The following is a 72089-nucleotide window of genomic DNA, read 5'->3' as shown; positions in this document are numbered from 1 at the left end:
TTGAGTAGGGTTACAGAGCGGAGATGGATAATCCAGAGATGTTTGATCTTATGCCACCTCTCCTGAGAAATAAAAAGGACGTTCTCTTTGGAAACATGGCAGAAATATATGAATTCCACAATGAGTATGTAATTGCTGAAATGAATATTTATTTTTTAAAAAACTATTTAAAGTGCTCTCTTTACCAGTTTATTATATTTAACATAAAATCATGTAATTTTTTTTCTCTGAAATTTTCACAGCATTTTCTTGAGCAACCTGGAAAATTGTGCTTATGCTCCAGAAAGAGTGGGACCTTGTTTCCTGGAAAGGGTTAGTTAAATTATTTTTTAAAATATGTAAATATGCACCACCAAAATAGCAACTCACTTATAAGAACAGATTTGGAGACAAGATAGGTACTTTATGTCTTTATGTTTTTGGAGAAGATATATTACTCCAGCAAGTATTTAATACCAAACCAAGTTTTGCTGCAGAAATGGATGCACTGGGATATCCAGAGCATAAAAATACCCATTCCATTCTGTGGTACCAAATGCTTCAGTGGCTCAGCTCTTGAACTGTGACTTCTGGGTAATCCTAGTAATCCAGGGACCATCCTGGCTATGAAAATGTAAGAGTTGGGATCATCATAACAAAACCATCTGGGGCTTGGTTAATTTTTTTTTGCCTAAAAACACCTTATTATTTATATTATTTGTCTTATTAAAATACATGTAAAGTTTTAGAATTGGATCTAGTGTGACTTTCAGCCACCAAGGCATCCATCACAGGAACTTCACAGAAACAGAGAGCTGTCAGTTCTTTTCATTCAACAAAAGCATTTAGGGAGGGCCATTCCTCTGTGTCCTGAGTATGGTTAATACAATTGACTTCCCAGGTTAGTGATCATACTCTCCTCCATTAGTTTTCTTTTAGAATATTTTTTGTCTATGCTTCTCTGCTTATGTAGTTTCTCTTCTTCCTGAAATATCAGTTTTGTCTTGATTTAAGAGTTAATTCAATAGAGGTGATTGTTGAAAGCTTCAAAATAGATGTCTTATCCCAGAAAGTGTTTATGACATGAGAAGAGAATAAGAAAGAACTGTGCGTCAGCCTTGCTCAACATGTTCTAACTTAATTTTTTTATTTTTTATTTTTTGAAACGGAGTCTCACTCTGTCACCCAGGCTGGAGTTCAGTGGTGCGATCTCGGCTCACTGCAACCTCTGCCTCCCGGGTTCATACCATTCTCCTGCCTCAGCCTCCCGAGTAGCTGGGACTACAGGCGCCCGCCACCACGCCCAGCTAATTTTTTTGTATTTTTAGTAGAGACGGGGTTTCACTGTGTTAGCCAGGATGGTCTCGATCTCCTGACTTTGTGATCCTCCCGCCTCAGCCTCCCAAAATGCTGGGATTACAGGCATGAGCCACCGCGCCTGGCTAAGATGTTCTAACTTTAAACACATTTAAATTATGACCAAATTCTTTCCTAACTTCCTCAAGCAATAGCAGTTTATCGTTCCTTTAGACTCTATAGTATGTAATTTAGTCTATCCTACTCATTGGAGATTTTGTTTACTGTGCTTGTGCACCTTTACATGTATACGTGAATTTTCTCCCAAACTTAATGGAAAGCCCTTAGATCCAGAGTCCATATCCTATATATTGTTGTATCTCTCATTAGGTTAGCAGCATTCTTAGCAACCAGTTGTGGTTTAATAAATGTTTATTGATGAATTGTTTATTTATTCAACAACCATTTACTGGTCACCTACTATGCACCAAGCATTGTGCCAGATAATGTGGCTACCAAACTCAAATCTATTTAGGTATAAAAACAGGGAAATTATTAATTGTGTAGAAGGTGAGTTGCATTAGATTTGAAATATACAAATGGTCCTGGGAAAATCCAGAAGAGGGGCATCTTACATAGAATGCGGGTATAAACAATGGTTTTATAGAAGAGATAACTCATGAGATAAATGTTAAATAATGAGTAGGAGGTAGCCCATTCATGAGGGTCACAGAAAGAGGATTCCAGGGAGAGAGAATTGCGTAAGTGCCTAAATGGATTATGCTACAATTAAAGTCCCAGTGATGAACCTAGGACTGTGGGCTCTAACTTGGAAGTCAGCTACAAGTTCATTCACTAGGGAATCAAGAGACTAATAACAGAATATATTTCTTGGCACCCTATTAGTTCATCATTATGCAAAAAGTAGGTTTTTATAGTTCAGACAGAGAAGACTCCATCTAAGCCTCAAGCTTGGCAAGTGGAAGTTCTGATATTACTTAGATAATTATGTGTCCTCCCACCAGATGCAATGGGCATGCTGTTCTTGGAATATAAAAAAGGCTTTTGACCAGCTGTTAGTACAGTAGGCCCTTTAGGCCACATTTCCTAGGATGCTTGGTTACACTCTTGTTTAGCCTTTCTTGATGGCAAAAGTCATATTCACAAATTAGTAATACATTTGAATTTGTTTTTTATCCCAGAAGGATGATTTTCAGATGTATGCAAAATATTGTCAGAATAAGCCCAGATCAGAAACAATTTGGAAGAAGTATTCAGAATGCACATTTTTCCAGGTACAGTAATTTTTCAAGTATTGGATATACTCTTTCTGGAAGATATTGGGATATTTCTTAATTATAAATTCATTTTCTACTTTAAGTACGTTACATGTGCATATACGTATATGAGTTAAAGAGCAAATCCACCCTCCCCCCCAACACACACAAACACATTTGTAACTTCCCAGAGGCAAACACTTTCAGCACTTTTAGCTACATCCTTTGGTATTTACCTCCATAGCTCCAAATGACATGCTTATCTTTATCCTTTATACTATGGAAGATGAAGATTTAGCTCTCTTTCACGGCCCCCCACTCAACTACCACATATACAAATATACTTCTTTTCTCTCAAAATCTCCACTGTAGTCATATCGTAATTTTGGTTAGATTGATATACAGTGTTAAATTAAGACCATGTGATTTCTTTGCTCAGATGAATCATGTGGTATAATAGGGTTGCTTTTCCTTCCCTTCTGTTTGTCTTGCAATGGTCTTTTTACTCAGTTTTCTAGATACTTATCGTTATTCTACCCCAACCTCTCCCAGATGTGGGAGTTACAAAAATCTCTTCTTATTACATTTAAACACATTCTATTTTCTCTGAATTTCATATTCTTAAAGAAATATCTCCTGGAGTTTTCTGTCTTGCTTGTCTAGACTCACTAGGCCTGTTGCACAGCTGTCATCTGGGGATCTTAGTGAACATAATTTTTGGAATTCTCCTCACCTGTCTGTTGCATAGGCTCTCCTCCTTCCTAGGTGCCATGTCTTTATCTTTCTTGTTTACCTCCCTTGTTTGGTGGAACACATCCTCCAGTAGTTTTCCTGAGAAAGTGTACACAATACATATAAGTTTTTGAGAGTGTATGTGTCTGCAAATATCTTTATTCTACCCTAAGACTTCATTGCTAGTTTGGCTGTGTATAGAATTCTAGGTAAGAAATAATTATACTCAGAATTTTGAAGATATTGCTTGATTGTCTTCTAGCTTCCAGTGTTGCTATTCAGAAATCTGATGCCATTTTAATTTTTGTTCCTTTGTAGGTGACTTAGTTTCTGTCCTCTGAAAGCTTATGAAAACTTATTTTATTTTCAGTGTTCAGATGTTGGCACTATTTTTATCCATTATGCTAGTATTAGGGTGATAACTTTGAATTTGGAACCTCCTGTCCAAATTTACTTGGAGTTTTTCTTTGATTTCCTCCACCCAATTGTCTCCGTTTTCTCTTTTTGGAATTTCTGTTGTACAGATATTTCATATCCTGGACTGGTCCTCTAATTATCTTATCTTTTCTATTTTCCATTCTTTGTCTTATTACTCTACTTTCTAGTCCTTCTATTGAGGTTTCCATTTCTGCCATTGTGTTTTTAATTTTGAAGGGCCCTCATCCTTTTTCTGTTTTTTCAATGTTTCTTTTAATAGAGTTCTATTTTCATTTAATGAATTCAGTATCTTCATTCATCTATACAAAGATGATAATAGATTTTTCTTTTAAAAATGGCTTTCTTCTCCCTGCCCAGCTTCTGTTTTCTTCACGTTGCTTTTTTTCTTCTATTTCTCTTTGTTTGGTTCCTATTACCCATCTTTGATGCTCTCCTCAAATGTCTGGTGATACTTGTTTGTCCACTTACATTAGGAGTAAACACTAAAAAGCTCATTGGAAGTTTCCAGGGCATATGTGGGTTTATTGACCATGATGCTCATTGTTGAGTTATTCGTCTCAAGCTATTTGCTTGAAGGGATTCCCACATACCTGTATCTTTAGAGCATTTCTATTAGGCTGGTCAGATTCCTTGAACTGCTACCTTGTGTATAATGATCTGGATGCTAGTGTTGTGGTAGCCAAGTTGGGAGAAAAGGCTGAGGGTCACTTGTTTGAGATATAACATGGAGAGTACTTGAATATTTTTCAGTATGGTACTCTGCCCTAAGTTGAACCTTGTATCCTTTAGTCCATAGGCCCTGTGTTTTACTCTTTCTAGATAAACATCCATTTTTCTGCCAAAGGAAGGGAAGAGAAGGCACCCAGCTGTGCAAAGTGGTATGGTTATCTGAGAGCCTTATTGCTTTTGTTTAGGTTTTCATGCCATTTATTTTCTTTTTGTAACAGCTTTATTGAGATATAACTAAAATGCCATCAGTTCACCCTTTTAAAGTATACAATTCAGTGGTTTTACTATATTCACAAGGTTGCACAACCATGTTTTTATCACTAAAAAGAAACCAGTACCTTTTAGCAGTTACCCTCCCTTTTTTCCCCAATCTAAGCAGCCCTAGGCAATCACTAATCTACTTGCTGTCTTCAACAGATTTGCCTATTCTGGACATTTCATATAAATGGAATCATACAATATGTGGTCTTTTGTGTTTGACTTCTTTCTTTCATTTAGCATAATATTTTAGTGGTTCGTCCATGTTGTAGCATGTACTAGTTTTTTATTCCTATTTATGGTTGAATAATATTCCATTATATGGATGTATAGCATTTTATGTATCCATTCATTGATTGATGCACATTTGGCTTGTTTCTACCATTTGATTATTATGAACAATGCTGCCGAGAATGCTTTTGTATAAGTTTTTCTGTAGACATGTATTTTCATTCCTCTTGGCTATATACCTGGGAATGAAAGTGCTGGATCATATAGTAACTCTACATTTAACTTTTTGAGAAACTGCTGGACTCTTTTCCAAAGTTACTGCACCATTTTACATTTCCAACAGCAGTGTATGAGGGTATTAATTGCTCCATATCCTCATCAACACTTGTTATTATCTAATTACTTCTTAAAAACACTTTCAATAAGCATCCTTTCTTGAACCTCACCTTTACCTCCCACTTTCAGAGGTACTTGGTGTCTATAATCCCTGAGACTTTGTGGAGGGCAGGGAAGAGATGTTTATAACATAAATTGAGTTGTTCCTTGGCTTTTTCCTCCACCAACTTGAAATCCACTTTTCTCCAGTGTGCTCGGTTGTTGACCACTTCTAAGTTTGGTTTCCAGTTTCCAAATTTTACACAAGTTTTCCCCTTGCTCATCTTCTTCATAACTTTGTAATTTTGCCTAGTAAAATAACTTTTCCATCATTTTAGTTGGTTGTCATGAGTGAGGAAATCTAAATGCATGTATCAAGTTGGTGCAAAAGTTACTGTGGTTTTTACCACTGAAAGTAATGGCAAATACCGCAATCACTTTTGCACCAACCTAATAGCAGTCCTCCATCTTTAACTCTCATTTGAATTAGATTGTATGTTGGATTTTACCCATATTCAGAGGAGAGCCATGGTTCTTATTCAGGCATATTTTTCCCCAATCCCTTTGTGTTCTATGCTTTATGCACATTTCATCCTAAATATCTGCATTTTGCCCTAACTATGGGCCCCTACAATGTTCCCAGAACCCAACGTCATGACCCTTATATTTATAGTGGCAATGGGCCAATTGCTGAAGTATAGCACCAGTTGATGAGGGCTTTTTCTTGTTATATTAAAAATTTTGTTCTCATATCCAGTCTGATTTATATTCAGCACAACCAATTTCTTTTCTGAGCCCTGGCTTGTAGAGCTTGGTCTTCTGTGAATTTTCTTGAATATATTAAAGAATATTTTAATCATGTTAATCTATAGTCATTCCCTGCTTTCACACCTTTTAAGCATTCCACATCAATATGAATTTATATTTGAAAACTTTTAAATCTTTGAAATGTTGAAATTGTTTACCTCTCCAATCCTTGAAATAGTGTTTATGGTAGTTTTTCAGATATATTGTGTCTTATAATTTCTGTGCTATAACAGTGATTTTTCCAATAAATATTCTTTGAGATGTAAGAAACATTGGGGCATTAGGTTTAATCAATGAACACTTGGCATTTTCACAGGTGCATGTCTTAATTTAATTTTATTGATATTTATCTTTTAATGACAGGAATGTCAAAGAAAGTTAAATCACAAACTTAGACTGGATTCCTATTTACTCAAACCAGTGCAACGAATCACTAAATATCAGTTATTGTTGAAGGTAATTATATGAAGCATTTGTTTGTTTCTTTACTTTTTGAGTCAGATATGGCAGAGCCATTAAAAAGGAAATAGTTTATTAGGAAGCACTAGAAATAGGTAGGCTCAATGACTGGGAAGGCTGGATTTGGCAGAATTTTGCAGTGTGCTCCATCAATTCACTGTGGCTACAAATGCCATAGGCATAGATATCAGGCTGAGAATATCTGGAGTCTTAGCTATTTAATTTTTCATACAAGTTGTGTTGATTTCCGCACAATGTTTTACTGAAGAACTTTAAATATTTGTAAGAAGAACTAAACAAAGCAAATATTTCTTATAGTTTTGAGGCTGCATTTCATAGGGCCTTCCTAATGAAAAATGCAAATGGCACTCCCCTAGTATAATGCGAAAGGATTGCTAGAATCTTGCGTTAAGTATAAATACAATACGGCTTGTTTTAAAGTGAATTTTCGTAATATTCTATGCTATATGCATTATGAGTGCATCATGGCCAAAACAAATTACTGTATGTAGAGGACAAAAGAACCCTACGTGTAATGGCTTTAAAAATTGATCTCTGATGTGTCTTAATAGCTATTATACTTCAACTCCAGAAGCATTAAATGTCCTTTGTTTTATACTATTCAGTCACTCTTCTACTTCCTCTATTTTGACAGCCATTAAACATATACTGCAGCAAAGAGCATGTAAAAGGAATTACTCCAAAATGTGACATTATATTTGGATTCCAGCTTGAAAGCATGTTAGCCAAAAACTTATTCATTTCAACCAGATATTAATATCCACCTAATATTAATTCCTGATTTCTAATTACAGGAGCTATTAAAATATAGCAAAGACTGTGAAGGATCTGCTCTGTTAAAGGAGGCACTGGATGCAATGCTGGATTTACTGAAGTCAGTTAATGATTCTATGCATCAGATTGCAATAAATGGCTATATTGTAAGCACATTTTAATAATTGTTGGAATTTTAGAGGGTCAGCATCTCAACATCCCTTTTCCCCTCCTGGAACCAATTGAGAAATAATGTATAAGAATCAGATAAATGGAGATCAAAATGTTGATGTTACTACTGATAATGCTAAGTGGAGAATTAGCTTCAGATCAGCAGCCAAATGGATTTATGAGATAACCTTTGTCCCCAACAGTCTTCCCCCAATTCCAGACCTGGGAGATCCTGCGTAAGGAATGTTTGAGTCAGCTAAGAAAACATATTGTTCCATAATTGCTGCTTTCCCCTATAGATAGGAATAGATAGGAAAGAAAAGAATCAAATCTTTAGCACTTGTGTAGCCTTTTAACAGGTTAGCTCCACCCAGTGGGAAAACTTGAACTGGTATATATCATGCACCAATCAAGATTGAAGAAGAGATGGGGAGACTTACCCTAGCTGAAATACCTCCAGATGATATGAAGCCAGAGAAAAGGAAGTTTCTTTTGTCCCCCACCCCACAGTAATTTTGTACTTATGTGGTGCATGCCATGTTTTAACATAAAAAGTTAAGTTTTTAAAAAACAAATTATTCTTCAGGGTTTTAGTAGCTCAAGCTAAACCCTAACATGTTGATGTCAGAGAGATGAATGTAGCTTTGCTTTCTACTAATGGGTTTTGATTTTCCATTCTAGGGAAACTTAAATGAACTGGGCAAGATGATAATGCAAGGTGGATTCAGTGTTTGGATAGGACACAAGAAAGGTGCTACAAAAATGAAGGATTTGGCTAGATTCAAACCAATGCAGCGACACCTTTTCTTGTATGAAAAAGCCATTGTTTTTTGCAAAAGGCGTGTTGAAAGTGGAGAAGGCTCTGATAGATACCCATCATACAGTTTTAAACACTGTTGGAAAGTAAGACAATTTGTATCGGGCAATGTAGTATTGTTTCGTGTGTGTGTGTGTGTGTATCTCCCAGTTTGTACATTTTTTTTTTGTTTCAAATGAGTAGGTTTTATACTTTCGCTGCACATCTTTGTTTTTTTTTTTTAAATCTTAAGTCTTATGTAGAAGTCAGATGAATCGTAACTTCTCTGCTTGGAGTGAAGGTGAGGGAATTCAGAGCTTTGATTCCTCCCTCTCTTCTCACTACAATCCTAGGTATTCCCCAAGGGGGCTCCCTAGCAGCCTGAAGAGCACAGTTTAAAATTATAAGGAGTGTCCCAGCCTCCTCATAAACACTCTCTTTCGAGTGACACTGGGTGGAGTTCTTGGTCTTGTTAGAAAGGAGCCTTATGCTACAGGAGAGACAGGGAGGAAAGAGTTTCCTCCTTTTCCTCAATGCAATTTAAAAATGGATAACTTTTGTGTTTAGCGTGCCCCCACCTTCCTTTCTGTGTTCCTCGTCTGCACCCTTCCTGGGTGTTCAAAGCCACCTATAGCTGAATCCTTTCCATATCTGTCCTGTTCCATCTTTCAAAATTACTTTATTCTCTCCTATAAACAAAATCCCCATTTTGTCCTAATATTAGTTTGTTATTAAAATGAGAACAGTATTGTTTGGGGAAGTTATTGACAACCCAACGATACTTACAGCTGGTTTCTCCAATAGAGAAGAAGAACTTCCAATTCATATGAGACCCGTAATTGACAAATTTGAATTTTTTTACATCTAATGCATTTCATCTTTTGAATTTTAAATTCTAAAACCAATATAGCGTTTGTCACAGAAAATTTCAAAAATAGAGAAAACGATTGTCCTTAATTCCCCAACCACTATCACGTTAGTTACTTTTCATGAGCATGTTCTTTCATAGTTTTCATCACCAGTATATTTGACAATCGATGAAATTTTCAGCAGCAGTTATAAAGAGGACAGGCAATATGTTTTGAGACAGGCGTGAGATATTTGTATTAGGAGACTACCTATAAGCAGGCCTTGCTTTTGATTCTTCCCATAGGATCAGCAGCCCCTAGTTGTTCCCAACAAGGTTCCTGCCCAGGGTCGGGTCAAAAAGAAGTAGTTCTTCCTATCGTGTATTTTCCCTGCTTCACTCTGAACCCACAGCAGCTTCTTTAAAACTCTTGTTTTCATCACAAAGGGCCAGTTGCTCCTTTGATTTCAGCAGTCCACCTCTAAGCCCCCAAATCTCAAAGGGCCTTCTAAGTAATTAATAAACATTAATTGAGAACCATAAATTTGTAATCTATGTCAGAGAGGGTTCACATCTCTTGCTGTCTATATACCTATTTCTTGGGAAGGTACTTTACCTTCATAGGCATATTTGACCCAAATCCATTTGATGTACATTTTATCGTGAGGTGACCTAATTTCTACCTAATATAGTATTTCTATTTCATATTAATTTTCTATTTTACCTTTAATTTGTTACAGTGATGGAAATGCCAACAAAATGTTTCTTGAGTACATTAAAGTAAGGGGGATATTAGGTGATTAAGTCATGAAAACTGAAACTGCAATAGGTACCATGGAAACAGAGAAGGTGGGATAGATTCAAGAAACATTTCAATAGAAGGTAGACAGATGGGCTTAATGACTTACTAGCTACAAAAATTAAATAATACCTGACATTGAAGGAAGAAAATCTTTCTGATTCTTCTTTGGTTCCCCAGTAATGCCAAGTATCCTTAATAAAAAATATTAGCCAGTGATGCCTACAAGCGTTTAGACCAGGATTCCTTGGAAAATGGTGATACCACTAAAAATTAGGATATTTCTTAGGGTTCACTATGCTCACTTCTGCTTGCCTGCTTATCATGAGATTCCAGCATTAAGCAATTGCTAGCATTCCTAGTCAATGTGTTATTTAACAATTTGGGTTATTAGTTTCAAAGTCTTACCTTTGGTAGAGAGGATCATTGCAGATATTCTACTGCTGAACCTTCTCTCTCACTTTTTTTTTAACTTTTATTTTAGATTCAGGGGGTACATCTGCAGGTTTGTTACCTGGCTGTATTGCATGATGTTGAGGTTTAGGGTACAAATATCCCATCACCCAGGTAGTGAGCATTGTCCCCAAGAGTTAGTTTTCCAACCCTTGTCCCTCTCCCTCCATCCCTCCTCCGGTAGTCCCCAGTGTCTGTTGTTGCCTTTGTCTATGTCTCTCAGTTTAAATGAACTCTTGTTTTGACTGCACCATACAAAGCTGGAATCCCATGGCCTGACCATGTACTTTCTAATTATTTATATGTTATATTTTAAGTTGGCCGCTTATATGCAAGGAAAGGCCCTATCTAAAGTCAAAGTTGACCAGATGGGGAGATTCGAGTCCTTCAGATTCCTTAGTTCATGTGTTTATTATCATTGATTTTTAAAAATTTAACAAACCTGCACATAGTCCTTACTATGTGCAACACATAATGGTTAGATTTCCAGGGCAACTCAGAAAAGTTCGCTTAATCGATTATAATGTACTATATGTTTGCAATTAAAAAAATAACAAAACAATTGCAATTTAAATAGGGGAAAGAGTAGAAAGCAAACTCATACTTTAAAAAGCTCATTATAGGATCTAAGCATTTACTCCATGTTATTTAGTCCTTATATCAACCCTATGAAATAGGTGTTCTTTCCATTTTATAGTTGAGGAAACGGAAGTTTAGAAAAGTTAAGCAACTTGCACCAAGACACATAGCTAGTGAATGGTAGATATGTATTCCAATCCAGACCTCTCTAACTTCAAAGCCTGTGGGCCTTCCAGCTTATCATGTTATTAAGACAAAACCATGTAATGAAACAAAATTAATTTTTAAAAATATTGAATATCAGATTACTATTCATCTTAAATTGTGATATTTGAGCAGAAGTAGGTTAGTTGGAATGATGGAGTGAGAATATAAAGATAGTTTGGGACATTGTGAAAATAACTTCTTACTACATTCAGGGTGGATGTTACAGGTTCTTTCATTAATATGTTATGTTAAATTACATTTCTAAGCATAAGTGCTTTTCTTCTCCTTGGTATGGCGATCTCCCTAGCACTACCTTTAATGCTTATCAGCTCTAATTAGGGCCATTTGGGGGGGCTCATAACTAGAACAGAGAGTGAGATACTCCTTTAGATAATTAGGTAAGAATTGAAAGAAAAGAGGAAGGCAGAAAGGAACTAAAAGAATGTTTGTGCAAAGGAGTGAGATTACCCAAAATGCAATTAGCCAAGCTATTAGCAGAAAACGATGAAAGAAAATGGAAGAGTTTATGACTTGCACAATCACGTTGAGGAAAAGAAAAAACTGTTAAGGAAGAGATATTGTGTACAGAAGTTTCACTGGGTACAAAAAGACAACAATGTCCCATTACATATTATTTGTTTTTTTTTTTTTTAGAAAGGCCAAGGGATTGGTGGAAAATAGAGAGATCCTTGTGTACCTGGCTGGTTCTCTCCTGTCCCATAAATTAGATGTTTATAACTTGTAGGGCTTCTATCAAAATAAATTATAATTTGTAAGATTAAATGATCTGTCAAATGATTATTCTAAATAACCATTTAAATTAATTTTCAGTGGCTTTTCTTTATTGATGTTTAATTACTTCTGTTTGACCCAATAATTTGTTTTAATAGTGTACTATTAATTTATAACATAATTAGATCTTAGATGGGCTACTTGGATGTTCAGATTTATAACATTTGTGTCAACCACTGAAATGAAGCGTGCAATCTGAACTATAAAGTGCATAGTTCAATGAAAACATTTACATACTTGTAATTATCATTTCATATTCATTTAATATAACATGTATTTTTCTGCCCAAGAGAAATTCTGTTTCATTTAGAATATGATAGGGTAGATTTAATGTAATTTCATATGCAAAATAAAATGCTCATGAAAATTTTGACTTATTTATCATAGATGGATGAAGTTGGAATCACTGAATATGTAAAAGGTGATAACCGCAAGTTTGAAATCTGGTATGGTGAAAAGGAAGAAGTTTATATTGTCCAGGTTGGTCATTTAAAAATTCTTCTAGAAACCCAAACCTGCATTGAAATACAAAAGCCCGAATTTATCAACAAAAATAATTTTGGTCGCATTTCAAAATTTCCACTCCTTTCATGTAGGTCAGTTAAATATTATTTGAATATTCTTTGTGATGTATTTAAATGTTTTCTAGCAGTTACATTGAGATAAGCCTGTGGTGTTCTCTAGGGCTTCAAGTTTTCACAACTACATAGGAAACTTACCAACTAGAGCTGACAGCTTGGCAGGTACTTCTCTGTCCCCATCAAATTTCCAAGTTATGGAATTATAATAGTTCTGAGTTCGTCTTATGCTAAGCATTCTAGGGGTACCTGATTATGAGACATGGGGATGTGACAGTTCAGACTTGCTTTCTGCTTCTAAAGAACATGGTTAAAGCCCTGGCCAGTTGTATAGGGTCCAACATGTTTCAGGGAAGGGAAGAGGAATCAGAACATTTCAAGAGGGTGTTGTCATTGCAATAAATATTTGTATCTTGACTTGTCAATGTGCTGTTATCTGTTAAAAATGCTCAGTGTTTTTTGTTTGTTGTAATTCTTTACTAGGTGACTACAATCTATAAAAATATGTTTTCTTGGCTTGCTTAAGATATAATATTTGGTATCATTTAACAAACATCTTGTAAGTGATGGGAGGATATTTAAGGAGGCTTTCATGTTACCATCAGTCACCAAGGTTATTCTGCAATAGATGGCCTTTTCAGAAATAGTAGAGCTTGTTTTATTTTACTAAAATTAAACATCAAAATATTATATTTTAAAAAGAATCCTCCTGTAAAGACAAAATAAGTGAAATTATATTTCACCGTTTCATCCAAGCATTATTATACCATTATTTAAGGGCAATTTCAAAATGGATTTTTTTTTTTTTTTTTTTTTTTTTTTTTAGACAGTGTCTCACCCTGTTGCTCAGGCTGGAGTGCAATGGTGTGATCTCGGCTCACTTCAACCTCTGCCTCCCAGGCTCAAGCGATTCTCCCACCTCACCCTCTCAAGTAGCTGGGACTACAGGCACATGCCACCACACCTGGCTAATTATTATTATTGTTATTATTTGTAGAGATGGGGTTTCCCTATGTTCCCCAGGCTGGTCTCAAACTTCTGGGCTCAAGAGATCTGCCCACCTTGGCCTCCCAAAGTCCTGGGATTACAGCAAAAATGGTTCTGACTATATTATTTCATCTAATCCCATAGCGAATTATTTGCTTCATAAAAATTTTAACAATCAAACGGTTAGGATTTGAGTATGGTGTTATAGGGAGTAGATCATATTTTATGTACACAATTACATTTGTTTTATTATAGTACATCCTTTTTAAAAGGAAATGTGTACCACCTCCCTCCTGCTTTTTTTTTAATCTTTAGGCTTCTAACGTAGATGTGAAGATGACATGGCTAAAAGAAATAAGAAATATTTTGTTGAAGCAGCAGGAACTTTTGACAGGTAAATTCAAGCATGCATTCTTCAGAACAAGAAGTATAGTAACAGCTTATTGACTCAGATTCTTAAATTATTTTGCCAGAGAATGGGGCTGATATTTACTTTATACTATTACAATGAGAAGATTTGTTAATTTAATTAGTAGGAGATTGAGATTCAGAGGGTTGTTTAAACTATTTTGAAGAATGAACTTTACACTAGAAAATGAACCCTTGTGCTTAAGAAGCAGTTGAGAAGCAACACAGTGAACTGATTGTGGTAATTCCCAGTCCTTTCCATGAGGTGACTCTGCTTAATATCTCTAGTAATCATTGCTCTATAATGATGGAATGGGAGCCAGTTCTACTTCTAAACTTGAACTTCTTGAATAAAATATTATATGGTTCAGACCTTTCCAAATTCAAACTTGAGACTGGCCTTCCCTCTGATTATTTCAAGTCTGTGAAGGTTAAGTCTAATGGCAAGGATGCGTGTGTGTGTGTGAAAGTCATTGGCCTTCAAGGAAGTAAGAAGTGTGACTTCTGAATGATAATATGCTTTGTTTTATTTCTCAGTTAAAAAAAGAAAGCAACAGGATCAATTAACAGAACGGGATAAGATTCAGATTTCTCTTCAGCAGAATGATGAGTAAGTGATTATTCTTTAAGAAATATCACTCCTGCAATCTTTTGTTTTCTGTATATAACATGAAACAATGTAATTAAAGTATCTCAGACAAGAACCATCCACCAATTTAGCAATAACTCATCAAATTCCATAAACATATAATTTTCTCAGGTCTAGCCTTATATTGGAGGCTGATAGTTCTTAATAGTTATCCCTTGGGTTGATTTCTAAACATGATTGAAAATGCTTTATTTTTAATATATCATTGGAAGAATTACATGTAGGCTGACAGGAAAGGAGGCTGTGTTCATAAGCCTTTTTTTTTTTCAAAGTATTTTTGGTCACCTTTGATCTGATTGGAAAAAGAGGGTTGTAAGAATATGGGAATAGAGCAAATGAAGGACTGGCTCACAGTTTTACAGTCCCTTGATGGGGACCTCTTGCTGATGATTTGGCCTCTCTCTACAGAGAGAGAAGGTATGGATCCTGGGAGGGAACTGAGCCTGGACACAACCAGGAGTCATTAAGGAAGCTGGCAGTCCTATATGGCAGCACACTGGTATGGGTTTAGAGATGTAGTCATTGTATTCTGCCTCTAGAAATTCTAAAACGTGGAGTTCTCACTGAACATTTGCATATATGCAGAAAGAATTCTCTCATTGATTCTGAAGGCCTGGCACAGAGATTCACCACGCAGCATCTGCATGCTGTGGTGATCATTGAATGACTTATTAGAAATACTGTTTTTTCCTTCGCTGCATGTCATCTTTCTGAGGTAGCTAAAATCAGATGGAACATATGGTGGTTCACGTGGAGATTTAGGAGAACTATTTAAAAGTTACAGAGAAAGTCTTTAGCTTTCAGAGTTCAAAAAACTCAATCTTTTATCGTACATTATAGGAGTAACATCTTCAGGTTTTATGCAGTAATTGACTTAATAGTAGCTGGTACATACTCAACAATATGAATCAGTTGAAGGTTTCATCTTCATTTGTGTACAACAACTTACCTAATTCATTAATGTTATAAGTCCACAGAGCAACGGGGATTGTATACAATACACCTACTTTGGGTCTAGAAGGGAGTAGTTTTTCTCCTTACATAATAGAGAACATGCTGGCTTGGATCTGAGATTTAAGCTTTTGTCTATTATAACCTATTGCCACACGGATTTAAATAGGGAGTATTGGCTGTTTGGATGGATTCTCAGCATGTTCTTAACACTTGGTATCAATGGAAGAAATACCACTTTAAATTTCTTTTTACTTTTAGACTGTACAAAAGCTCACTTAGTTTTATACATCACTATTTCAGAAAGCAACAGGGAGCTTTTATAAGTACTGAGGAAACTGAATCGGAACACACCAGCACTGTGGTGGAGGTCTGTGAGGCAATTGCGTCAGTTCAGGCAGAAGCAAATACAGGTATGTGTCACGGTCATCTTAAGACGAGATTCATGGGTGTGCAAATTTTTACCTTGTATTATTAATTTGGAAATCTACCCACTTGGTATTTTTGTATAAACAAAATACAGTTAACCCATTTTTATAAGGCTCTCATGTCTTGCATATGCAGGACGATCCGATGGGTACTAGAGAGTATTGGTTGTCAAAGTGTGGTCCCTGGACCAGCAGCATCAACATCACCTGGAAACTTTTACAGAAGACAAATTCTCTTGCTCTATTCAGACCTTCTGGATCAGAAACTCTGGGAACAAGGCCCAGCCACTTGAGTTTTAACAGGCTCTCTCTGTGATTCTGATGCGTGGTCAAGTTTGGGAACCCCTGCTATAAAGGATATAGTGATGAATAAAACATATATACTGGCTTCAAGGAATGCGCATTTCACTTACCCTGGGTTTAATGAATAGAGAAGAGTCATTAACAGCTGGAATATTTATTCTTCCTCTGTGAATGGTTTTATTTGAAGTGATTTTAAATACTTTATTTAATTCAACAAATATTGACATAGCATGATCTGCATTCCAGGAGTTATGCAAAGTGCTAGGCATATAGTCTAATTAGGATACACTCAGCTGCCATCCTCATGAAGCTAGGAGAATAGAAAGATAGTTAAACAAGCAATTAAAAGTAAATGTGGTGAGTGTTACAGCAGGGAAGTACAAAGTGCTGTAGAAGCATACATGAGGATCACCTAAACAACTCTAGGATCAACAGCATAGACTTCTTTGGAGAAATGCCTAACAGAGTGCCTGATACTCAACACTTTAATATGATCCTTAATATGGAAGAGTTCTCTACTGGTTGAGGAGAAAAAGGTAATGATAGCCTTGTTGAGTTTCCAGTTATCCAATTAAAGGTCACTTCCCCCAGGTCATCTATGCTGTGGCCCCCAAAGAAGTAAGGAGAGAGCATAGTACTAATGCCTTCATTTGACAGGTGAGGAAACCAAGTTAGAGAAAGGTGACAATGACTTTTCCAAGGTTGCATGAATAGTTTAATGTGGCCAGGATGAGATCTGTTAACTTGCTGCTTACATTAGATTGGTTAATCCATTTTTTAAAATTCAGCTTTTTAAAGCATTACAGCTAGTTTTACTTCTCACCTTGTGGTAAATTAGCAGCATCAAGTAACTGCCACATTCCACACTTTTCTTATAGTTTGGACTGAGGCATCACAATCTGCAGAAATCTCTGAAGAACCTGAGGAATGGTCAAGCAACTATTTCTACCCTACTTATGATGAAAATGAAGAAGAAAATAGGCCCCTCATGGTTAGTAATAATATATTAAATTAAAATTATTGAGGGAGTTTTACTGACGAAATATAGGTGGAGCACATAGGGGCAATCTTTTGTCAGCATCCTTGAGGCCATTAGGAGTATGCCATTGCCAAAATAGCTGAAATAAATCTTATTATGAACATCAGAAAGTACTTCTGTCTTTAAGTAGAAGCTGTTTGACCTATACATAGAGCTTCTACTGATGTTGATGAAATAAATAGTCAATCTTTCCAAATCTCTAAAATCCCAGTTTTATATTTAGTAGAGCTTCACCACTGTGTTTTCCATCCAAGCATGTGAAATAAAATCAGAGAACAAAGGGGCTTCAAATATACTTTAAAAGCCAGTTTGGATTCCAGATTAGAAAACAAAGGAAATAAGCATTATATATTAAAAACTATTTAATAACATCTGGGGGATATATTTTAGTGTGTTCTCAAAAATGCACTAATGATATAAAATCTCAGCATATTAGAGCAAGGGAGCACCCTGTAAAATTAAAGGAGGTTGCTTTAAGGTCAAAGTGTTTATAAAAGGAATAGTTTGCAAGTTGGTAGGATACTAGTGGGCTATTAAAGAGGAGGTAGGACTGTTTGGGAGTAAATCCCTACTTTTCTAAAGTCACCAGCTTGGAGGGTAGGAGTGATGCTTGGAGGTAGAGTGCTCCTTGGTACCCTTCAGAGGAATCAATTACATTTGGCAGTTCTACTGTTAGTATAAGAGGGTAAACCTCATCTCTACTAAAAATACAAAATTAGGCGGTTGTGGTGGCGCATGCCTGTAATTGCAGCTATTCAGGAGGCTGAGGCAGGAGAATCGCTTGAACCCAGGAGGTGCAGGTTGCAGTGAGCTGAGATCGTGCCATTGCACTCAAGCCTGGGCAACAAGAGTGAAACTCTGTCTCAAAAAAAAAAAAAAAAAAAAAAGGAAGATAATGGCATGGATAATCACAAAGCTGTACAGCATTGACTCTGAAATGCAGTCTTTAAAAAAGTAGATATTGTTTCGCCTAATACTATGATGACCATAATACATATTTGTGTGATAGTTTACCGTTTCCCAAATGATTTCTCAATTAATATTCACAGTATTAGTATGAAAAAGAGCGGGCTTTATTACCTTCAATTTACAGAGTAGGAAACTGAGGCTTAGATCTGGTAAGGTATTTGTCCAGAGTTAATTGTCTGTACCTGCAGTTCCCAAACTTTTTAATGAAAGAAGCCTTTACATCCTTAACAATTGAAAACCCCAAAGAACTCTTGTTTATGTAGGTTATATCTTTTAAAAAAATACTTTCAACTTTTATTTTAGATTCAGGAGGTACATGTGTAAGTTTTTGTTACATGGGAATACTGCGTGACGCTGAGATTTGGAGTATGAATGGTCCTGTCACCCAGGTAGTGAGCATAGTACCCAACATGCAGTTTTTCAGCCCTTCTGCCAGCCCTCTTTCCTCCCTCTAGTAGTCCCCAGTGTTCATTGTGCCCATCTTTGTGTCCACGTGTACCCAATGCTTAGCTCCCACTTATAAGTGAGAACACGTGGTATTTGGTTTTCTGTTCCTGTGTTAATTTGCTTAGGATAACGGTTTCCAGCTGCATCCACCTTGCTGCAAAGGACATGATTGCATTTGTTTTTATGGCTGCAGAGTATTCCATGGTATATAGGTTACATCTATTGATATTTACCATGTGATAAAACTAAGAAATACAAAATTTTGAATTTAATAATTGTTTAAAATATTAATAAACCCATTGTAAGTTTATATAAATAAGATTTTTATTAAAAAGTTACATTTTTCAAAATAAAAATCAGTGAGAAGACTGATTTAAATACTTAAATACTTACAAAAGAAATACTTTTGTAAATCACTTTAACTTCTGGCTCAGTAAAAGGTGAATTCTCATATCCACTTTTGCATTCAATTTGTTGTGCTACCATACACCTAGTATCCTCTAGAAAACTCCACTGTGTACTTGTGAGAGGATGAGAGTGAAAAAGGCAAATAGTGTCTTAATGTAGGTTGACCTTGCAGACCCCTTGAAAGGGTCTCAGGAACCCACAACAGTCTGTCTCCCACACTTTGGGAATCTCAGGCCTAGACTAATAATAAAAAGAAGTTTAATTTCTTTAATTAATGTTAGCTGGGGATGGAATGGATAGGAGTAGTTGTTAAATATGAGCAGAAAGTCAGAGGAAGCCAGTTTGTGTTTAACCATTTGCTGTAGATGATCTATGAAGGCATTGTAAAGAACTCAGTTTTAAGTAGGCATTTTTTTTTCTAGCTGTGGTATCAGAAGATAAAGTAAATATGCAAAATTGAAGAATGCTTTAATCACAGAGGATGGGAATATAGAAAAACCTATTAGTTTCTCTCTCTTTGTCCAATAATTCTCTGAGATGTGCTACTAAGGAAAACATATAAAAGAGCAACACAATGTATTCCATACACCCTTCTTCCCTGCCAAAAAAAGAAGCTGGAATGATCTGCTCTTTTGGCTTCACTTGGTCAAGTTGTAAACTGAGCAATAATGGGTGCTGCTTCCCTTGTAGAGACCCGTGTCGGAGATGGCTCTCCTATATTGATGAAGCTACTGTGTCAAATGGCAAGTAGCTCTTTCCTGCCTGCTTCTCAGCTCATTTGGAAAAATACTGCGCAAAAGACATTCAGCTCAAATGATGCAGATGTTGTTTTCAGGTTAATGGACACGCAAAGAAACCACAGCACATACTTCTTTTCTTTCATTTAATAAAGCTTTTAATTATGGTACGCTGTCTTTTTAAAATCATGTATTTAATGTGTCACATATTGTGCTTGAAAGATTCTCATCTCAGAATACTTTTGGACTTGAAAATTATTTCTTCTCTACTTTGTAACCAAATGCAATGAGTGTGCCTTGGATTATTTAGTTTATTAATGAATTAAGTTAAAATTATGGCTGCAAAATGGCTAAGGTCAAGTAAAGCACAACATTATGATTTAATATGCTTTTGTTGAAACCACAACTTTTGTGCCCATTATTTTAACCTGTGTGAAACAATACAAAGCCCAGAAATTCTTTTCGGGGCATGAGTAAATTTTGTTCAGGGCTACTGTCTGTATGTGCCCAGATAAAATTTTCATGAGAGTAGCTTACAAAAGCCGTATTTAAAAATTAATATTTTCACACTTTTTTTTCTGGATTTCTGCTTATAATTAATGTAACTTAAATTAGTTGTGCTCTGCTATTTTCTGTATATTTCATGTTGTAATTCTTTTTTTCAAATAAAAATTAATTCTTCAGGTTAAATAAACTTGTTCTGCCTTTTTTGTTCTCTATCACATACTGCTTCATGTCTGTGTTCCTGCAAAGCTGCTGCAGCTACCACATTTACCAGTGAAGAAAAGAGTTAATTCTTTTATGTTGCAGAGCAGGCAGTTATGCAAGTGGTTTTGCAATCAAGTTTGTAATATAATTTTTTAAAACAACTTTACAGTCTTCAGGCAAATATAGAGCCCTCGCAGACTGCAGGAAGAGAGGCTCAGAAGACCTCCTGTTTAGAAATGGAGATGTCATTCAGCTTCTCCATGGGAATGCTGAGGGTCAATGGTAGGTGTGTTTGCAAAGCCTGTGATGATCTCCAGCTGGGGCACATAGATAGCTAATCAAATGTTCTGCTTTATCTGTATCTTTGTTATACAGTGTCCAAAAGCAGAAATATCACAGCAATGGCTTTCATTTTCATTGCTTCAGCACTGCCTATAAAGCTCAGTGAAAGGAACATTAACCTTTGGTGAGTGAAAAATGCTTTGAAAGAATGACATGCTATGAGTCTGCATGTTCTTTTGTAGTTTACCTTTGGCTTAGATGTTTTAGCTGATACGTCTGGGCTTTGTAATGGCTACAGATCACATTGCATCTGGTCATTTAAGTCATTCATTAGCCACATATTTAATGAATGCCTACTGTGTGCCGGAGACCACACTTTACTACTTTACAACATAGCTACACTTCTGTTTATCAGTTCAAATATTGACTTTCTCATTCTACCCTTATGCCTTTGACTTTATATAGTACTGATTGTAAAGATGGTTCTGCCAAATATACTGTTTAGGTAGGAGAGAACCCAAAGCAGGAAGAAAATATTGTTTGGATTGAATGAAACTTCCATAATTCTTTTGGAAATTTTAAATGTAAGAGTTCTGTCTTCATTGGGTCAATAACTTGAACTGAAATGCTACATTGACTGTATACTCTAACCCTTTAGGTGGAAGAGTGTACACAGAGAGTTAAAAGTTGATGATGGATCATTAAAGTAATAATTTTTTCTAATAACCAAAGTCCTTTGTAGATTACGTAAAGGACTCAAGCACAGTGTCATGAAGGTCTTTGAACACATGCAATAGCTTTGTGAAAGTTTGAGCTGCAACGTTATGTATTTGTTTTAATTCACTTAGTATTACCATTGTTGACTACTAATTCATTTATTATTTAGGTTGGTGAAAAAATCTACACAGAAGAAAAGAAGGCCTGATTCTAGGAAACAGTTTACATATTTCAATTGGTGACCGTAGGTTTCGGAATGCCAAAGTTACAGGTATAATATGAATAAACTGTACACAATTTGAAGGCTAAAAATGTTAAAGCTTCACCAAAGAGGACATTGGCATAGAGTAATGACCTCTCTGCAGTTAGAAATAAAGCAGCAAACACATTATGTTAGCTAGGATTTATTTTTTTCTTTAATAGTTTTAAATTTATGAATGAAAATTTTAAAGGCACATTAGACTTTTCCCTATAAAGTTGATAGCCTTGAAAGAGATTTAAGATACTATGATGTTTTGTAAGATACCCTTCAGAATTAAATACTGAGGATATGCTTTTAAGGTACCTGCCTTACTGTCCAAGAATACTTCACTAGTGTGTAGTTCTACACTGTCCTAGGAGCATGTTATTTCTTTATGGTAGGTCTCTGCTACACACACGCAGACACACATACACAAACACACTTGTGTCTATACCCAAGACTTATGTGTGAAGGTAGTATGAAGCATTGGGAGCTAATCTGATGTTCATTTCTATTAACTTAACCCATAGTATGTAACATTTCTGTATATAAACCCATTTTCTTGTAGTTTTTTCCTCTAAGTGACACTTAGCTGTCTGTTAAAAGGTAGCACAGAAAAGGAAAATCAATTCTTAAATAAGATGATTCTTGCATGCACACACTTCCTCTGAAATCCTAGTTTTGGTCTTTTATTTGTTTGAATTCCAGGTAATGGTACACTGTTTAAACACACTAGGTGTAACTTATTTGGTTCCAAATTTTATTTATAATATAAAATGAAATCTAGGTATAATGAGGCTTAATAGAAAAGCTGGATCACATGGGAACTGCTCAAATGGAGTCACTTCTCATTTGTTTGAGAACTCTAATATGGGTCATCTTTCAAAGGCTTTTTGCACTAATTGTTAAATTATTTAGATAATTATTGAATTACCTAATTAGTAATCCGAAATCTAGTATACTGACAACCTGAACTATTTGACATTTATTAAAAATCTACACCCAACAACTGCAGAATGCATCATTATTTTCAAGTATACATGGAACATTCACCAAGATAGGCTACCTTCTGTGTCATAAAACAGGTCTTCGTAAATTTCAAAAGATTGGAATCATATAGTCTCAGGATGTAATCTTAGAAATCAGTAAATCCAAAGTATTTTGATATTAAAGAATACACATCTATACAATACATGAGACGAAGAAAGTACAAGGGAAATTAGAACTATTTCAAATTGGATGAAAATGAAAACTCAAAATATCAAAAAATTTGTGGATGCAGCTAAAGAGGGAGGCAAATGTATGGCTTTAAATACCTGTATTAGACACTTGAAAATCAATGTAATTCATCATATTAACATAATGAAGAACAAAATTATATAATCATTTCAATAGATACAAGAAAGCCATCGATAGAACTTCATACTCATTTATGACAAAAACTATCAACAAACAAGGAATAAAGGGAGTGTCTTCAATATGATAAAGCACATTATGAAAACCCACAGTTAGCATCATACTTAATGGTGAAATATTGGAAGCTTTCTCCCTAAGATTGGAAACAAGCCAAGGATATTCACTGACCATTTTTATTTAACATTATACTGGAAGTCCTAGTCAGTTCCATAACACAAGGAAAACATTAAAGAACTAAAAGATTAAAAAAGAAGATGCACCGTCATGATTAGCAGATCATGTATATGTACAAAACCATAAGGAATTTACATTCAAGTCCCTACTAGAACTAATAAGTGAATTTTACAAGGCCACAATGTGCAGTCCTTACAAAAATAAATTATAATTCTATACCCTAGCAACAAAGAATTTAAAAATAAAATTTCAAAAGAACATTTATATTAGCAACATAAGATATAGAATAAACAGAAATAAATCTAATAACAGATCACAAGCCTTCTATACTGAAAACTACAGATCATTGCTGAGATATATTTAAGATGACCTAATAAACGGAGAGCTATACCATGTGCATGATTTGGGAATCTCAATTTTGTTAAGAAACCCATTATCCCCAAATAGTCCTATAGATTCAATGAAATCAAAATCAAAATCTCAGCAACTCCTTTTGAAAATTTATAAGACAAATTTATTCTGAAAAATATGTAAAAAGGCAAAGGATCTAGTACAGAAGAATCATAAAAATTGAGAGGACTTAAGCACCTGATTTCAATACCCCTTATAAACTACAGTAATCAATACAATATGGCATTAGTGTAAGTATAGAAAAATAATGATTTCATAAATAGTCCCACATATACATAATCATTTTTAATCAAGGGGTCAAGTCATTTGAATGGGGAAAGGAAGGTTGTTTTAACAAATGATGCTTGACAGCTGGGTATCCATATGGAAAAAGAAGTGAACCTCCATCTCTATATCTTACTTCACACACAAAAATTATTTTGAGTTGGATCACAGATCTAAACCTAAAAGCTAAAATAATAAATCTCCCAAAAACAAACAGGACGATGTTGTCATGACTTTGAATAGTTAACAATTTCTTATACAAGACAAAAAGCTATGAGGATGCAAAGGCGTAAGAATGATACAATGGACTTTGGGGACTTGGGGGGAAGTGTGGGAGGGGAGCAAGGGATAAAATACTACAAATAGGGTGCAGTGTATACTGCTCAGGTGATAGATGCACCAAAATCTCACAAATCACCACTAAAGGATTTACTCATGTAACCAAATACCACCTGTACCCCAATAACCTATGAAAAAAAGACAAAAAGTGGTAGCCATAAAAGAAGAGTACCAGATAAATACAAAGAAACATTACACATGCTGAATTGAGCAGTTTACAACTAAAAAAATATATACATGTTAGAAAAGGATAAAATCTAAGACAGTAAGATTTTGAACACTTTCAAAAGCCAAATAGTTCTAATTAATCAAAATTAACTGATCACATCGAAGAGTTGTTAAGTTTGAAAATAAATATAGCCAGATTTATTTTGTGTGGACAAAGTTAATTACATTAAATTTTAGCTAATTGTAATGCAGGACATATAAAATTATATATTTGATTAGTTTTAATTCGAAATTATTCTATTACTGTTAACCAATCCCAGTAGATTTATGGCATATTAGCACCCTTTGAAAAGTGTATGGAAAAAACAACAATTTCAGTCTACTTTGGGTCTGTGCTTATTTTTCAGGCAGTGAAGGGCTTACCTATACATTTATCAATGTAATACATTTTATGTCGAGGGAAACTCACATTATTCCTTTCTAGCCACTTTATTTCTACTGTGAGTGCACTTTTTCAATATTCTTCTTTTTTTGCAGTGCTATTGGGAGAGTTGAAATGTAATGTATTGCTGTATCATCAGCATTTTAAGCATTTATTATTGTGTGGCATGATACTAGATAAGAGGACAAGGTCCCATTGATCTGTATTCTCTAGAAGCCCCTGACTTAAGATTATTATTAAAATATATTACATTCAAATGGTATGCATTTATGACTTAGGTTGAAATGACAAACTAATACTTCACGGTAGATTTTTGTTGAATGCTACAATATCAAGTGAGTCTTGATTGAGATCTATCCTCTCATTACATTGCACAGAGCGAAAGAGTATATTGTGGCTTATAAAAATACATTGTGATGTGTGTCCATCAGTGGATTTGGAAATTATAACTGACTATACAACTGTCAACAGCATTAGGTTTAAAAAATACGTTAGAGAGTTTCATTTACAACCTGGCAAATAGAATGTAAAGATCTCTCTGATATTATGCATTTAACATGTTTCCTATTATCTTCATGCATATGGCATAATTAGTACAATATTTATAAAAATTGATTGTAGAAGAAGAGAATCTTATTTATTTTGTTTTGCTTTCAGCGAAGCTATCTCTTTTATAAAATAGATTCCTTTAATAATTATGAAACTGAAGAACTTTCATATTAAAATTAATAACCAGAAGACATCACCTTGAGTTTATGATGGACCTTTAGAATCCTCACACTTAGCCTTAGAAGTTATAGCACAGATAACGTTTTGGCTTTAAAAGTCATATAAGTGTTAACATCATTATTAATTATTTTGGAGATGCAGTTCGGAGTAACACAAGGAAACCGAGTTCCCCTTGAATTCAAGGAGATCGAATAGACTTTCTAAAAATAATATTTTCTTTGAGGGTGCGAACTATAGTATATTTCCTAAAAGTGTTACAGATAAACAGCACCATAGTCAGGTTATCCTACACTGCCCATGACATCTACAGAAATTTCCTGAGCACAGAGTTGAACTTCGTCATTGGCAGCTTCTCAGTCTTGCAAGAAGCATCTTTGCATCTTCCATTATCCCCACGCAAAAGTGCGGTGCTGTTTTGTTGCCGATTAAAGTTTTTTACAGCATCTGTTTAGATTTCACCTGAAAATCTGAAATCAGTTCTTTTGAACTTTTACAGACAAAAAGTTTTACTTGTATTTTTTGGATAACTTTTCGGTAACAAAACTTCAAAGAGAGAAGAGAGAGAATCAGAGATTTTAAACTCCTGTGTTAATTGACAGTCTATTATTTAATTACGTGCTATCTATGCGATTATAATGCCCCAAAGAGATATGTTCTGAAGGATCTCTTTTGCATGCTGACTGACCTTTAGGGTTGTCAGAGCTATCTTATAGTTTTAAGATGATCCAAAGCTAAAAATCCTGTCGTTTTGATATGTTAAACTTTAAATTTTATGCATTGAAGTTTAGGTACACATCACAGCTTTAAGTTAAATATTCATATCTGCACCATAGATGTTTCTTAATAAAGCTCTGCTTTTCAATGTCTTTAGTTACTTTTCAATTTTCTAGAAAAATTTATTCTAGAAAAGATTTTCTGAAGTTGTATTTCTTTTTAGTTTTTTAAAAATAATACATATATAGATTTCTCTTTTTTAAATATATAAACACTGTGATCACTTCTTTTGAAGAGAATTGCCAGTTGTTGCATGCAATGTTGAATTTATGTTTGGAGTATTTTATATTATGGACTTCTGAAAACAATGGTTTGAAACTTCTGCTTTTTGAATCATGAATTGTGAGTTGGACTTTCAAGTTGCATATTAGGTGCATGTTTTTCTGTGATTGGTTAATAAAAAACAATAAACACAATAGCTGTATAACGTGTAATTTGTCTTTCAAATAGGTTTATGTATTGTATCAAGATCAGAAATTATGCCAGTGGTATCATGTGATGGAATAATCTGTATGGCAAACCAATTGTACTTTATCTAAAGGTACTTGCAAATTATAAATCTTCTAATGTCCAGTTGCTGGAATTCCTGATGGTAGATTTATAAGTTACTCATTAAAGTGTCCATATGCTTGATATTTCACTTAATTCTTCTGCAACAACAACAGAATGAAATCAAAATACATTTATTTTGTGTGCTGATACTGTGATTAGAAGACAGAATTAGGGAAATGAAATTCTTGAATAATGATGTCCCTCTGCACAAAGTGTTCTAATTTCATGGTAGTAAACTAGAGATTTTAATCATTTAGAACAATGCTGAGTTCTGTTATAGTCATTTAATATTTTAATAACTGTACATGAATGCTATATTTGTATATGTTTACAAATGTAACTGTACTGTCTTAATTTTATTAGACTATAAATGTGTATTACTCTAAAATATAGCAGCAATTTCCCTTTAAGGTCTTCAAAAATTTAATTACATTCTAAATGTACTTACAATGTAAATGCACTTGTGTATATTCTACATTAAAAATATTCCACCTTAAATTCATTCACATACTTTCTTCAGTTTGGTATAACATCAATTATACATTGAAAATAACTTTCCTCTCATTTATCAGTGATACTCTCTTAAAGGCACCATAAGTATTTTTAGATTAATGTTTACCTTCAGCCTTGCTTCATGATTCTCTCTTTGAGAGAGCGAGGAAAGAGGGAGATCTGACCAGAGCCAGAGTACAATGTTTTGCTCAAAAAGTTGCTTTACTCAAATCTATAAGATAGCAATAAAAGCAGTTTCAAAGGTTAGATAGCCATGTTTATGAGTGCATGCTTCCATACCCTGAAAAAGTCTGCTTCCATATACTGAAGCTCAAGGAATCCTGGAAAGCACCTAGATACCTGCAGTTGTTTTCTGATCTATAACTTGCTTCTGCAAAGGACTCTTTAGTTGGAATTGCCAGACCTAATGATCTCTTTCACAGCCCATTTGGGAGCTAGTACATGTGCCTTAATATAGAGTGGGGAGAGAAGCCTATAACCTTGGTTTGACTGAATCTTTCATTAAAAGAAAACAACACTGAGATTGTTTTAGATGTCTTAATAAGCATCCCGTCACAGGATAACTACCTCTTTTGCCTTTAAATTTGTTTTGAGGTCTTTTGAGAAAACACTTGTATTAGGCCGTTCTTGCATTGCTCTAAAGAAATACGTGAGACTGGATAATTTATAAGAAATGAGGTTTAGTTGGCTCACGGTTCTGCAGGCTGTAGAGGAAGCATAGTGGCATATGCTTCTGCAGAGGTCTCTGGAAGCTTGCAATCATGGCAGAGGGCCAAGCGGGAGCTTGCACATTACACAGCAAAAGCAGGAGCAGGAGAGCAATGGGGGATGGGCCTCACACTTTTAAATGGCCAGATCTTGTGAGAATTCACCCACTATCGTGAAGACACTACCAAAAGGATGGTGCTAAACCATTCACAAGAAATTTGTCCCCATGATCCAATCACCTCCCACCAGGCCCCACCTCCAACACTGGGAATTACATTTCAACATGAGATTTGGGCAGGAACAACATCCAAATTATATCAGCACTATCAGTGAATTAGTTAATCAAATTAAATTCATCTCCAAAGAGCTCCCTGAAAAATAAAATGTGTATTCAAGTTTTATTCCTGTGTTGTTTGAGGAGTAAAATGCTATTGGTGATATTTCCAAAATTACACGAGTCTCACAATATAAAATATATGGTTGTTCCATTGAGGAAGACAGTGTGGTGATTCCTCAAGGATCTAGAACCAGAAATATATTTGACCCAGCAATCCCATTACTGGGTATATACCTAAAGGAATTTAATCATTCTACCATAAAGACACATGCACACATATGTTTATTGCAGCACTATTCACAATAGCAAAGACTTGGAACCAACCCAAATGCCCATCAATGATAGACTGGATAAAGAAAATGTGGCACATATACACCATGTAATACTATGCAGCCATAAAAAAGGATGAGTTTATGTCCTTTGCAGGTACATGAATGAAGCTGGAAACCATCATTCTCATGAAACTAACACAGGAACAGAAAACCAAACACCACATGTTCTCACTCACAAGTGGGAGTCAAACAATGAGAACACATGGACACAGGGAGGGGAACATCACACACCAGGGCCTGTCAGGGGTGGGGGATTAAGGGAGGGATAGCATCAGGAGAAATACCTAATGTAGATGATGGGTTGATGGGTGCAGCAAACCACCATGGCACATGTATACCTATGTAACAAACCTGTACATTCTGCCCATGTATCCCAGAACTTAAAGTATAATAATAAAAAAAATCAAAAAAAATACATGGTTGTTATAAAAGCCACCCTGACATCTAAGAGATTACATTCTCTTAAGAGAAAAATTTCATAATACATTGTGGAAAGTGTAGGAGAGCAGAAGAAATACTTGACTTGAAGAGAAATTAGGTCAGTGATTTTGTTTTGGGTTTAGTCAGAAATCAACCTGGTTTCACTCAACAGACTTTCACTGAGGAAAATGCTTATTATTTAGTAAGTATTAGAACACAGGAGCCTTCTTCCTGCAGGGCAGCAGACTCTACAGTGTTTAATGAGTCAAGTCTCAGGCAATAAAATATCAAAACAAGTCATTTTTATTATATTTCAGTACACTTCCTCACATTGATTTCGACTGGTCAGTTTGCAAGGGGTTTTATGGGAAAAAAATGGGAAGAAACCAGTGTTATGGACAAAAACTAGACTCTTTATACTGTTCAAAAGGCAATTAGTAAAAGTGACAACCAGATTTTTAAAAAATTACTTTTTACTTCAAAATGCATTTTTAAAAATTTCATGAAATAGTTAAGTATTAAATTGTCCTTTGCATTTGGTGAGGGCTTAGTTGCCACTATATATTGATCACCTCATTTTTTGCATGTATGAATAAGCACATTAAATTCTGAGGAGGTATTTTAAGCATGTGTCCATCAAATAGGACTCATAATGTGTACTGAGAACAGCCAATGAAGTTGAACTTTGTGAAGATTAAGTTCCTTAAGCTAAATGAAACTTTCCTTAAACCCTCCAAAAACAAAATGTAAACCATTTCAAAGATAAATTTCATCTAAAAATTTGTAAGACTCACTAACTTGATTATTTCCAAAATAAGCGACAAACAAACCTTTCTGGAGAACAAATGAAAAAATTATGGCTGGGTGTGGTGGCTTACACCTGTAATCCCAGCACTTTGAGAGGTCAAGGCAGGAGGATTGCTTAAGCTCGGGAGTTCAAGACCAGCCCCGGCAACATAGTGAGACCCCAGCTCTTTACCAGGCATGGTACACCCCTGTAACCACCGCGGCCGAAGGGAAGATTGCTTGAACAGGAGACGGAGACCCCTGCACTCCAGCCTGGGTGACAGAGTGAGACACTGTCTCAAAAAAAAAAGTAAATTTAAAAAATTATAATGAAGCAGAAGTGGAGAAGAGAAAGTCAGAAAAACTTAAAGCATGAGAAAGACTTGGGCTGAGTTATCTTAGTTGATAGTTTATAGCACAGTTTGATAGTGAATGCACTCTTTTACATGGGAAGTTAAAAGAAACCAAATGATAACATGTTAAGTAATTAAGTGAGCCATAACTTTACAATCATAATAAAAATGACTTAAAAGAGAAATATCATAATGGACATTTTGTAATCTCATATTAGAGGCTAAAATAATTTCTTTACTGACCCCAAGAAACACATAGGGCTGTAGTCATACATTTACAAATAGTTTCAAATTACCTGGATTCAATGCAAAAGTAGGCATTCTATTTATGAATGTTATTAGCTTAAAAATCTGCCCATATTTCTAAAAATACCAAGTGTTGGGAAGGACATGAAGCAAGAACTTGTACATGCTACTACTGGGAGCATACACTGATAACACTTTGGTGAGCTATCTGCTAATACCAAGTACAGTTGAAGTGAATGCTCTATGGCTTAGCATTTTTACTCCTAAGGATGTACCCCACATGAAGGCTCACACATGTGCCAGAATGTTTATAGCAGCAATGTTTAGAAGAGTAAAAAATTTGGAGACAACATGAATTACCATGAACAGAAGGTTACATAACTAGTTTATTGAATATCATACAATAAAATTGATACAGAAACTAAAATAAATGACCTAGAGCTACCCATATCATCATAAATGAATCCCACAGGAAAAAAAACTGCAGGATAGAAACAATATAATAGCATTTGTATAACGTTTTAAAATATGCAAAACAAAATATATATTTTAATGGATAGTTTAGAGTTAAAGTATATGAACATGCTGGATAATGATGAACACCAAATTAAGAAAGATAGCTACCTCTAAAGAGAGAGAGAGAGAGAGAGAAATAAAAGATGAGAAATGGATGGGTGTTGGTACTTGGGAGTTCAAGATATTATTCTTAATACATTTTTAAATGTCAAAATCATTTTACACTGTGTAACATTCTGCTCACTTTAATTCAGTACTGGAAAAGTGGAATAAAATGTCGTGCCCCCGATTGAAGTGTAGTGAAACTGCATCACACTTATTTTCCATACATCCCTGTGGGAATATATATATATATATTTTTTTAGTTTTAGTGTTCTTACATGCTTACCAAAAATAGCAGTCAAGAACTCTTTTCAACAGTTTTTATAAGCATATTACAAATTACTATGAAGTGACATACTGGTACAGCAGAAAAATACCATAAAATAAACCTTGGTGGATTACAATGTGTGAATGTGTTGTAGGAGAAATATTTGCACTTAAGAAATGTTACATTTTATTTTACAACATAAAGTATCTGTTACCATCTGTGAACATCTTTAAAGGCCTGGTTTTCTCAATATTTCTACTTCACGAACATTTTGCTTCCTTAAACAACCTTTATATTTTAATTTACAATGTGAATTTAGTGCTCAGTCATAGCAATAATTGAGCAGCTGTACTGCAAAAATGACGAGTTGTTAGTCAAACAATTATATTGTGTCCAGTTGTATGTTGGCAAATGGTAAGCAACTGAGCCTCTTTAAAAGACACACCAAAACCCTATTTGTACCATTTGTTGGTTTCTATGGTGTAAAGACTCCTACCATGGCAGATTTCAAGCTACCAACATGAGGACACAGAACTGGAAGTTAGGAAGTGATGTGCAAAATTGGTGTTAAAAAAATGGCTGGCGCAGTGGCTCATACCTGTAATCAGCACTTTGGGAGGCCGAGGCAGGCAGATCACCTGAGGTCAGGAGTTTGAGACCAGCCTGGTCAACATGGTAAAACCCTGTGTCTACTAAAAATACAAAAATTAGCTGGATGTGGTGACAAGCGCCTGTAATACCAGCTAGTCAGGAGGCTGAGGCAGGAAAATCGCTTGAACCTGGGCAGTGGAGGTTGCAGTGAGTGAGATCGGGCCACTGGACTCAAGCCCGGGCAACAGAGTGAGACTCCATTTCAAAAAAAAAAAAAAAAAAAAAAAAGGGTGAGGGAAGCCACTGGACACCCGACTTGGACCGCTCAAGCCCTTTAAGTTCCTACATAAGCAAACTGAAGCCCAATGTAAACAGTAAAAGGAGACTAGGGACTTTATCAATCAGAAATCGGCAGCTCACCTCTAACTAGGGTCTTTCCACTCTAACCAATCAAATATATTTTGTCTTCCTTCTCTGTCAGGCTGCTGCAGCAGAGCTCTCTGAACCTCCCCTGATTCTGACTGCTACGCCATTCATGAATCATTCTTTGCTCAAATAAACTCTGTTGAATCTTTTTCTTTCTTTTCCTTTTTTATTTTTAATTTTTGTGGGTAAATAGTAGGTGTATATATTTATGGAATATATGAGATATTTTGGTACAAGCATGCAATGCGTAATAATCACATCATGGAAAATGGGGTCTCCATCACCTTAAGCATTTCTGCTTTGCATTACAAACAATCCAGTGATACTCTTTTAGTTATTACAAATGTGCAATTAAATTATTATTGACTATAGTCACCCTGTTGTGCTATCAAACACTGGGTCTTATTCTTTCTTTCTATTTTTTTGTATTCATTAGCCATCCTCACTTACCCTCCAACCCCCCACTACGCTTTCCGGCCTCTGGTAACTATCCTTCTAGGCTCTATGTCCATGAGTTCAGTTATTTTGATCTTTAGATCTCACACATAAGTTAGAACATGTGATGTTTATCTTTCTGTGCCTCATTTATTTCACTTAATATAATGACCTCCAGTTGAATTTATTTTGTCTAAAGTTTTTCTTTTAACATTGGTTTTTGAGAGTTAGTTTGTATATGCCAGTTCCAGCATACCATTCATTGCACCTTAGGAAATAGATACAGTGCTAGGTACACAGAAAGTGTTCAGTAAAATTCTTTATTAGAGTGTACTAAGACTTCTGAATTATAATAATCCCACTATTAGGTAATGTGCACCACTATTAGGTAATCTGTCACCCAGATGTGAGTGCAGTGGCACGATCTTGGCTCACTGCAACCTCTGCCTCCTGCGTTCAAGCGATTCTTGTGCCTCAGCCTCCCGAGTAGCTGGGATTATAAGCATGCGCCACCACGCCCGGCTAATTTTTGTATTTTTAGTAAAGATGGGCTTCACCATGTTGGCCAGGCTAATCTTGAACTCCTGACCTCAAGCGATCCGCCCACCTCGGCCTCCCAAAGTGTTGGGATTATAGGCATGAGCCATCGTGCCTGGCCTGGAATATCCCTGTTTCTATTTCCAGCTTTCTCTTCACCAAGAGAATAGAGGGATAGCTCTCCTATTAGAGTGGAATAACCTGGCCAGGAGTTTGAAATAGTTCTGTGAAGGCATAGGAGAAAATGTCTCCGCCTTCTTCCAGACAGAAGTCTTTGCCTCTTTGTCTACATATGCAAGAAAAGATCTGCCTGCTCTTCTTCCCTTTTGATACCTATATTAGAAGTTGAGATTAACTCAGAAATCTCAAGGCAGTCCATAGCCCCAAAGACAGGGTGAAAAAGATTTGCCTCGAAACTACTATAGGAAAAAATGAGTAGAGTGATTTGTGGGCCTGGATTGATTGAAAAGAGCAGGGGTCCCACAGTCCTTTGCCTGCTGTGATTCTTTCGGTAGTTTCCATAGTTTACAGAACATGTTGATTTTTATGGCTTTAACCCTGAGATTTTTTAGATGGCATAAGCCTCAGATTCAAAAAGAGCTCTGATTCCTGATTGCTTTACTCAGACGGGCCTTTCAGCAGCTGTAGTCTGTTTCTCAATCATCCGCAGGTGCAATGCATTGTTAGAATCTCAGCTTCGGTGGGCCTTTGAAGCCTGCCTTCAACCCGCAAACAACAGCTTCTGGAGTAACCTGCTGTCTCCGTGTGCAGCACGTCCTCACCGGCACAGTTGCAGTGAGTAAAGTTGAATTGTTGCTGGAATGACTGTGTGCCAGATGACACTGTTGAATGTGCTATAGTAGTCAAATGTCACATCCGGAAGGCCCAGTACTCACAGCCGGGCTAAACGCCAGACACCAGCATCACACGTTTATCCTACATGTATTTACTGAGAACCTGCTATGAGCCAGGGTTTGAAGTTCTGGTTTGTTATCTGACTGCCACTCTGCTTTCCAAGCTACCTATTGGTCTCCTTGATTTTGTCACCTTTTGGTCAATTAGAGAATTGTTAGTAAGAATTCCAGGCAGTTTTCAGTCCCGGGGTTGTTGAGAGGATTGCCACCAATGCAGAATGCCCCAGCTGCCCTAAAAATATAGACAGTAGAGTTAATGTACTCCAGTTGAAAGTATTATTCTTTCAAAGTGCAGGGTGGGAGACTTGAGCTCTAGTCCTGGCTGTCATTGTGTTATCTTGGGCCTGACCTTATGTTGCCCCCAACCTCCTCATCTGCTAAATGAGTGGAGTGGATTGGATGATGTTCAAGGGCCCTTGCAGCTCTGACATTCTTGGATTAGACTGTAAGCATTCGGAACTTGTTTAGCAATTATAATTAGGCAATTTTGTAAACTGGTCTGTTTTGGTTCAGGTAAGTAAGGAAGAACACCTTTTCTTTTTTCCTTGGCAGAGAAAATTGGACAGTACTTCGTTCCTGTCAGTATAAAACAAATAATATTCAAAAGAACTAAAAACAATCATACTTAAACAGCAAGTTAAAATGACTGCATTATATTAGCACACTTTCCTTCACTTGGCAAGAGTTCTATTTTAATCTGTCACTTCCAATATGACGGCAGCATGTTTTAGTCTATTTAGGCAAAGTAGCTACAGTGATTTTGAAAGCACTAATGATTCTTACATGGCAACTGCAAATGCCCTACGTAGAATCCAGCCAGGGCTGGCTCTGAAGACATTGGCTCTTAGTGAGCTTAAAGGCCCCACATGGTTAGTGGTGGCAACATGCTACAGGTGGCTCATGATGAATTCAATCATTTTTGAGCCCATGACAGAAAGAACTGTGGCTCAGAGATTTATGGGTCCAAGAGCTCCTTTCTCTGCCACAGAAAAGACCAATCACAGGAGTCCTGAGGCCAGTTTCCCGTTGGTGCCTTTGTAAGGGGTGGTCTCTATGGAAACAAGGCCACAGTGGCTTACTTTTACCAATTTTGAAGTGCTGAGGCTACAGACCTTTGGTCATTCAAATTTGAAGTAACATGTTTAATGCATGAATTAGCATCCTTCTTAAATCTGAGGCAGACAATTATAGTGTCTCTTCTCTCTTCCCTTCCTTTAGTCAACAAAAGCAGAACCAATTTCCTTTCATTTGTTCATAAAACCTAAACCCCAGGCATTATTCTTATTTAAGTATGGCCTTCTTTCATGATACTCAATGCAAGACTAATTGCTACTCTGGGATAAACATGGATTCTGATTCAGCTAACAATTATTGAGCAACTACTGTCTAGCAGTGTAGTAGGCACTCACAAAGCAATTTATATACATTATAGATTATTTATATATATAACATCTGAATTACAATTTAATGAACACTGTTGGTATTTGGCACACAGCAATTACTCCTTGAATATTTGTTGAATGAAGGAATAAAAATAAAAACATGAAATCACAGACTAACAAAATTGCAAGGGATTTTGGAGAGCATCCTGTCAAACACTCTCACTATACAAGTGGAGAAATCAAATTCCCAAATGGAGAGTGGCTTATTGAAGGCCATACTCACAGCTAGTTACACCCAATTCTGTCTCAGGTGGATTCAGACCGCTGTCCTCTCTGGGACACAGCTCACACTGCTTTAGATGAAAACTGGATAACAGAGCATCAAATCTCTGCTGTGTTATATTGCATTTGAAAACATTTTTCAGAGTGTTTTGTTGAATGTAGTGTTTGGGATACCTCTCCATGAATGATTTAACAAGAAACGCCTCAAGAAATGTATTTATTTATTTATTTTCTTTCTGAGACAGTGTCTCACTCTGTCACTGAGGATGGGGAGTGCACTGGTGCGATCTGGGCTCACTGCAACCTCCCGCGCCCCCCGCTCCCAAGGCTCAAGTGATTATCCTGCCTCAGCCTCCCCAGTAGCTGGGATTATAGGTGCACATTACCATGCCCAGCTAATTGTTCTATTTTTAGTAGAGACAGGGTTTCACCATGTTGGCCAGGCTGGCCTGAAACTCCTGACCTCAGGTGATCCGCCCACCTTGGCCTCCCGAAGTGCTGGGATTATAGGCGTGAGCCACTGGGCCCAGCCAAGAAATTTAAAAATATGTTTATTTATACCTATATGCGAAGACGAAAATATATTGACTAAAAGAACTAAAGGAATTAGCAAGAGTGAGGCCTGGCTGGGGGTGAGGTGGGGGCAGGAGAAGGCAGCAGCTTGGCGGGGTCAGAGTGACTTTGTCAGTAGTCCCATGTATCGTCAAATACAGGGTGACTGATTCACATCAATGGAATCCACAAAAAGCCAAAGTATGAACCAGAACACCAGTTTATTAATTCACAAAGGGAAACATATGTCGGTTGGTCAGCAACTCTCTAGAAAATTCAAGATAGAAGGATTAACTATAATCAAAATGTTCCATGGTGAACACGAAACCAGAAAAGGACAACTTAGTTGGCTGATTGGAATGACGTATGTCTTTGAGCCTGCTGCACCCTTCTCCACTTCAGGGGTATGCTAGTTAAAGGAGACATGATACTTTTGTCCTCTAGTCTAGGCAACTTCAACTTCTTGCTTGGCGCTGAACACTGCTGAAGACACACTGTTGAATTCTTCCTCAAAGTCTCTACTAGCTGTAGATTGCAAAAGAACTGTTCTCTTCTTTCTGTTAGCATCATTATTATTATTTTTAGAAAGAGTACAATATGTCTGGGTCAATGTCAGCTTTTTTAGTTACAATGACATGCCAATCTTGCCTTCGTGAAATCATGCCTAGTCAGACCTCCATAACCGTACAAGCTCTTAGAATGGCTTATTGCTTCCATTATATGTGTGTATGCGTGTGTGTGTATATACACACGCATACATACACACACTATATATTTATATTTTATATATATATATATATAAAAAATAACTCTCTGAAAGAAACTTTTCCCCCAAACTTTTCAGGCACCTTACTTTATCCCTATGTTCTGAAAAGCAAGTCTCCACTATGAAAGCAAGTCTGGGTTTGATAGACATGTATAACTGTGTACAGAAGTATAACAGAATGATGCTCCCCATCTCTCCTTTAATGACTGTGGAGGGTAAAAGGGAGAGAGGGAGTAAGAAAGAGAAAAATTGATTTGGGGATTGGGATTTGGAAAAGGTAAAGGATTCAGGAATAGGGTAGAGGAAAAGGAGTAGTGTTTTTGATGAGTTATAGCCTCTCGGCTACTCCCGTGTTCTTTCTTCATGAGTGTGGTACTGGCCTTGTGATAGAGTAGACCAAAGATCCTGTATTGTATACAGAACTGATAAACATTGATGTTTTGGTTGGAGAAGCAAAGAAAATCGGGAAGATGGAATGCTGCTAAGGAGGGAAAATTGGGTGAGTTAGTTGCCATAGTGGAGAACCATAGTATCTGATGGACAGAGTGGAGAATTTAACTTCACAATTTTGTCAAGGGCTGGGCCCTTAGAAATGGCTGTAATTTCCTACCACATTATATTCCTCTAGTGGTTCCATTTTCTAATCAATTTGTTCAGGTAAAATATGAAATTCTCCCCTGTAAAGAGAAAAAGCAATGATCATAGAATGTATATATTCAAATCTAACAAAAGATGGGAAAGTGATTAGTTAGTGAGAGGCCCTGTTAATTTTCAATTCCAATGAATTAACCTTGGAAATCCATCTTTCATTAAGTGAGCTTTGTTTTTTCCTTAATCCAGTTGACATACCGGGATACCTTGGTATATATTCCATATTTGCCTTTCATTGCACACTCTTCACCCCAGCTAATAATTCCAGTTAAGAAACTGGTCCCTTCCACTTCAGTAACATGGGGTCCCCCACTATCTCCTTGACATGAATCTCTACCTCCTTCATGGAAGCCAGCACAGAACATGTTGTTATAGATGGTGAACTTTGTAGATCGAAGACATGTGGCTCGGTCAACAAGTGGAACTCTAAGGTACTGAAGAACTGAAGCTGACCTCCCTTTGTTGAAGACTCTTCCCCAGCCACTCACATAGCCAGATCCAAATTTGAGGAAGATGTTCGTGTATTCCTTGTCAGCAATGCAAATAGGTGTAACGTAGCTGTTTAGCACTAACGGTTCGTCCAGTTCCATAAGGGCAATGTCATGGTTGTACTTATTAATAGCTGCATTGTAGCTGTGGTGAGGAATAATTCGAATCACATTTCGCTTTTGCTCTGTATGTTCTGTCTCCTCAATATTATGTTTACCTATTAAAAATAAATTTCATTCTAAGTCACAAACAGTATTTCACATACACAGATTTTCTAAGTGTCTACTTGGGATCACTGACCTAATTGGCAATGTTAAAGATCTCATTCTTATATTATGATAATTTTGGTTAAATGTAATGAGAGCCAATGCATAGTTTTCAGACCAAAAAGCCATTCAGGACTATCATAGAGATGGTTCTGTTCACTTATGCTGTTATAAGCCTTTCATTGGTGATAATGAATCCACTACTCATGAATTATCCTAGATTTCCCAAATTTCAAGTATCCTCACCCTTTTTTTGAGCACAAATTCATTTGGCCGTTAATTCAAATGTTTGTTTTCTAAGGACCTGCTACAGGTTGTGCCAAGCACCAGAGATAAAAGGATCGGTGACATGATGCTGATTTTTGGGAAGGCTTTCTGGTATGGAAATGGCTACATCAAGAACTAATTGTACCTCACTGAAATGAGTGATAATATGGGTACATCAAAAGAACTATGGATGCTTGGAGGATGGTGCAACGTGGGTTCTGAAATTATGACCCTTCTGCCTTTAGCCCAATTTATTCAACAACAATTTTATTAGACCTTAGTCAAATATGGTGTACCAATCATATTAAAGAGCTAGTGGTGCTGCAGATTATTATTCTTTCTGTTTATTTACCTGCGACAACTGTAATTTTAACACCAGTTTCAATACAGTGGGCAGCAGTTACAATCCATTTTTCATTAACAATAGAGCCTCCACAGAATGCATCAACTTTACCATTCAAAACGACCTGTGAAAACAAAATGAAGACGCTTACTGCATAATATATTTGATCTAGAAAAAAATAAATATGTGTGCTGGTTACAGGAAGAGGCAAAATATTGGCTTCTAGGTGCTGGCAGAAATGGAATGTTTCTGGAAATGTGAGCTTTGCAGATGAATTAGTGTTTTTGGTGCATAAACAAAAAAGCCATTTATTGTAACTGCACTGAAAGCAACACACAATGAGAGACAGGGAAGCTTAAGCTGAGATAAATCTAAGGAATGGCTTCTTTTGGTGATTTGAGGTCCTTGGATTTTTTTCCCCATGAGTCAGTTTCTCTGATGGCAAAATTTGCTTCATGGAATACAGCAGATACATTAGGAAACACACTGACTTGACTCCTTGAGATTAATAGTTATTAGGGTGTTCCCTGTACCTACATGATGAAATTTTTTTGCTACATGTTACTCGAAAGAGAAAAACTACTGATTTTTCTAGGAGGTCTTTTCAAACCCTTTTCAAACTGGAATATTATGAAACAAGACCTAAGGCCTCCATCAGGGCTGTGCTTATAGCCATCCAGGCAGTGAGGAATAGCAGCGCTCATTCATCCTTTCCACTCTCTCTTAACCATATTCTACTCCCCTCTGGCTGAATAGTAAGCTGCCTTTGTCCTAAAATATCAACTTAGCTGTGTTTGAATTTTGGGCAAAGTGGACAAAGGAGTGACACATTGAGCCTGGGTATTATTAGATAAGAGGCAAGTCCATTATTTCAACTGGATATTCATTGCACAATTACAGTCGACAATGAATATTTTCTCCATCTCAATGTCTAGACCGACTTGGAGGATTTCAGTTCCAGTTGTAAGCAAGTGTCTTGATCCACCTTTACAGGAAGAAAGCTGGGAAGTGTGAACACTAGAGGGCACACTCAACATTTGGTAAATCCTTTTCAGAAGCTGACTAGTTCCGAACGACTGCCCTTGTATTAAAGTGCACACAGTCTTAGGCGTAAACCCATTCATAAACAAGGGAAAGGATGTGGTCCATCACTTTAAGTGGATATCAGATGGTTTTTGGGGAATGTTCTTTTTGTCCTGAGTTTAATTTACTGAACACCTACTATGTCCTAGACACTGAAGCACTAGCCTCCTACCTGGAGACCTACAGAGCTGACTCATTAAAGGGCTCTCACTTCCTTTTTCATACTCTAGCTCTCCCTCTCTTATATATATACATATATATTTTTTTGACGGAGTCTTGCTCTGTCACCAGGCTGGAGAGCAGTGGTGAGATCTTGGCTCACTGCAACCTCCGCCTCCCAGGTTCAAGCAATTCTCCTGGGACTACAGGCGCATACCACCATGCCCAGTTAATTTTTGTATTTTTAGTAGAGACGGGGTTTCACCATGTTGGCCAGGATGGTCTCGATCTCTTGACCTCATGATCCGCCCGCCTTGGCCTCCCAAAGTGCTGGGATTACAGGCATGAGCCACTGTGCCTGGCCATTTCCCTCTTTTTCTAGCTGTTGCTTTTTATTCTGAAATGTTGTAAAAATACAGAAAAAACTACACAATATAATAAACACCAATGTGCATACAACCCAGACTTAACAATTTTCCTAAATTTTTGAACATTTATTGAGTGTTTACTTTGGGCTAATCATTGTGGTGTTTTATAGACATTTAATACAACATAATATCCTTATGACGTGATATTAATATATTTATTTATAGATGCATGAACTGAAGTTTAGAGGTAAACATTAACTCCCCTGAGATCTGTTGGTAAAGCTAGGAAGCAAACTCAAGTCTGCCCGGCTCCAGAATTTGTGCTCCTAAGCACCCAAATTCGGTCCAGGCATGGTCTGTGGACCAATTGCAGTAGAATCATATGGGGATCCTTATAAAATGCAGATCTGGGGGCTAATCCAAGCTTAATTTATCAGAATATTTGGTGGGTGGGACTGGGTAAAATGAAGCTCTCCAGAATACTCTTTACATAATTAAGTTTGAGACCTGTTATATATCTACTGAATCAGAATTTCCAAGACTTGATAATCTTTATGTTTTAAAAGTCCTCACTCCAGGCAGGAATGGCTACATACTTTGTGGGGCTCAGTGAGAAATAAAAATGTGGGGCCCCTTGTTCAAAAGCTAGGAAGAAAAGTGCCATGGAAGATACTAAAATACAAAACTTGCTTTCCTCTGCAGTCTCTTTTGCAACCCATCATGTTACATTTTTAAAATTTGCCATTTAATATTTTGCTCCCTCTAGCATGGGGATATTTGCTGGGGCAGTGCAGACCCTCAAAGGTGCCCAGGAAGTGCACCGTACAATTTAACACCCACGTGTCCTTAGGATCCCCTGCCTGCCAGCCACAGGACACTGGGCCCCAGCAGGGGAGGATGTGTCAATCTTCCCTTGTCACTGGCCTACTGTGGCAATCAAGGTGGAGAGGTGATTCCCAAGGGACTGCAACTTTCATGCCAGGATGTGTTCCATGCCTGAAATGGAGGTGGACAAGGGGTGTGCCCCCACCATTCACCCTCCAAATGTGCTGTGGCACATTCTTGGTCCAGAGATGCCACATGGCCAAGCCCCCTTCCAAGATAGCATAGGGCACGTGCACCTGACCAACCTTAACTCTCCCTGCTCCTATGCCCATGTCCCCGCTGGGGGAGGGGAGTGGCAATGGTAGCTAGGTAGGGATGAGGAGGGAGAGTATGTCTGGGCACCACGGGGTGGCAGTGGTCATTGGGCAGGTGTTTGGAGGGAGAGCCAGGGCTGGCTAAGGCACCAGGTGGTAGGGGAGTGGGAGGTCGAGAAACTACCCCAAAAGGTGGTGAGATGTGAAGTGGGGCTGCAGGGATTCAAGTCCCTAGGTAGCACATGCTCTGGCTGTCTCATCAGACTTCAGTTACAAAACAAAAATGCATAGCAGTAAACCCCAGATGCACGATCCGTCTCAGTGCAAAGCCCTGTGTAAGTATGCCGGTCATAAGACCATGTGTCTGGCTGTAACTCCAATTGATTTTCAGCATCAATAAAAGTTGGCCAACACTGTTATATACTGGTATTGATAGTTACAACTGAACATATTTGTTTAAGCAATTGGAATTAAGAATTCACATGCAATGATATCACGGTGCTTCTCCTCTGGTTAGTGTATTAGGGGGGACATTGGACATCTCTCAGCCCAGTAGGCTAGTTAGGCCAGGATGAATGACATCCACAGCCCCTGGGCAGAGAGATTATGATGTAGCTAGTCTGACTCCTGACAAAGACTTGCTTCCTGGAGCTTCTACTACTTTCTGGTGGATGGCTAAGAAATATGGTTGTGTTTTTTTAAGTCTGAAGAGCATTATTTTTGCCAACCCCTGACCAAACATCCTTGCCAAGGAAAAGGCCTAAAATATATTTGCATTTAAAGATATTACAAACTACTTGGTTTTGGAATGTTTGGCCATTCAGGATCATAGCTATCAAAATATTAGCTATTTGGGGTATGAGATGTCTGCTCGGTCAAGCATCTCATATCCCAAATAAAAGACATCATTTTGGAGAATAATGGGGAAAATGGGAAGGCATATGCTCTGAGTAAGGCATCTGAGTTATAATCTGTCAAACATTTTTGTTAGTCATGGTCTAATGGGAGCCTGCTTTCCCTCTTTCAGACTCACACATACACACACACCAACCACACACATGCTTCTACAAAATACACATTCACATCTGAATTTATGCTCTTCATTGACGATGCCAGCCCAGAACAGCTCTTACCCTTTTCTTTTCTTCCTGACCTTTAACTGCAACGGAACCGTTCCCTGTGATTTCAGTAAAACCATTATTCTCCCTACTTACCCACCCAAGCTTCACAATAAAGAGTGTTTGCTCTCACTCATATACAAAGCAAATTCATTTGTTTGTGATGTACAGCTTGCTGCGCCCACAGATGTGGTTTGCCTAGTCCTTTGCTCTAGGTCATTTGGCTGGGAACAGACGGGATGCCCACTTTGGTTTCTAATGGTTAACTAGTCATTGAAATGCATTTCATCAAATAATCTTAGAGGATAATCGTTTAAATGTCTGTCCGGACTAGCTTTGTAGAGCCAGGTGAGATTACATATGTCACGTTCTTATTTCTCTTAATTGAATTTTTATCATCTGAGATAGGAATAATAGAGGGCTTTTTCAAGTGCAGATATTACTATAGTCTTAAGACCTTAGTGTAACATCCTGGCCCCTAAGGAAAAACAAGTTCTGGTTCATACATATAGTAACTTTGCATGCTATCTGCCACTGAGATGTGTCCTAATCGAACAGAAAGGATTGAATCTCTGTAGCTAGCTGTACAGGGCAAGAGCTGTACAGGGTACCTTTAAGGATAGCTTCAGGCCAAAGCTGAGGGAAGTGGAGACTGGGGAAAATGCTAAGACATTTTAAAGATTGTTTTTAGGTCAAAAATAGAATAAGAAATAGACCGTTTCCCTGGACATTTTCTGTAGGTTAATACGGTTAGCGATTGGTAAATGCATATGCTACAACTTAATATAAGCATAAGGAAAGCTTAATCACTTGGCTTCCATTGTATTCTTTTTTTTAATCGAATAGAATGATCTTCAAATTGTTAAATGTAGAATAAATATGCCACACACTGAACTGAGGCCTATGGTAAAACAGAAAATCGAAAAGCCAGGTGCTTCACATAAAGGGCCAAATAGTTCTTTGGAAATGTGGGAGGAATTTTTGGGGCCAGTTTGCACACGCCTAGAATTGTCAGCTGGCAGGGTCATGGGCATGGGATCCAAACCAAATTAAAGCTTTAGAAAGCCAAAATGCGGTGCTGCTTCTTTAAATCTCTCACTTTTGAGCTGTTGATGAAGGCTATCTAGTAATACAGGCGTTGCAGTTTCCCTTTTTTCACTAATATTCAAAGGTTTTCATTTCTTCCCTACGTAGCGGTATGCAATTCAAGACTCGTTTTAGTTTACTACACCTCTAGACATATACTTACTCTAAGAAAAACTCATTTCTGTTCCTGTGTAGTGCATTTAACCCTCTAGCTTCCTCTTTCTACTCCTGAAGTATTTCTTCAGAGACCCTGCTTCCTTTACCGAGTTCTCAAGGAGCTCTGAGCCCATCGCTGGGCATCTGGAGGGAAACTGAAGTACCTCCTTCCATTGGCCTCACGCCGTTCCTGTCGGGAACCTTCTAACCTTGTGCGATTTTAGAAGCTGGCCCGGCTCGCCAGTGCCTTTGGCTTTAGGAGGTAGCAAAGAGGATGAGGCCGGCAGCGCCGTTCCGGAACCATAGGGGGCTCCTGGGAAGCTACCATCGCGAACAAGGCGCGGCTGCGTTGGCCCTTGGCTCCAGCCTGGCAAGCTGAGATGAAAGCCCTGGAATAAGGTAAGAAATGAGCGCGACCGCAGACGGGATACGTGCTAGGTGAACATGGCTCTGCAGGGTCTCAAAGCTGGACAGGATCCCAGCGGTCCCTTAGCCTGCGCTGATCTCTCGCCAGGTGAACAAATGCCCTCTCCCTGAATGGGGCTATCCAGCCGCTGCTGTCCCCAGTGACAGAACAGCTCTTTAAGTCAACAATTCCGACAAACATTTGTTCAATCAACATTTGCTCCCAATGCTGCCCAACCTGCGTAACCAACCCAGTGGTTGTTGGTTGGAAAGGGCTTTCTTAATGGAGGTCAGAATCGTCTTGCCTGCTTGCAACTTTCACCCTTAAGTCCACAAAGAAGTTGTCTTCCCCTTTCCCTTGTGGCTCTTGCAAACAGCTCACCTACACCTTTTCTTTAACAGACTAAACATTTCTAGTTTGTTCAATCTGTTCATTACTCCAGATGAAAGTGAACTCTCTATGTTCTTCTTTGTGAGATTTCTTCACCAAGTGATCACTTTATTCCCCACCCTGGCTAATTTGAAAGATAAAAGAAACAACTCAGAAGAGAAAGGTTCTTATGAAGCATCAGCATTCTGAAACACTCTTTCCTAGGTGACACTGCTAAATAGTATTTCATATTTCAAAGCTAGATATGTAATGTTTTCACCACTGAAGCCCCAGCTGTTGCTTGCTTTCTCTTGATGCCTTAGTCACAGCAGGTTTGCTGCAGTCTGATCAGTCTGATCTGCAATCAAATCTAGTATTTCCTCCCTGCAGATTAACTATGACATGGTGGAGCTGGCCCATCCACAAATGAGGAGAGATTCTGGTTTCTTTCATTTCCTGTTTCATTTTGTCTAAAAATGACTTTTATACACTCAATTTATCTCATATTTTTGAAAACCAGTAACCATCCATAAGGAACTGGATGGAGGTGGTGTGAAGGAAACAATGCAGAAGTAAGACGGGGTCTTTCACAACTATTCTGGAAAGTAGCTCAGCTTCTTGCCTTTGGAAAAGAATAAAAGTCAGTGCTTTGAATCTGTACACGTCAGTAATCTTAGTTCATGTGGATGAAATAGGGAGTGCACATATGTGCACGTGTATGTGTGCACATGCATGTATGAGTGATCTTGAACATTCCAAATGACCTTAGCTAGGCTTGACAGCAAAAAGACAACAGGTACAATAACTATAAGTGTGCAGTGAGAAAGTCATGAGATGATTTGAAATGATGTGTATCATTTCTATCTTCTCCCTCCCAGAACAACCACAACCACCATCTCATAGTCTTTTCTGCTTGAAAAGAAAATAAGGTGTCTGCTTGAGTTACTAAACTTTCTTTCAGGAAACATCTGCATTGTTAACGCATTGGCAAACATCTGGTTTAAAGGGGGTGGGTGAGAAACAGAAATTATGTGACTAAATCGAGCCTTTATACCCTGTTCCCCTTTTTAGTTCTGATTTAAATGTATTTGCCATTTCATTTCTGGAATGACAAGGAGACAATGCTAAACTCACAAAGCAGACATCCTTTTTTTTTTTTTTAATCTTGGACTTTTTTTTCTTTTTTTGAGACGGAGTCTTGCTGTGTCACCCAGGTTAGAGTGCAGTGGCATGGTCTCGGCTCACTGCCAGCTCCACCTCCTGGGTTCACGCCATTCTCCTGCCTCAGCCTCCCAGGTAGCTGGGACTACAGGCGCCCGCCACCACGCCTGGCTAATTTTTTGTATTTTTAGAAGAGACAGGGTTTCACTGTGTTAGCCAGGATGGTTTCGATCTCCTGAATCTTGGACTTTTAAAAACGGAAGTTATCTTCTTAGCTAATATATTCTCCTGGGTTCTTGGATCCCCTACTCTAAGCACTGTTCTATGTCCCACAAACCCAAGGAAGATAATTGTCATAAAGTAGGATCTTTTGTTGTAACCATGTTATCCATGGAAGTTGGACACATAATGAATGAAAATGTGTGAGAACACAAAATGACAAAATTAGAGAGAATAGATACATGGATATTAAATACATTGAAGGCATAATAACAGTGCTTGCACTCAAGAGGGATTGTTCCAGGAAAGGTTCATAAAGGTCAATATTACAGAGTTGTGAAGAAGAGTACAGATATGAATGAGTGAAGGAAGGGATTCTGGTGGGTAAGGGAAGCAGCCCTTATAGGGTGCAATTAAGTAGAAACAGAGGAGGTAAAAAGGAACATACAGTGTCCCATTTATGGGTTATAAGATCAGGTCCAGCAAATATTGTCTTTTTAAAAAGCAAAGGTAAAAGAAAGGGAAAACCTTGATTGTGATGTTCTGCCACTCTTTGATACCATTCTCCACAATGCTTGTGCAATTATACCTACCACCCCATCCCCAGGTATATGTGTAATACCTTACATCCATTATGTTGAAAAATGGCAGGCATTCTCAAGAATCCTGGATAGATACACAGCTAGTCCCAGAAAATTCCAATGCTGTTAAAACTGAGGACATTTACCTGATTCTGGTTTAAATTGTCACCAGTTTGATAATTGCAAAGTCTTTAAAGTTATCAGTCTCTAATGGCAGAGATTCGAACTTCAGTAGAGAAATCCATGAAATTACTACCAAATCATCACTGTGGCAACTAGGGAGTTTTAAGTTAGACTAAACTATTATAAGTGCTATCCAATAGAAATTTCTGCAGTAATAAAGTGTTCTATCTCCACTTGCACTCTCCAATACAGTAGTTAGTAGCCACATGTGGTTGTTATGCACTTAAAATTTGGCAGGTGCAATTGAGGAATTGAATTTTTAATTTCACTTAATTGTAGTTAATTTAAATTTAAATAGCCATATGTGGCTAGTGGTTACCTATTGGACAGCACAACTTTATATAAGGACCATCCTGGCTTCCTGCCTGGGGAGGGGGGCCAAAGAGGTGGGTTATTCCTTCTCACAGATGGAATCTCTTAGGCTTCAGCTGTAGGCTAAGTTACAACCCAGATTTTGCTACAAATGTAGCTCTTGGTTGTTAAATGAAAAATGTGCATAGGTAATTCTACATACGTAGGTTGTTTGCAGACTACGCTTGGAGAAATGTCTACAGAGCACCCGGGAAGGACTAGGTACAACAAGTCCATTATTTGGTGTTTTGAACCCCGGCTTCTGTAACAAGTTCATTTCGTTTGGGCCAGTGTTTTTCTTTTTCTGTTTTTTGAGATAGGGTCTTACTCTGTCCCTCAGGCTGAAGTGCAGTGGTGTGATCACAATTGACTGCAGCCTCGACTTTCCAGGCTCAGGTGATTCTCCCACCTCAGGCTCCTGAATAGCTGGGAGCACAGGTGGGAGCCATCACACCTAGCTAATTTTTGTATTTTTTTTTATAGAGGTGGGGTTTCGCCATGTTGCCCAGGCTAGTCTCAAACTCCTGGGCTTAAGCGATCCTCCCGTCTCAGTCTCCCAAAGTGCTGGGATTACTGGCATGAGCCACTGCACCTGGCCTAGTTTTCAAACTATAATGTGCATCAAATCACCTGCAGTGCTTGTTTGCACACAGATTGCTGGGCCCCACCCCCTAGATATTCTGATTTGGCAGGTCTAGTGTAGAGCAGGAGAATTTGCATTTCTACGTTCCCAGGTGATTCTGATGCTACCACGAGAACTATAGCTGTAGATCAAGACTCTCTCTCATGCCCTGTTTCTTGGAACCTAGTTCTTGCCTTAATCCTTCCTCCTTGAGTCCCTTTCTTTACCCCCTTTTAAATAATCCAATTTTTCTTGGCCTAAAGACTTTCCAACTCTCACCAGTTTTTGCAAGGGCTGAAGCTGAAGTAGTGCCCTGAACCTGAGTACTTGTGACCTTTCTTCCAGACCTTCATGTTGTTGACCAGTTGCCTGTCTGGAATCCTGCTATTCTATTTCCTTAATGCCAAATTCTTCTTGACCTGTATAGTAGCTGGTTTTGGGCCTCTCTTTCACCAGCTGCTCATCTCTGGAGGCTTTCTCACATTGGTTAGTGCTGAAACTTGCCTAAATACTTCTCACATCCCAATAGGTCTGTCTAGTAAAATAGCCTCAGTCTCCCACTTGGCCTGTGTCTTGCCAGCTGAGCTCCAGTTTTGACACACCATCAGTATAAAGTACCTGCCAAGGGAATTGACCTGGTTTGGCATCTTCTCCACCAACAACCCGAGTGAAGTCATTAAATGATTGGGTGCTTTGAGTGATGTTATCCAAAATGGTTTCAGCTTCAGTAGAATTTACATAGTCCACATCAGGAAAAACAATCTCAGCACGGGTGAGCTTAGAAGTTTGTGAAACAGAAACTCTTCCACATGGAAATGGCACTAGAAAAATAGAAGGAAAATTAGTAACCTGATATTTCTCATTGGCAAATGGAACATGTATTACAAAAATTGAGATTGAGGCCCATCCTTGTCACTTCTGAGAAGCAGGCCCATCAGTATTTAAAAAAATCTAATCAGTGAATAAAGTCTCAAGCTAAAAGGTTGATTGCATTATTTTCATGGACAGTTTTCAAATCCTTCATGAAAAGAACATTTGGCTCCGGAATTCATCATCTTTACAGAAATAGAATAGGTGTTCCAGAATCAAATTTGGTAAGACTTTTATAGAGTCTAATGACTTTGTGTTTAGTTTCTTTACTAAAAAGTCTTACTCCCAATTGCCATCCCTGAATGGAAGTCTGATGATTGATGCTTTGTAACTTTAACTTTCCAATTTGGTAAATGGGACTTCTGCTGCTTATGATTAAGAAGGTTTCTTTTGCAGACTAAAAGGCCTTCTAGATTCCAAGGTGCATTTTACATATTTTCTGGGGAGAGATCATTGTGATTCAATTATCTGGGTTTCAAATATTAGCCAAAGAGATTGCTAATATAATTATCACAGCCATATTCACCAGGACGTGCCCACCATTTTTCCTTGGGTTGGTTTATTTTCTAAAGAAAAATAATGTATTGATACACTGGGGACTACCAGAATGGGAATTTGTAGTCAAACAAAGTCACTTCACATTTCATTTTCATTTATCACTTTCCTTCAAGCCACATTCCTTGTAACAGACATTTCTATAGCAACCAGCTGTGACAAAGTATCATGAAGACAGCAAGTGGTTGAGAAAACAGGAAATTAGTTCAAAATGCTTGTGTATAAATGTACATAATCAACAATGACTACAGAAAAGGGACCATTATCATTGAAAAGGCAGAAAAGCTTATTTTAAGTTTGGCCTAATTATTCTGCTAAAGCTAAGGCTATATTCAAATATAACACTTAATAGTTGGAGGTGGTTCTCAATTCTGTTTCTCTTTTATAGCATAGAAGAACTTGTAAGGGTTTAGCTACTATGCCATCTGTCTATACTGGAAGTTAGGTTTTTAAGGTTAAAATACACAGACACACACCCACACACATATTCATGCTCCTCTCAAGGTAGACTAGCTTTGAGACAGTGTATGTGAGGAACCAAGCAGAGGGACAAGTGGGCAGGCCCTGAAGCCTTAGAGATTCTTCATTTTAGTTGCAGGATATATATTCCTGGCTTCTGGTTTGTTGGGAATAGGCCTCCAAATCTGGCCATAAACTGGCCCCAAAACTGGCCATAAACAAAATCTCTGCAGCACTGTGACATGCTCGTGATGGCCTTGATACCCACACTGGAAGATTGTGAGTTTACCAGAATGAGGGCAAGGAACACCTGGCCCACCCAGGGCAGAAAACCGCTTAAAGGTGTTCTTAAACCACAAACAATAGCATGAGCGATTTGTGCCTTAAGGACATGTTCCTGCTGCAGATAACCAGCCAGATCCATCCCTTTATTTTGGCCCATCCCTTTTATTTCCCATAAGGAATACTTTTAGTAAATCTTATGACTGGCTTGCTGTCAATAAATACGTGGGTAAATCTCTGTTCGGGGCGCTCAGCTCTGAAGGCTGTGAGACCCCTGATTTCCCACTCTATACTCTATATTTCTGTGTGTGTGTCTGTAATTCTTCTAGTGCCGCAGGATTAGGGTCTCCCCGACCAAGCTGGTCTCGGCACTGGTTCTTTCTTTAATTTCTTCTGCCTGGTATAGTGCTGAGATAGGTACTGAAACCAGTTACAGAGAAATGGTGCACAATTTAATGTACCAATTAATAAGATATCAGGCTTTAGAAATGCAAAAGAAATTATATCTAGTTTGCTTCAAAAAAGCCCCTCATTTATCAAATATAATTGACCCTGCAGAGCCTAAATTTTTCAAAAAATAAAAGTGTCTACTGCTTTCATCTTTAGATAAGAGCCATACGAACATGGAGTGGAGATGTTCTGAATACACGAATCAGCTGTTAAAATGGTGGCATGGTTGGTATGACTGGAAAACATTGTTTTGTTCACAGCCATATAGATTGTGCTGATGAGCCTAGCAGAACTTAAGACAGTTCATTGCCAGAATCATTCTGACATCAAGTGTGTAAACTCGGCTTGAGATCCAACAATAAAAAATAACTTTCTCAGAGTAAACTAGCCAGCCCAGATAGAATCGTGCTTCAAACTTACCGTCCTTGTACTAGAAGCCTATCACTCAATTATATGTGTATATTTTATGATATAGTATTACTACATTGATTTGACTTGATGAATTACAAATACATATGCAGAAATCACACAAATTAATTGCTTTGTGATATAAATGTTAGAGAAAAAAATTGGACAAATTGGACACAGAAAAGAATTCAGGCTGTAGATGATTACATAGTTTATATTTAAAATATGATGCAATCTAGAAAATTAATTGGTCTAATTCAAGCTACTGATATTTTCTATGATTTCGAAAGGAAGCAGAGTCAAGTAGGAATTAAAATTATGTAGGTTTGTTAAAATGCTGAAGTTTCAGATACAGATTTTCTTTAAAAAATCTTATTTGGATTATGACCTGCTGGTTCACAGGACTTCTGGTTTTCTGCAAGTCGATATCCCTCAGTACAGGAGCAAACCACCTTGTTATCAGCACTATTTTTACAAAACTGCTCGCATCTGCCATTCTTAATGTTACACGTTACATCTAAAAGAAGCAAAATAGACAGTAACAGCATCATTTAACATGCATTTCTAAAAAGTACATGGAACTACTGACTCATGTATGGGTCAAATATACATTGGGGGCATTCATGTTGCCCCCAATGTATGTTGGGGAGAGAAATTTTGGAGCCTTGAAATAAGAGTGGAAAGAAAGGTAAAATAAACTTCTCAATAAGGCATAAAAATGATGGTAGCATTATAATTGATTGGTTTAAAACTAAATGTTTGGATATTCTACTTTCACTAAATTATGAACTACAGGTTTAAAAACCTTATTTATTAATGTATAACATATATTCAAAAAATACACAAAAGTTTAGTGTAAGTTTTCACAAAGTAAATGAGCCTGTTTAAACACTAAACTGACCAATACGTAGCACATTATCAATACCCCAGAAGATGCCCCCTCCCAATCATTCCACCCTTTTTCCTTTTTATAGGTTACCATTACCTGGACTTCTAACATAGTAAACAGTTCTTGCCAGTTCTTGAATTATAAACAGAAGTTCACAATATGTACTCGTCTGTGTCTCATTTAATATTTTGTCTGTGAGATTAATCCATGTTGTTTTGTACAGCAGTAGTTCATTTACATTGCTGTGTAGTATTCCATTGTATTACTATTACAGCTTTTATTTATTCATTCTACTGTTAATGGATATTTGGTTTGTTTCCAGTTTTTGGCTCTTATGTATAATAGCGTAATGAACATTCTTGTATATATCTTTTGGTGACATAAACATGCCTTTTTACTGGCTTGTATACTGGATCACATGTTCAGATCTAGTAGATACTGCCAAGCAATTTTCTGAAATGATTGTACGAACTTAAATTCCCACCATCACTGTATGGGGTTCAGTTATTAGGTATCTGTATTGCAGATACCTTGTCTCACTCTGTGACTTGTCTTTTCAGTCGAAGTAGTGTCTTTTGCTGAACAGGAGTTCTTAGTTTTAATATAGTCCAGTTTATCAATCTTTTCTTTTATGGTGATCACTTTTTGTATTTTAAGAAATTTTTGCTTTCTGCAAGTTATGAATATAAAATGTTATTGTTTCATACTTCATGCCATATGAATATCTAATTGACCTATCACTTTTTATTGAAAACACCAACAATTTCCTTCTCTACTGCACTGGCACCTCTATCATAAATCAAGCCTCTATATATGTACAGGTGTGCTTCTGAGCACTCTATTGTGTTTCACTGATCTATTTGTCTATCCTTGTGTCAGTACCACACTGTCTTAATAAATGTAACTCGATAATAAGTCCTGACATCTGGTAGTGTAAGTAGTACAAGTTTATTCTTCCTCAAAACTGTCTTGGCTATCCTTGGCTCTTTGCATTTCCATATGCATTTTATAATTAGCTTATGAATCCTGCCCGACCTCCCCCCACCAAAAAAAGCCTGCTGGGCACTTTAGTATTGCATTGAATCCATTTGTAAATATTTGATATATTTACTATATTGTATCCTTTAATTGATAAACATTGCCTATTCATTCATTTATTTAGGTTTTCCTTAATTTTTCTCAATAATGTCTCATAATTTTTTATGTAGAGTTCTTGCACATCTTTCTCACATTTATTACTAAGCGTCTAATTTTTAATGCTATTATAAAGATCATTTTTGAATCGTTGCTGATATATAGACATGCAATCGATATTTGTATGTTGACTCTGTATCCAGTAATCTTTCTATACTTATTTATTTTAATTGTTTATATGCTTTGGGTTTTCTATATGTACCATCATTTTTTCTGAAAGTTACAGTTTTACTTATTTTTTTCAGTGAACACAAAAAGCAACAGCAATTCCATAATCTCATGTAGATACTACCTTTCTGCATTGAAGTGTAATTTCTATTGCTTAGTTATTCTAGAAATTGCTTGGCTTCCAGAGCTAGACTGTTCAACAGGTAACCTGTAAAAGTAGAATCTGGAAGTCTTTAGAAATTACAGTGTTAGAATAGCAGACATGGAATCAACCTAAACGCCCATCAATGACAGACTGTATAAAGAAAATGTGGTTCATATATACCATGGAATATTATGCAGCCATAGAAAAGAACGAGATTCTGTCTTTTGTGGGAATATGAATGGAGCTGGAGGCTATCATCCTTAGCAAACTAGCATAGGAACAAAAATCAAATACTGCATGTTCTCACTTGTAAGTGGGAGCTAAGTGATAAGAACTTATAAACACAAAGAAGGAAACAACAGATACTGGAGTCTACTTGGGAGGGTGGGATGAGGCAGAGAAGCAGAAAAGATCACTATTTGGTACTGAGCTTGATATCTGCATCATGTAATAATATGTACAACAAACCCCTGTGACACATGTTTATCTATGTAACAAACCTTCACATGTACCCCTAAACCTAAAATAAAACATTTAAAAAAAAGAAATTATAGTGCTAGGAAGTCCATTAGGGCCGAAAAGCAACTTGAAGCTGGCTGAGGTGGTTACATATCAAACATAAGAGAATAAAATAGGGTCTTGTAAGGTAACTGAAGACCAAAGACCAATATGTCATTAGTGCTAAGCATTCCAGTGGCCCACATTTTCTTTACTCTCCTATGCAATTCCCCTTATTAATAAAAATATCTCTTTTGAAATGATTTTCCTCTTGGATTCTATTTTGTCTGATATTAAGATTGCTTTGCTAGTTTCTTTTTGTTAGTTTTTACCTGATAGTTCTTTTCACATCCCTTCATTTTAGCCTCCCAGTGTAATTTTATTTTAGGTATCACTTTTGTTAACAGTATACAATTAAATTTTTAACTCCAAGCTGAAAGTTGTCATTATTAATAGTTTAGTTTAACCCCAGTTCACAATAATTGTGTTTCCTGATATATTTGGCTTATTCCTGCCATCTTGTTTTGTATTTTCTAACTACTGTGCTTTCCCTTTGTTTCTCCTATGCAATACCAATAACAGGAAGTAGCAAGTTTCAGGACTTGTTAGCTTAGACCTGCTGAATTAAGAAAAACGGGCTCTGCTCTTGAACCTATTTCTGTTTCTAGAGCAGCACAGGAACATAAACAATGTAAGACACCTTTCCCCTTATGTACATGTTCGACAACAGTAAAACTTTCAATAGAAATCCTCAGTGGTCAGTGCAATCATAACATGGAAAGTTTGAAAATGAGTGACTGTATTAGATACCTCCTATGCACCACCTTCATTCTTCTCAGCTTCACCTGTGTCTTTTTCCAGCATGGTGGTGATTAGCTCTGGGTGGATGTCAACCAGCCTCCTATGGGTGTATCCTTGAATTGCCTTGGCTCATAGCTGCACTATGTGTCTTTTGACTTGAAGCTTCCCTGTTAATGCTGAGGCATGGATGCCATATGACCCTCTGGGTACCCAAGCATATCCAACTAGGAAATGTGAGGGAGTTAATTCCCCATAAGTCGAACTTCTTTTTTTTTAATTATTATTATACTTTAGGTTTTAGGGTACATGTGCACAATGTGCAGGTTTGTTACATATGTATCCATGTGCCACGTTGTTTTGCTGCGCCCATTAACTCGTCATTTAGCATTAGGTATATCTCCTAATGCTGTCCCTCCCCCCCCCCCCCCACCACAACAGTCCCCAGAGTGTGTTGTTCCCCTTCCTGTGTCCATGAGTTCTCACTGTTCAATTCCCACCTAGGAGTGAGAACATGCGGTGTTTGGTTTTTTGTCCTTGGGATAGTTTACTGAGAATGATGTTTTCCAGTTTCATCCATGTCCCTACAAAGGACATGAACTCATCATTTTTTATGGCTGCATAGTATTCCATGGTGTATACGTGCCACATTTTCTTAATCCAGTCTATCGTTGTTGGACATTTGGGTTGGTTCCAAGTCTTTGCTATTGTGAATAGTGCCGCAATAAACATACGTGTGCATGTGTCTTTATAGCAGCATGATTTATAGTCCTTTGGGTATATACCCAGTAATGGGATGGCTGGGTCAAATGGTATTTCTAGTTCTAGATCCCTGAGGAATCGCCACACTGACTTCCACAATGGTTGAACTAGTTTACAGTCCCACCAACAGTGTAAAAGTGTTCCTATTTCTCCACATCCTCTCCAGCACCTGTTGTTTCCTGACTTTTTAATGATGGCCATTCTAACTGGTGTGAGATGGTATCTCACTGTGGTTTTGATTTGCATTTCTCTGATGGCCAGTGATGATGAGCATTTTTTCATGTGTTTTTTGGCTGCATAAATGTCTTCTTTTGAGAAGTGTCTGACTTCTAACCAATGAGAGACAGATACTGACAGACAAATTCTTTCACCTCTTCTTCCCACTCAGGTGGACTAACCTGAGGCCAATTTGACTTATTGGAGACAGTCCCAGGAAGTTAAGCAATCAGTTGCTATTAGAAATGAGTAGTTTGATAACTCATCCTCTTACTGGCTTTCTTTTCCTTTCTGCCTCACTCTTCTGTTCCTTTCTCTTGCCCCCTGGGATTGCACACGTTAATAAATAAGCTTGTGACTTTTTTTCTGGGGGGAACACAGGCTAACAGAGTGACTGTATGGTTTTGGAGAATATGAATTTTTGAGTGACAAATCTAAACTTTTAAACTCTATTTTACATATGCTAGCATAGCCAAATATAATAATTAGCTCTTAGTCCTTACTGATACTTCAGAAAATAAAGGGAGGCAAACTAACTGTTGCCAGGGGGACAAAGGAACCAGCTTGAGCTTTAACCTTTGCTACCAATAATCCACTAAGGGCATGATCCAAAAAGATGGCACTTGGTCCTATTAATTAATTAATTAATTAATTTAAAGGCCTTTCTCCTCACTAACAGTGGTAATATCCCTGGATCTTTTTTTGTTACTAGCTATCATTTTGTTGCTACGAAGCAATGCTAAAGTGTTCAGCCAAATCAAACATTACCTGTAGAAAGTGTTCCGTCAATATGAGATTGTGATAAATTACGAAAGGTGCAGCTTGGTTTGTCCAGGGCATGCACAATGGGAATGAATAAACTCTGTGTTTTCTCAATTGTGATTCTGTGTCATTGGCTAAGAAGTAACCAGACCTCTGTATCATTCTCCACATTTGTCATTGCCCTTTAGGGCCCAGTATGTTGCTGCTGCTGTTGATCTTTGGCTTGTTTTGCGCAGGAGGTGGCAAATATTGCTTCCTAATCAGCAATCTTTTGCCCTCAGCTAAAAGGCTGAAGATTCCAGAAATAAAATAATGGCACAAGGAATTCCAGGGGAGAGTTCCATAGAGCAGGGCTAAGGACCAGTTAGAATGGGACTCATTTATCAATTACTGAGCATTTACATGTCAGGTACTGTGGTGGATATGGGCTCTCTCTGGTCCTGAAGGGGGTCTCGGTACCTAGAATATCTGTTGAAGAACATCTCAAAGCATCTGTTTTTCTCCCTCCATGTTAACACAAACACTTTCTAATTCCCTTCATGCCTACTACAAATGTTAGTATGTTCTGCTTTATTTTATTCTGCGTTTATATTTCCTGATATATCCACTTGTGTGACAACCAAAGCTTGGACAAAAGATGTTTTATTTGACAAGTTTACCACAAAATATGCTGTGCTTCAGCTAAACTCAACATACTTCTTTTTTTTACTCCTCAGAAATATGTAGTAAATAAGACAGTAGTGTCTGTGACATGCTGGAAAAATTGAAAAAGGTGTTTATATGCTTGTGATTTTTTTTCTTTCCATTCTACTTTACTGTGGGAAAATGCCTCTGTTACTCTTTAGAAGAGACAGGAATGACCAAATTCTTACAGACCTTCATTTATCTGAGAGATATTTGGATTTGATGTACAGCTAGGGACATCATACAGAGGTCTTTATTCTAACCAAAGGGACCCAATAGCCAATTAATATTCTTTAACTAGAATGCATGCCCTGAATGTTTATACCTCTCTCTCTCGCAGTGAAGGGCCTGATGAACAAGGGAAAAAGATAACAAAAAAACTCTTATTGATGAAAATCCCCTTTCTTTTTTTCAAGACCTTATAAGACAAAAGACTTGGGGCCGAGATGCCCCATAAACTGTGCTCTCTAGTAGCTGTTGAAATTAGTCTTTAATTTGAAGCAACAAACTTAAATGGTAATTTGTTTATGCTTTTGCTGTAGCTTTCCTCTATTGTCTGAGATAAAGAGCAATTTATGGGAATTCTCATTTTGTTTGTGAGCTAACTGGGCTGAAAATATTTTTCTAAACCTTGATTTGGTGGGTCAGATCAATATACCGTAGAGGCCAGGAGTGGTGGTGGCTGCAGTACAACTGCACAGCCCTGACCAAACCAAAATGTGGGAACATGAGAGTATCCAAGTTGTGTCAGTTGTAGACTTAGCATTTTTACTGTGTGGAACATAGCCACACACGTAGTAAACTCTGTTGTAGAAGTTTTGTGCTTATATTTACATTCCTCAGGGCTATTCCCTTCCTCCTTTTTTTTTTTCAATTCTGGACTACAGGCCCGCTCCATGCCCAGGCTGGAGTGCAGTGGCGTAATTTTTTCTCATTGCATTTTCCAGCTACGGGGTTCACGCCATTCTCGATCTCTGCGGCCTCCTAAAGTGCTGGGATTACAAGCGTGAGCCACCGCGCCCGGCCCCTCCTTTTAAAGCATCTTTATTTTTAAACTAGGTAAAGATATTTATGTTTTCAATTATAGTTTACAACGATGTGCCCTTCAGTTGTAACTGAGACTAATTGAGTTACTCATTCTGTCAGCTCCAACAGCTATATTATTTAAGCTGATAATGAGTAACTACTCCAAGGATTTCTAGAGGTTTCCATAATAGCAAGATCAAATTTATCCAGGTAAATCTGAATTTCAAATTATAACCTTTCAGATGAAAGTAGCACTTCAGAGATGTTGAATCAGTTAACACACTCTCAAGAAAGGTAACCCAGGCATTAGTTTGTCCCCACAATGGAAACCCAAGGGAATGGGAGTCCAAGCCAGGTGTGCAAGTTCATTCACTCTTTTCTTTCTTTTCAAATGTCTTTGCTCTGTCACCTTTTCCTTTTTTTACCTTCTAAGAAATTTTTGAGCCTAAAGGAAGATGGTCAATGAATTTCTTTTTAGTACTGAAAGGATTTCTGAACAACATTACAGGTGACTTTTTCCTTTCTCAATAGGACAAGTGTAGCTGCTACATTTCATTTCATTTCATGCCTTTTTCATCTGTCAGGTGGATTACTACAATGACTTAATAGAGTCCTGCTAATTTTCTACTCTTTATCCTTAGTCATGTAGCCTGTGGTGTTAAATTCTTCCTTAAGATTGCATCTCTATTCTTCTGGAGTGTCAGAGTAGAAAGTGAATTCCTCATTAGCACTGTGTGCATTTCTCAATCACAGTACCGGTAATATTGAATCTGGAGGTAATAAACAAGTAGGTAAAGGACACTGGGGTTTACTGCTCCAATTACTGAAACTTTGGAAAAAGAAATAATCTAGGCTTTGAGAAGAAAAGGTACACAAGGATTCTAAGGTTGCTATGTAACATTTTTGATGGAATCAATATAGTCAAATTCAGGAATGAGCTTTGAATTTTGTCAACAAATTTAGCATATGCAGTGGTTTGTACATGTGGGGAATTCCCATTATATGGGATAATTGGCCAGTCATACTCCAGTTCTGTACTTAATTGACTTTCACTACCTATGTTGATAGCAATTTAGTCATGATTTCAATTTTCTGGGTTCAGTTTTCTCTGAGTTTTGAATATAGTCGTTAGAAGCATGGGTTTTGGTCACCCTGAAGTTTAAGTCCTGTCTAAACCATTTATGCCTCTGTAATTTTTGGCTGTTGGAGTTGCAGTTTTCTCATCTGCATAGAATGGGCGTAATGATAGTATGAACCACATATGGTTGTATTAAAGATTAATAAGTGAGTGGAACATCATTATTACTTAATATTAGTTACCAAATATTGTTATTGATTTTAATGTAGCTTCTTGAACTCATATCCTGAAAACTATAACTACAAATGAAATGTTTATAAGTGTCAAAAGTATGTTTTTAAGAAAAATTATGATACACCAATATTGCATTTTCCAGTTTCAACTTGTTTCAGAGGGAAACTTTGAACTACGAGTATCCAAAAATTGTTACTTACCTAATTCACAGTTCTTTCCTTCAAATCCAAATGGACACCAACATTCATAGGAATTAATGTCATCCTTGCAACTGCCGCCATTTAAACATGGATTGGACTCACACTGATCTCCATCTTTGAGATAGGTTAAGAAATTGAATTGGCACATAAACTGCTTAGAATGCCCAGGCCTCCCCTATAGATACTCACTGGGATGGGAGTCTGATTTTAGGGTCAGAGTAAAACTACTGACCTGGAAGCCAGGTGCCTATAGGCATATGATGCTCCTGTCTTCCTGAGTTTCTAAAAGCCACCCAGACAAAGATCCTTAGGCTGACACTGTCCTAGAAAAGTGCCCTGAGGAAGGCATGTACATAGTTTATGCAATCCAAGGGAAGAGGGAGAAGGACGTTTTTGTATAGAAATGTACTATATCAACACAGGGTGAGAAGGATTTTCAATCCTTCCTTATAGAATGATGGCAGAGTTAATTCCAAGTCAAATTTAATTGCTTCAACAAATATTATCTCTATGTCACACAAGGCTCTTCTTCAGGTCTTGTAGAGCAAACTGAGCTAGATTATATGGTGTTTCCACTTTAGGAACTGACGGCCTAGGCAGGGAGCAAATGAATCTGCTTTGTTGTATTGTCACTTAACTTTGATGTATCATATGCAGTAATGGTTCAAGACAATAAAAGCATGTCAGAAGCATCTGTTACCACTTAAAGATAGTCTATGTTTTACAAATTCGGTTTCAAATGGTCTAGGTAATGTGAGAGACAGCATTCGATATATCATACAGAATTTAAAAAGATTCTACAGTGTGCTTTATTTATGTATGCATTGGTTATGTTTCCATTCTGCCTTTCTTGAAGTTTCTGCTTTTACCGTGTACTTGAAAGCCTTTGAAGACAATGATGGTAAGAAAACAGGAGGAAGGAATAGGTGAAAGGAGAAAAGTCAGAATGAGAGGGAACCTTTAAGTCTGGTTTCTTAGTGCTCTGCCTTAATCCACACTTCTAAAGGAGCTTCGGGAGAGAAGGATGAATAGAACCAGAAGGGAGATGGTAGGCACTTTGAACTAGAAAAATACCCCTGAAGAAAAAAATGGGAGCTTGATCTGTAAGACTCAATATATGAGAAACAAAGGAATAAGAGATAAAGATAACAATAAGAATCGAAGAATGAGGGAAAAGGGGGAAACTGAAAAATTTCTAATTATCAGTCATATTTTAAAGCAAATCTCCTTGACATCTGGTGTGTAGATTCCTGCCTGTTCTCCCTCTTCTCTGTCAGAAGCGTGTATCCAGGTTCCGTTGACTAAGAGACTAATATCCCTTTATCATAAATAGTCCCTCCCTGGAAAATTTGCTTATTTAAAAATTAGACTTTGTCCCCTCTGCTCCTAGATGTGATATGCTTTTGCACAGATACTCTAATTTGTTCCAATTCTATGAAAACAAAATCTGTTATCTCTGTTTTATTATTATTGATGTTCAGAACTGGTCTAAAAATGAGCTACATTTGCCCTTTATATTATAGACCAACAAATGTGAATTATTCAGGATGTTTTACTGAAAGGGTCTGGGCTTTCAGCCAGCTACACAGGAACTCATTTGCTGAGACATGTCGTTAAAATGAGTGTCATTTTATCCCACATTTGGTTCTCCTTTGGTTTCTTGGTTGTGTGTACTTTGGGTTCAGGCAAAGCCATAGACAGCTGGGGTCAAATACAACAAGAGACAAGACCTTACCAAGTGAGAGATTCCTGTTTAAGACTACCAGGTTCCTGTTTAATGAATAACTGCATTTAGATTTGAAGGCCATGAGGTGTAACAGTGAAAGCAAGGGGTTGAGCAGTAGAGAATTTGGCTTCTCTTCTGGGCTTCATGACTCCCCAACTGGGAGACCTTTGGCAGTTCTTTTAACTTCCCTAAGCTTCAGTTTACTCTCTGTAAAATAGAGTTAATAATGCTTCGGTCACAAGGATGGTGTGAGGGTTAAATGTGATAGACCTTTTGTAAACTGGAAAGTCTTGACAGATGCTAGTAATGTGGTTGGACAATCATTCTTCTTCAACCAGGCTCTTTATGTGATGAGTTGATGGTACAGAATAGCACAGCAGTGAGAAGCTTGGGTTTCTACTATGTGCAAGAAGAAACATGGGCTAATTTTGTAGTGGTTAGGAATCTCAACTGCAAGTGAAAAGACTCAGGGAGTTTGTTTCTTGTTTGTTCTTGTTTTTGTTGTTTTATTTTTTGGTTGACGAAGCAGTAGTAACAGAATAATGCCCTCCATGTTTTCCAGATAGCTATACCTGTGGTACAGCAAACAGTATACCTATGTGACCCAAAAGGCAGGGGCCCAACTTTAAAATATGATCCTGGGGGTGGGGAGTGAGCAATGAAGGGGTTGTAGGAGTTTAATAGTCAGGAATTTTTTGGTGGTGAAAATAGGCATGGATTTACTTTTAGAAATAAATTATGTGATTCAAAGTTTTAAATTCTGCAGGAATGGAGATTACAAAGACCTATTTGGACTAACTTTAGGGGGCACCTCAGTAGAAGCTGGCATGGTAGTATTCATTTCTAAGATCAAGGAAAGGTAGATAAAACAATATAACAGAGTCAACTCATTTTCTCTCATGATTTAAAAACAAAAGTGGAGGAGTTATGAGTTATGAGAGTAAAAGAGTGTCAAGTAGTGTCTCCAGAACATGAATTGTAGAAAATAGAATTGGATTTCCAATTGATGGAAGTTGGTGAATTTGTTGTCTGGATTAATTTCTTTTTATTTATGCAGATAGTCTTAGGTAAGTCAATCTTTGAAACTTATCCTCCCTTAAAATCCTACTGCTGAATTTTAAGTTATTGTAGCTTTAAAGTTAGTTGTCATTAAAGCTTTGAGTTTTCCTTCTTTTGGTCAATTCATTTGATAAATATTTACTGAGTACCTCTTTTCCAGGTACTGTTCTAGGTGCTAGGAATATGTTAATAAACAAAACAGTTGAATATCCCTGCCAACATGAAACTTGCATTTTAGTGGAGTAGGAAAAAATAAATGATAACTAGTATGAGTAAGAAATTATGTGATACATTAGATGATGAAAAGCTCTGTTAAAAAGTAGAGTGTGGTTCTGTACCTGTACAGGTGTCTAGAGTGGTAAGGCTACTGGGGCAGGTTGAAGTATTAATAGATGGTGAAGGTAGGCCTCATTAAGATGGTAACATTTGGGCAAAGACCTGAAGGAGGTGAGGGAGCCAGTCCACAGGAAGTTGGGAATAGCCAAATAAGAGAAACAGCCAGATAAATCCTCTAAAGTGGGAGCATTCCTGGAGTGTGCAAGAAGTGACAGGAAGGCCAGGGTGGCTGGAGCCCAGTGTGCGAGGAGAGAAGTAGCAGAGGAGGCAAGAAGGGTAATGGGGAGGGTGGGGAAGGACAATCATGGAAGGGCTTGCGGGCCATGATAATGAGGAGGACTTTGAAGCTATAAACATTTAAGTCAATCAGCATTCTCTGATTTTACTGAGGAATGCAAACTTCCATTAGGTTCTAAGACACAATCATTTCAGTTTCTTCCTTCCACCTTCCTGGGGTGGAACAATGTTCTTTGTGAAGCCCTAGGGATACTACCAGCAATAGTTCCCACACTGGCATAACCCTGTAGTATATCACCATTCAATATGGGTTAGAGGGTTGGACTGATCTTTCTGAGTCCTTTTGATAAAGTTTAATATATTATCTATTTATGCAGAGAAAAAACCCACATAATTCTCAAATGTTTCATATATTAGCTAGAGGATAAAATGAATTGCTTACCAACATACTGCTTCCAAAATTCAGTCTATAAAGAATAAAAGAAGACAAATTAATGGTAATATTTAAAGTGTTTTGGTATTGATTTCCTATCTTTTATAACATTTAAAATACATAAATATATATGGATGCTTTAAAATTTTAAAGAGAAGTGTCTTTTTAAAGATTTTCTATTCTATGCTCTGCATCTGAAGGATATTATGTAGAAATACTCACTGTTCTTTCAGTGTTTTCAAAAACTTCTCGTGCTTCTTCAAAACTACACTTTTCTTCCATACATTCTCTCTCAAGGTTCCCTTGAACAAACTCTTCCAATTTACCTGAATTATACCTCTTTGGCCGATTCAAAATTTTGTTGGCATTTTCGTGATCAAGAAAAACTGAAATGTAAAAGAATAATTCTTTAGTTTTAGCAAAAAAGAAAACATCATGAAAATTTTACATCTCTTAAGAAAGTCTTTGTTTTTAATCCAAATAATCCAAAAGCCAATTTCTCTTTAGGGCATGGAGCCAATATCTGTGATGTTCCCACAGTACTCTATACACATGGAGATTTAGGAATTAAAATTCAATTTTACTTTTAGTCAGGAGAGTTCCAGTAATAAAAGGTCAGATTTCTAATCATATTTGAATTTACTTTGGATGAAAAAGAAAGTTCTCAAATGAGCAGTTAACTTCACACTTTGTCATCACTTGAAAATAGCTCATTGCGGATCTTTGCAAGGTGATCCATCACCCTGGCTGGGCTGTTTTCAGAATATGGTTGCCCAAATGACTTTGAACAAATGTCTCCTGAAGAACAGAAGCCTAATTATGGTCCAGCTGCCATGTGACCCCAGTGTCTGTCACTAGATGTTAAAGAAAAATCACTGCATTAATTTAAAAAAGCAATTTCAGATCAACAGCATCTTTGGTTGGCAAGTGTTATAAGAATTGCAGTGATTTCAGCATCTCTCTAGAATTGAGGCTATGGTTTTTTTAAGCTACATCTACCTAGTCTGTAGAGACACTCCTGAACTCTGGAGGATTGATGTCTCTATCTGAATTATCTTTCTCCTTCCCTCCCTCCTTCCTCTCCTCTCCTCTCCTCTCCTCTCTCTCTCTCTCTCTATGTGTGTGTGTGTATATATATGTATATGTGTGTGTATATATACACACATATATATCATATATATCATATCATATATATATGAGATAATCATTTGTTGCACAATGACATTTTGGTCAATGATGGACCATATTATATGACAGTGGTCCCATAAAGTTATAATACTGTATTTTCACTGTACCTTTTCTATGTTTAGATACACAAATACCACTGTTACCATTGCCTACAGTGTTCAGTACAGTCACATGCTGTACAGATTTGCAGCCCAGGAGCCTAGGAGCAATAGGCCACATCAATACAACCTAGGTATGTAGTAAGCTATACCATTTAGGTTTAGGTAAGTACACTCTATTATGTTCGCACAATGATGAAATTGCTTAATGACACATTTCTCAGAATATATCCCCATTGTTAAGGAATGCATGGCTGTATACACACACATGTGTTTGTGTGTTTTCATGTATATACATATATGTGTGTGTATGTATAAAATTAATAACAGGGACTCAAGAAGTTGCCTGGAGTTGTTCCTTTCTTCAAGGGTCTAGCAATATATCTGATACCATCTCAAGAGGACCAAGGGCTTATAAGATGAACTTTCTAGGGTATTTGGGACTACTTCCTGATTAACTCCAAAAAGGAAGAGAAAGGAAAGTAAACAGGAAAGGAAAGGAACGGAGATGAACTCAACTTTCTTCCCTTATTGTCATGGCAGCTGTTCACTTTATGGAGTGTTCTAGTCCCTTGACATCCCTGCTTTTCCCTTGCTCTGCAAGTTCCTTTTGGGCTCACTTTTTTTCTTTGAATTTAGCCTAGACTTTTTCTCTTCAACTCTTTTTTTTTTTTTTTTTTTTTTTGACAGAGTCTTGCTCTGTCCCCCAGGCTGGAGTGCAGTGGTGCGATCTCAGCTCACTGCAACCTCCATCTCCCAGGTTCAAGCTATTCTCCTGCCTCAGCCTCCCAAGTAGCTGGGATTACAGGTGCCCACCACCATGCCCAGCTAATTTTTGTATTTTTAGTAAAGCCGGGGTTTCACCATTTCACCTTGTTGGCCAGGCTGGTGTCAAACTCCTGACCTCAAGTGATCTGCCTGCCTGGGCCTCTCAAAGTGCTGGGATTATAGGTGTGAGCCACCATTTCAGGCCTCTCTTCAACTCTTCATTTGCCAAATTTCTCAATTGCCTTCACTCCTTTGCAATGCTGTGCCTATCCTGCAATCCTAGTCCCTAAATCAATGAGCAGCCATCTGCCTTCATCCTTCTCTTCCCAGACAGCTGAGGACTGTGAAGGAAAAAAATCACCAAAATGCAGATGGATGCCACCACATATTGATGCCTCAGAGCCTCCACCCACCTCTCTGCTCAGCAACTCATTTACTTGGCCCTGGACACTCCTAAATAGCATCCATACCTGCATCCATTTACAGTCGTTCCTCAGTATCCATGGAAAATTGGTGGCAAGACCCCCTGCAAATATCAAGATCTGTGGATGCTCAAGTCTCCGATATAAAAATGGCTTACTATTTGCATATAACCTAAACACATCCTCCTTTATACTTTAAACCATCTCTAGGTTTCTCGTAACAGCTAATACAATGTAAATGCTATGTAAATGGTTGTTATGCTGTATTGTTTAGGGAATAATGAAAGATAAAAAAAGTCTGTACTTGTTCAGTAGAGATGCAACCATCCATTTTTTTCTGGAATATTTTTGATCTGCAGTTAGTTGAATCTGTGGCTATGGAACTCACAGGGAGAGCTGACTGTACAGTGTGGTTGAGTGAAAAAACAGACTTTAGAATCAGATCAGACAGAAATAGGTTTGAATCAAGTATCTGCCTCCTCTAGACCTGTGACCTTGGACAAGTCACATAAGCTCTGTACCTTAACTTTGTCAAATGTAAAATAGATTTAACAGTAGTATAATAAGAATATCTACCTCACAGGTGTTGGCAGGATCAATGAGACAATATGCTGGTTATCTCTTTTTCTCCCTACTCCTTTCATGTTGGCCCTACTTTCTTCTGTTTTAAATTTCTCAATTCTCTTTAGCTCTTTAATAACTTTCGTGTAGCTCTTTTCCTTCCTTAATCATATTTATATAATGAAATGACTATTGTCACGATCAGGAATGACCTAAAGAATAATTTTGAGTTTATGTATTTATTGGCTGCTCTAAATAATTTCTAATTATTGATCTCTCCCTTTTTAGGAAACTCTTTTTATAATAATCACTCTATTCTGGTTCCCCTCTTTGCTCTAACTCCTGTTATCCATCCAGCACTTGAATTGATTAACTCCTGTTCCTCTCCATGGCCCTTAAATGTCCAGGGTTCTCCCAGGCTCCAGCCTCAGCTTTTTCCTTTTTCACTTTATATATGATTGCCAGGGCTGGGACAAGAGTGAACCAAACAAGGCATGTAGGGCACAATATTTAAGAGTTCCTCACTTCTCAGGGCGTACAAGTATATTTATGCCCTACAGGCCTTGCTTACCCCAGTCTAGTCTGGCCCTGACCTTGTCAACAAAATTTACTGAGCATACAACCACTACTACCAGGCACTGTACTAGGCATCACAATATCCATGCTCACCCTCTAGATGCCCACACACGTGGCTGTAACTACTGTTTACAGAACAATGAGTTCCAAATACTCATCTATAGTCAGATATGTCTCCTGAATTTCAGATTATCTTTCCAACTCCCTAACTGTATATCATAATGTAGCCAGTAATAGCTGATGTATATGTAATGCTTCTGCTCTGTTGGACACTGTGCTCAGTAACTTTGCATCCATTATCTCACTTCATCCTCACAAAAGTCCCATGAGATAGGCACTGTCATCTTATTTTTATGAATGAGGAAAACAGATTCATAGAGGCTAAGGGCTTTGCTCAAGCTAACATACTAAAACATCAGACCCAGGATTCAGACTCTGGCAGTCAGACTAAAGAGCCAGTTCTCTTAGACATTATGCTGTGGCCCATAATCACATCAAACACAAAGTCCCCAAGACTCTAGCCATTTCCCCTCCCATACCCAGATGGTTAAGTCATACCACTTCTACTTCCTTAATATCGTTTGAACTCCCCTCTTTTTTTTGTACTGCTACTGTTCGGGTTCTAGCCTTTATGTCTCCCGTAGATAATTGCAATAGTCTCAAGACTGCTCTCTCCTAGTCTTGGTATGGGCCCCTCCCCCACTATCATTTCGGTAGAGTGTTGCCAGACTAGGCATCCTAAATCAGCCATCAGTGGTACTCCTTATGTTTATACTTTGACACCTCCATATTGCATTTTATTGTCCAATCTCCTTAGGTTAATGACTTCATTATCTGATGTCCAGCTCTGCCTAGTTTACCTGCCTCACTTGTCATAGTCCATATGGAACCATACAAAACTCCTGAAATACCTCACGTTCTTGCAAATCTGAGTCTTTGCACATGAGTGATCCTCTTTGCATAAAATGCCCTTATATCAGACATTTAAAGAGAGAGAACGCCTACTCATCTTTTAAGACCCAGATGAATATATTATCTCTCTGTCGTTTCCCCATTTAATGTGTTCCTTTCTCTATGATCCCTTAGTACCTGGTGCACATTTTATCACATTATATTGAAACCTCTCACCTGGCCTCATGGTGCTTTAGATCAAAGAGGGAGTCTGGTTTATCCCCATACCCCTAGTACCCTGACACAGTACCTGGCACCATAGTTGTAACTCAGTAATGTCTGAATGAATGAAGGACATCTTTGATGCATACACTTTACAAAACTAAACTGGTTTTACAGAACTGTTTTAATTTCAAAATTCCAAACTGTTGCAATAATACCTAAAGGCAGCAGCCATGAAAATGCAACATCTCAGCAAATCACTCACAGAAACTCCTTTTAGAAGCAAATGAGAGTTTAATAGCAGAAGAGAGTGCTGCATTAATACTGTCCATCCTTAGAAAAATTCCCCTGGCCCCTTCTTCAAGAGCTTATTATCTCTGGCTACAATGGCTGCAGAATCACATTGCTTTTCTCCTTAGTGTTATCTGGGGATCGTATATTTAACTTCCCTTGAGGTTTATTGCTAGTCATTATTTCCCAGGCTCCAAAACCCTGGTTCATCTTTATTCTTATCTATCCTTTCCCCAGCATCTGAAGTCTTCAAGGGGGCAGAAGCCCTCTTACAACCTTCATCATCTCACCACTTATATAGAAGAAAGGCTTTGGATCCTTTGTCCTCCCAGATGTCACACTAATGAGATATGTCTAATGGCCTTGCTTTAGGTCCTGCTTTGTGAGTTTTCCAACAAATTTTCTTTATCCCTTGACTTTACTCACTTTGCTAGTTTAACCTCTGTATTTTTTTTTATCATTATTTCAACATTTCAGTCTGATTTCACAGCTGACATCATGTCTGGAGTGGGAACCACAGGGCCAGTCAGCTTTCTGGGGGTGCTTAGGGTTGGCACCCCTGATCCTGGTACTGTCAGCTACTAGATTTGATTCTAGAAGGTTGACAAGTAAGTGTGATAAATGCTTCCTGTGAGAACATGCTGTTTGTCCAAATGGGATAATTTCTTCCCTGTATGCCTTCCTCTGGGGAATATATAAAGTCACTGTAGTTGTGAAAAAACAAAGTGATATATGTTGCATTAGCTAACTTCCTACTCTTTATGTCAATTCTTAAGCTTGCTTTTCTCCCCTAGGGAACTCAACCGAGTATTGTGTTTCCCCAAATATCAACTCCAAGATGTTTGACATAGAGACAAAATGATTTTTTCCTAATCCATGAAAAGCTTTGGTGATAACTAACAGCTTGCTAATGAAAGGTTAATTTTTATGTTTTAACTAAAACTTTAAATTGAAGATATATAATTTAAAAACTTAGAGACATACCTCATTACATACTTCTAAAACCTTGAAATGTCATATATCTTAAAATCAGACTTTTTGTGTAAATAAGGCCATTGTTTGTGCTTTTGTTTCCCATCTTGATTTCAAAGTGGTAAGTCCAAACAAAAATAATGTGGTTAATTTTTTTCACTATATTCTGCTATTTCTTTGCTTTCCCACTTTTAATTTTTTTAAACCAAGGAGATGAATGTTTTCTAACAGGAATTACATGGCCAAATCATAAACGGAACAGTGTTTATTAAACATAAATGCATCATAAGCATTGTCGATCTATTTAGTTTTAAAAATGAAGAAGAAGAAAACCTAGCTAACAAAGAACCAGTACTTACCAACCTGCATGCTGGCTGCTAGACTCTTCAATATTGCTGTCAAATTATGTAATCAAAATTTAGTGAAGAAGACAGCATCAGATATTTCTATATCTAAAAGGCAAGCATACTCAATGTATTTTAAAAAGGAAACAAACCTGTACATTCAGCACTGAGTAGATATCCTAAAAGGCAGATGGTGATGAGGCCTGGTGATTCTGCCATGATCATGTTCACGCGCTGCATAACCTTTGCTAGCAGATTGTGAAAGTGGTAAGGTCGATTAGTTGTACCAAAGTACAAGCTGAGCTGTATTTACTTCTGGGAAATAATGTCCATCTCCCTTAATGGGTCTTTGGACTATTTCCAATGGCCTCTTGGGACAAGTGAAGAGAATGGGCAGTGGTCATTATGAAATTTCCCCTCTGATTTCGTGGGCTTCTGCCACTGTGGCTGATTTGAGTCTGAAACAGGAAGTGACACATCTTCAGAATGGAGATAGGCATAGTGGCTACATTTATTGTGACAGCACAGTTCATCAGTGGGACCCATCGTATCTTTGTCAGAGAGCACTGATGTTTGCCAAAATGGCTGTACCACTTTACATTTCCATCAGCAATGTATGAGTGGTCCAGTTAGTATATTTGATTTTTTTTTTTTACTGTCAGATTCTTAAGGTTGTTTATATATTCTAGATATGAGTCTTTTCATAGATACGTGGATTAAATATATTGTCTCCAGCCTGTAGCTTGTCTTTTGTCCTCTTAATTAGGTCTTTCACAGAGTAGAATTTTTTAGTTTTAATGTAGTCCAGTTTATTTGTTTTTGTTTTATGGATCACATTTAGAACTCTTCCACTAACACTAGATCCTGAAGATTTTTTTCCGACTTTTTTCTAAATGTTCTACAGTTTGAAGTTTTAGATTTATGCCCATGCTCCATTTTGAGTTAATATTTGTGTAAAGTATGATGTTTAGGTCAAACTTCATTTCTTTTCTTTTTTCCATAGGTATGTCCAATTTATCCAGCACAATTTGTTAAAAAAAAAAAATACTACCCTATCCTTCCTCGATTGAATGGCTTCTGAAATTTTTTCGTAAGTCAGTTAACCATATTGTTTTGGGTCTACTTCCAGTTTCTCTATCTATTCATTGTGCCATTGATGTATTTATCCCTCTGCCAATATAACACTGTCATAATTATTGTAGCTATGTAGTAAGACTTTATATTAGGTAGAGTGATTCCTCCAACTTTATTCTTCTTTTGGTAAGATATTTTTAACTGTTCTAAGGGCTTGTATAAATTTTAGAATGATCTTTTTTTATTATTATACTTTAAGTTTTAGGGTACATGTGCACAACGTGCAGGTTTGTTACATATGTATACATGTGCCATATTGGTGTGCTGTACCCATTAACTCGTCATTTAGCATTAGGTATATCTCCTAATGCTATCCCTCCCCTCTCCCCCCACCCCACAACAGGCCCCAGTGTGTGATGTTCCCCTTCCTGTGTCCATGTGTTCTCATTGTTCAATTCCACCTATGAGTGAGAACATGCGGTGTTTGGTTTTTTGTCCTTGTGATAGTTTGCTGAGAATGATGGTTTCCAGTTTCATCCATGTCCCTACAAAGGACATGAACTCATCATTTTTTATGGCTGCATAGTATTCCATGGTGTATACATGCCAC

General features: G+C 37.4%; 2 protein-coding genes across 9 annotated transcripts in view; one reads left to right on the top strand and one right to left on the bottom strand.

Moving 5' to 3' along the window:
• MCF2 (MCF.2 cell line derived transforming sequence) overlaps positions 1-20597 on the top strand; it is a 129142-nt gene extending 108545 nt beyond the window's left edge. For 5 of the 7 annotated variants that reach the window (XM_058441413.1, XM_058441412.1, XM_058441414.1 and 2 more), the window contains 12 exons: positions 9-124; positions 243-312; positions 2478-2570; positions 6486-6578; positions 7397-7522; positions 8208-8429; positions 12387-12479; positions 13880-13958; positions 14510-14582; positions 15876-15985; positions 17182-17294; positions 19857-20597. In XM_058441413.1, the coding sequence (XP_058297396.1) occupies positions 9-124; positions 243-312; positions 2478-2570; positions 6486-6578; positions 7397-7522; positions 8208-8429; positions 12387-12479; positions 13880-13958; positions 14510-14582; positions 15876-15985; positions 17182-17294; positions 19857-19889 (1221 nt within the window). In that variant the 3' untranslated portion in view covers positions 19890-20597. The remainder of the gene's footprint in view (positions 1-8; positions 125-242; positions 313-2477; positions 2571-6485; positions 6579-7396; positions 7523-8207; positions 8430-12386; positions 12480-13879; positions 13959-14509; positions 14583-15875; positions 15986-17181; positions 17295-19856) is intronic. The other 2 variants (XM_032757741.2, XM_032757740.2) reach the window with 1 other exon arrangement.
• A 16425-nt stretch (positions 20598-37022) lies between these two features.
• On the bottom strand, positions 37023-70671 carry F9 (coagulation factor IX). 2 transcript variants are annotated; one of them, XM_032756459.2, is made up of 8 exons: positions 70558-70671; positions 64295-64458; positions 64082-64106; positions 60282-60395; positions 52016-52144; positions 49222-49424; positions 39612-39726; positions 37023-38943 (listed from the first exon to the last, which is right to left on the bottom strand). In XM_032756459.2, exons 1-8 carry the CDS (start codon positions 70643-70645, stop codon positions 38396-38398), a joined length of 1386 nt encoding a protein of 461 aa, XP_032612350.1. In that variant the 5' UTR covers positions 70646-70671; the 3' UTR covers positions 37023-38395. The 2 variants fall into 2 exon arrangements, with proteins under 2 accessions (XP_032612350.1, XP_032612351.1); XM_032756460.2 differs by lacking the exon at positions 60282-60395.
• Positions 70672-72089: the final 1418 nt, after the last annotated feature.

This window comes from Hylobates moloch, unplaced genomic scaffold, assembly GCF_009828535.3.
Source record: "Hylobates moloch isolate HMO894 unplaced genomic scaffold, HMol_V3 SCAFFOLD_7, whole genome shotgun sequence".
Classification (NCBI taxonomy): domain Eukaryota; kingdom Metazoa; phylum Chordata; class Mammalia; order Primates; family Hylobatidae; genus Hylobates; species Hylobates moloch.
This window is presented reverse-complemented; position numbering and strand designations above follow the sequence as displayed.

Bases quoted from the DNA above. Each gene is read 5' to 3' on its own strand.
- F9 (XM_032756459.2), bottom strand. From the start codon at position 70,645: ATGCAGCGCGTGAACATGATCATGGCAGAATCACCAGGCCTCATCACC. The intron at 52,145-60,281 runs GTAAGTAACAAT...TGCTTCTTTTAG, and splicing joins AGGAAAGAACTGTGAATTAG to ATGTAACGTGTAACATTAAG. The intron at 38,944-39,611 runs GTAAATAAACAG...TATTTTTAATAG, and splicing joins TAAAATTACAGTTGTCGCAG to GTAAACATAATATTGAGGAG.